This window comes from Triticum urartu, chromosome 5A (genome assembly GCF_056163025.1).
Source record: "Triticum urartu cultivar PI428250 chromosome 5A, HENAU_Tu73, whole genome shotgun sequence".
NCBI classification, from domain to species: Eukaryota; Viridiplantae; Streptophyta; class Magnoliopsida; order Poales; family Poaceae; genus Triticum; species Triticum urartu.
Window position 1 is genome coordinate 45,880,169 of NC_141877.1, and position 72,089 is coordinate 45,952,257.

At 41.3% G+C, this 72,089-nt stretch overlaps 2 protein-coding genes across 2 annotated transcripts; both read right to left on the reverse strand.

Moving 5' to 3' along the window:
* Positions 1–763: 763 nt before the first annotated feature.
* On the reverse strand, positions 764–2,419 carry LOC125555575 (peroxidase 2). The gene is made up of 2 exons (XM_048718481.2): positions 2,167–2,419; positions 764–1,731 (listed from the first exon to the last, which is right to left on the reverse strand). The coding sequence occupies exons 1-2, from the start codon at positions 2,356–2,358 to the stop codon at positions 901–903; spliced, it is 1,023 nt and encodes a 340-aa protein (XP_048574438.1). The 5' UTR covers positions 2,359–2,419; the 3' UTR covers positions 764–900.
* Positions 2,420–7,053: 4,634 nt separating this feature from the next.
* Positions 7,054–10,955, reverse strand: LOC125507762 (bidirectional sugar transporter SWEET17). The gene is made up of 6 exons (XM_048672254.2): positions 10,802–10,955; positions 10,599–10,635; positions 10,229–10,442; positions 8,964–9,128; positions 7,511–7,630; positions 7,054–7,431 (listed from the first exon to the last, which is right to left on the reverse strand). Exons 1-6 carry the CDS (start codon positions 10,833–10,835, stop codon positions 7,249–7,251), a joined length of 753 nt encoding a protein of 250 aa, XP_048528211.2. The 5' UTR covers positions 10,836–10,955; the 3' UTR covers positions 7,054–7,248.
* Positions 10,956–72,089: the final 61,134 nt, after the last annotated feature.

Below are 72,089 nucleotides of genomic sequence, written 5' to 3' on the forward strand. Positions count from 1 at the left end.
CTTTTTTTTAGGTAAACATGCAAACTCTATTACTCAGGCATCACCATGATCGGGGCGAAGGCAAGGTTTCCAGGATGACCTAACCACACGTGACAGCCAACCCCTAAAGCTAGAGCATGTTTTGCAAGACTATGAGCCTCAACATTCAAGGTCCTAAACTCATGACGGAAATTACAGGAAATGGAAACTGGATTGATATTTCATGTATAACTGCACCATAAGAAGAACACTTTCTCACCATGGTGAAAGACATTAGTTCATAAACATAAAATGTGCAAAGTAACAAGATATTTGTGGAAGAGGATTTGGAGCACTCGGGTGCTCCGCCCCCTATATGAGTATTAAATTCAGAAAACAAACCAGAAAAATTCAAGAAACACTGAAATTTTGGGATATCAAATCTGGGTGCCCGAACTACTCCCGTGTGAAGTTTCATAAAAATAACTCAGGAAATGTATTCTCACAAAAAAGTCAAAAAAAAAAATCTATGTATGGAAAGGGAAAAACTGTTTGTATGGATTGTAGGTCGGACTATTTTCTTTGCCATGGATACATTTCATAGTACTTTTTCACAAAACTTCACACGGGAATAGATTGGACACCCATGTTTGAGATCCTCAAATTCCATGCTTAATTTAAAATTGATATTCATTAGAGGGTGGAGCACCCAAGAACTCCTGTGTATTTAACGATATCGGCCCCCTGCATCTTTCTCAGCAGGAGTAGAACAGCATCTAACTAGAAATCTAGGACGAGAAGAAAATGTATGTAAGCATGTGTATTATTTTATTGTCAATTTATTTTGCAGTGAGTATTGTGGTATTACAAATTAGGCATGGAACAGAGCCTTCAAAATACAAATCATTGCATCCATGGCACCTGTAGGTGATGCCGTTGCTTCTAGTAATAGTAGTTCTGGTTGGTGACTCTACAGTTCTTCCTTATCTCGTAACGGGTACTACTCTCGGCCGGGAGCTTGCTGAGCTTGACCATGGCGGCGGCGAAGTCGTTGTTCCACTTGGTGGCGTTATCCATGTACTCGGCCATAGCGTTCCCGGCGTCGGTGTCGGTGCGCATAACCCAGTCGGACTTGAAGAGCACCCTGTTCTGCAGGTTGGCGTGGTAGTAGCTGTTGTCCAGGGCGCCCTTGGCCGCGGTGTTCACCCCTGTGGGGTCGTACCCGGCGGTGGTCTGGAAGCTCGAGCTCATGTCGCGGATGTTGTTCTTCTCAATCGGATCTGGTGTATTTTGGCTCTTCTTCTGGGCCTCGACGTCTGCGACAAGAGCCTGTTTGTAGTTGTCGTCGATCGGGGTCGCGGTTGATTTGTTGAGGCGGTCTTGGAAGGACGAGAGGTGCGAGACGCCGATGGAGTGCGCGCCGGAGAGGATGACGAGCTCCCTCGGGGTGAACTTCTTCTTGTCGAAGTTGTCCACGAGCTGCTGGAACTCGAAGGTGGATTGCGGGAGGACGGCGTCTGCGGCGGCGGCCGACGAGTTGATGCCGTCCTTGCGCCCCGAGGGGACGGAGTAGGCGATCTTGCCATTACTCAGGTACCTGGCCGCATCTCGCGCGGCGAAGACGACGATGTCGGCGCAGGAGACGCCGTCGCCCAGCTTGTACTTGATGGTGTCGATGAGGTTGAAGCCGTCCAGGCCGATGTTGTTGATCGCCTTCTTCTCGGTGTTGGTACCGTATGGCGTCTTGTCCAAGAGCACCGATCCATCGCAACCCTGCACGTCATTAACACGTGCATGCATGCATGTCAAAATGAAGAATTGATATGTACCGTGCATGGATCCACTGTCCATTGCTTTGAGATTCTGATTTTGAGATTTTTTGTCTTCTTTTAATCAAATCTCATTCTAGTGATACGACATACAATAAAGGAGAAGGGAAAATTATAATCTCCACGAAAAATCTAACAAATATAGCATCCACTGAGATTTAGCAATCCGCCAATCCCATTCTTTTAAAGTGTTACATTAGTTTTCTTTACATGTTTCAATGTGTAACATGATGTTTAAAGTGGATGCATTACGCATGCATGGCACTCCCTTCCACCCATATTACCCGTCACTGATTTAGTATAAAATTTACTCTTTCATCAAATAAGGCAATAGTAACAGGCACACAAATTAGGCGATCAACTTTTGATGGCAACTTACATTGACCCAGCAGTCGTGGAACACCAGCCGGACAAGGGCGGCGCCGATGCCGGGGTTGCTCTTGATGGCCTTCTCTACTTCTGTCCTCACGGTGCCCTCCACGTCCACGTAGGCGGCCTTTGTGCCTCCCGCAGAACAGGCCAGCAGCAGGCACAGAGACAGCAGGGCGGCGCCGGCGTTAACCTTGGCCATCTTAATCCGATATTTGCTAAGATAAACTGCTGCTGTGGTGCGTGTGCTTATAGATAGCTTAAGGTGGGAGGGGTATAAATAGCAGCACAGCGCACCGAACGATCATGTATAATACTCTAGCTCCTATGCTTAGCTTGCATCCACTCATGAAGATCGATCGGCAAGATGGCATTATTTGTTCTTGCTGCTGGATGCAAGCAGGGCATTTGACCGGAAATACAGGCCGGTTACAGCACGCGTGGTGTCGTTACTCTACACTGGTCAATGGAGTGCCAAGTTGCAAGGAATTTTGCTTGCCTTTCGTGTTTTTCTAATTGATCGTGCTGGGGGTGCAGTTTCCATTATGAGAACTGCTGAGAGGAGATGCATGTGCAACGGTTACGTGAGTAGTCGCTGCCATGTTGGAGGCAACTAACTGAGTCCGATATATATCTGCAGCTACGTTGCCTATTACTCCCTCTGTAAACAAATATAAGAACGTTTAGATCACAGTCTTATATTTATTTAAGGAGGGAGTACTACTATATGATATTTATAGAACTGGAGGAGGGATTAGGCTAGTTAGGTATCAGAACATGTCTGACTTGGACATATCCAAACTTACACTAGTTAGTTTAGGTCATCATCCACGGTTCGACGAACCATCGGCGCGGGTTGATGTGCGATCGGGGGAGGGGGGCATCATCGCACACGCCACATAAAATGCGTGCCATTGGGGTGGGTTGCACACAATTAAAAAAAATGTGTATGACAATAACGCAAATAGTGCCACGAGGCAACCATAACACATGTTTTTTCAAAGTGGATATATCGCTTCTAGCCATGTGGAAAAAGTTCACGGATATAAAAAATGGTCATGTATATTTCTGAAAGGTGCATACATGTCTATTAAAAACTGTTTTTCTTTTATACAATTATTAATCGGATATTCAAAAATATGTGTTGTGTATTTAAAAAGTATTCATCATGTTTTTCTAAAATTTCATTGTGTATATAAAAATGTTGGTTGTGCACTAAACATTTATCAGGTGTATTTTTTATGGTATACTGAAAATATTTCTCCTGTAGTTCAAAATTTTCCCTTGTGTCACTTTAGAAAAAATCATCGCCTATTTAAAAAATTGTCACATGTTACGAAATTGTGCACCATATATTTCAAACATATTCATCATATATTTAAAAATCAGCATGTTACTAAAAATGTTTAACATGTAATAAGAATTGACGACTGGTATTTGGAAATATACAGGTAATTCATAATGTGTTTACACACTTCACAAAATGTTCATATAGAGTTGAAAAATAGTTCACTATATTAAATAATTTTTCTGTGCATTTGTAAAAAGTATTCATGATTTAAATAATCACACATTTTAGGAAAGGTTTATGTATTTTTCTTAAGTAAAAACTAAAATGGAATGCTCTTAAAACACACGATGACCATTTTCGGTAATACACGCAGAACATTTTCTGAAATATGTTATGCACATTTTTAAATGCATCGAAAACCTTTTTGGAACCATGATAAAAAAATTAGTACGCTCTCAACATTTTCTAATGTGATTGATATTTTTTAAATGCACAACGAAGCTTTCTCAGTACAAGGTGAACATTTTTTGTGCAGTAGACACTAAATGTTTTTTATATACATGAAGAACAGTTTTTTATTACGAGGTGAGCACTTTTTTAGTACACGGTGACTTTTTTAAAACACAATGTACTGATTTTCAATACAGATGAAATTTATTAACATGTGATGAATTTTTTAAATACACAATGAACCTTATTTTAAACAGGCTCAACTAATTTTAATGCGCGACAAACGTTTCCATAATATGTGACAAATAATTTTTCTAAACACAACACGCATATTATTGATAGGCGGTGAACATTTTTTCGTAAACCTTCAATAAAGGCTTTCATGCATTTTTAACAAATAGGTTGATATCTTTTTCGAAGAGACAATTACTATATAGATTAAAAATCATTTTTTGTAAATTAATTGTTCAAAACTTAATGGAAAAGTAAGAAACGAAAAACAAATGCACTCGACTATTATAGAGAAAAAGGGAGACAAAAGAAAATTAGAAAAAATGCCTACTGTAGACTGTAGTACTACCTCTTATCCATAATGAGTGTTGCAGTTTTGAACTAACCCTTGTTAAAAACTGGGAGACTTATTTCATTTTGTTTTTTTTTTGCAAGGGGAAATATTTCATTTTAGGGAGGCCTACCGTAGTAGCACGGAACTGTTTATCATTACCACGGGACAGAACTCTGTCTCGCCTTCAGCAATCCCGCAACGGCCAAACCCAGCAAGCATTTGTCCTGTGCGCAGGTGACGCCGTTCTGATTTTTGGCGTGTCGGTATCTTTCAGCTTGGTGTGCTATGCATAGGTTTCCCTTTTTCTCTTTTCTTAATTCTTTTTTCTGTTTGAACTTTCTGTTTTCTTTTTTTCATTTTCTATTTTCTATTTTTCTTCCGTTTCCCCTTGTTCTTAGCTGGGGTAGTTTACATATTTTTTCTACCTTTTCTTGTTTCTTTTTTGGTTATTTTCCCCTTTTTCAAATAATGTCTACTTTTATCAATGCATATTTGTTTTACATTCTGAACATTTTTATAATACAAGATGTATATTTTCCAATTATATATTTTAAATATTTTAAAAAGACATGTTAAACATTTTTCAAAAAACATCGTACATCTTTTTAAAGGCATGAAGCATTGTTTAGAACCAAGTCAAAAAAATTATATCATATAACCATTTTATGAATCAAGAAAATATATTTAAATCACGTGAACATATTTTAAATGATGCATACATTTTATTGAATGGTATGCACCATATTTTGAACAAGTGAACATTTTTTATATCGTAACATTTTTCAAAATGTCATCAGGATTTTTCCAAACACATGATCATTTTTAAATGTTACGCACATTTTTCTGAATGGTACAAAATGTTTTTCTAAAAGGTCACAAACATTGTTTCAAAACACGTCAACATTTTAAAACATAATGTATATATTTTTAATTCTATGGACGTTTTTTAAAATTATGCAAACAGTCATCATATAAAAAAATTGAACATGCAATCAACATTTTTTTTTGAAATTTGTAAAAATATTTTTCTAGTTTAGCAATATAAGTTTAAATAATAGAATAATAAAAGACCCTGCCCTGCAGAACCAGCGGTCCCGAACTGGGTGGGCCTGCTTAGGGGTGTCTGAGGCGAGCGCTACATTGAGCTCACAGCAGGCGAGTCATATCCCCTCCATTATAATGTGCCGGACTAGGTGAGAAGGACTTCAGGCCCGCGATGTGTATTGCTTGCAAAGAGCAAGATGCAACAATGTGGCTAAATACTCCTAAAAAAACAATGTGGCTAAATACTCCTCTTTGCTTGATCAGGGTGGCCACTTGTGGCTAATTTCTCTTGTATTCCCATGAACATCCACATTGATCAATAAAGTATTGGCAATTCTAAAAAAAACAATGTGGTTAAATTAACATTACTCCCTCCATTTTTGTATACAAGGCCACAAACTCAGATTACAAGTACCAATGTAAAATTTAATGTCTGCTTTACAAGTCAACTTTTTTTCTTGTTTACTGGGATCATTAATACTCCGCATGCATGCAAAGAAACTGAGTGGAGGAAGTAGTTGGCTGTCATTATGACTGCATGCATGCAAGTATTAAACATGTTGTTAGTACGAGAAAATATCATTAACTTTGCCTCGATTACTGTTCATGGCCTTGTATAGATGCAAAATGTATATTCCATAGTGGCCTTGTATATAAAAATGAAGGGAGTACTAAAGATGTTGCAATGTAACACCATCCAAGTGGAAACCAATTCCTTGCTGTTATTGTGAGCTGTTCAGGGTAAGAAACATGACCGAGCTGCACATGGTGCAACTTTCAGGGAGATTAAATGTTTTGCCAGTTTGAATTTTGCTCGTTTTAGTATTTTGCGTTGCCCACGGGCTTGTAATAAAGTAGCTGATTCTTTAGCACATTTGGTGCTAGCCTAGAGCTTGCGTCCTCAACTGTATGGGCGGATGGGGTCCCGGACTTCGCTTGTAGTCTGGTTACCAACGATTTAGCTGGTTGTTCTGGTTAATGGAATAGAGAAGTATTCCGGTTTTTTAAAAAAGATGTTGCAATGTACATCTTTATGTACATTATTTGTTGCATTAGTAAAGATGTTCAAAAAATTTATGCATGATCATATGAAAGAAAAAGAGTGATTCTGATTTTTACCCTCTAATTTGACATTTTTATGCTAATTTGGTATCATCCGAATTACCTCATTTAAGGAAAGTTTTACCAGTTATATCCTTTATAATGTTTTGAGAGCAACCATGTGTCCTGTTGCCATGTACGCGTGACATGTCATGCCATCGTTTTTTATACAACAATGTTCTTCACACGAACAAGCCGAATAGCTTAGTCAGACATTATTTTTTTTAATGGTCGTCAGCTGTACAAACGCACTGCATCGTTCAATTGGTTCCGCTAAATAGTTGCATGTGGGTGTTTGGAATGAGTACAACTTAGCTTATGGACGCGAATCGATCCATGCGCGGGGAAAATATACAAGGAGGAAAACCGCTATCTATCACGCCATATACCAAACCGCTAAGGCCCACATAGCAGATCACTCTTAAAATATAAACTTTAATGAGACAAAAACAGGGAAAACTTTTGGTAATTGGGATACAAACTTGCAAAACTTCTGTTAAATAGGGTATTCAGATGAAAACTTACCTAGCTAGCTTTACAAATATCAAGTAGAGGTAAAAATTGGAATTCACTCTATGAAAAATTACATAATTTTACACAATCACTATAGTAGTAATATTTCAGCACATCGTTCGAAATCACTAAACATGAGTGGATACATCGTTCTGGCCATGTGTGCCGGCATAGGAGGACAGAAGAGATGTCGAAGCATCGTATGATGCTTCGTGAGTGCCCTGAGACTGACAGCCGACCTTACTGTTCCTATACACCGCGTAGATAACCAGCTGGATACCTCCCAAGAAGCAACCTATCCCATTTGGGACCTGCATTTTCATTAACATCCCACTTAAAGATCACTAACACTCTTCCATTTTCATTAACCCCAATAAGTGTAAGACTTACCCCGAGGAAGACATCTTTGTCGAGTATGGCATACATGGCCCAGACGCCTCCGTTGAGGAAGAGGAAGAAGGAGAGGAAGAAGGGCATGTACTCCACGCTCCTCGAGGCGATCACCCTTCTCTGTTCCCACCACAAATTTACACACGTTGTTCAGGAACATAAAACCAATTAGCGGAGCAGCAACTAAAGGGCGTGGCAATCAGGCCCACGAAAACAGCAGCCGGCCAGCCTGCCTTCTCAATCGAGATCTTGGCCCACTCGCACACCTAATTTAACATGACATGATGACTACAGTAGTAGTAGGCCTGTATACTCCTCATGCATTCATTCATTCACACGTGACAGTGCAAGAACGTGTCTCTGACTTGTTTTGGAATGATTTAGATAGTGATCAGCACGTAGCTATGAGCTTAATTAAGCAAAAGGATGTAGGACTACAATATTATAACCCCATATTGATACTATAAGTACATCACGAAGATATCGATCGATCAGCCAGCTACTGTGTTAGTTGGCTGTTTCCTCTGAAAAATAGTGGTTCTGCGTCCAATCAAACAACCCACATGAGATCTCCCCGCCAAAAAAATAAATAGAAAATTCGACATGCCATCCATGCTTTGTATAATGTAATGTAACGAATATATTCTGCATATCGTGTTTCCACATATATGGGTTTTCAAGACGACTGGCATGTCCATCATATCCGTGTACATTTACTGCATCTATGTTTGTTAAATGCAGGTGTATATATCTTGAGTTGTTGACCTACACATATGTATAGCATATCTCTTGTCTGGAGGTACGTACGCAAGGTGTGCACATGCCGTACAAGAAAGTGTTAGCTAATGGAAACTGTATAGCTTTGACCGAAACCTTGCGTACGTATCCCAACTGAATGGCTGTCTCACGATGTGTATGTATGTATGTATGTATATGGTTAGAGATGATCTGGTAGTGCTTTCCCACCTCGGACTAAGATCTAACTGGATAAAAATAAGGATCAATCTTTTATGAATATTATTTGTTCTATATTATGTACTGTATTATAGTCTTGTGGAGCATAAGTATGAACACAGATTTTACTAACAAAATACAGGTCATATGCCACCAAAAGTATTTGAAAGATGATTCGAATAATGTAACTTTTGGAGTACTATACAACTTCAAAGAAGATGTTTTAGGGTGTTGGTTATATTTAGAGAAAAGTGCGTCCAACACTCGTTTAAATTGAACAGTTTTGCTCTTAGTATTGTTGCAAAGTGAGTTATTTGCTAGGATTTAACTATTAAAAATCATTATATATGTATGGGCCAAAAATTAATGTCAGCATAGCGCAATTACCCACACACACTATCTCTCTTGTGTCAATCATCAGATTAAGAAAAGAAATAAAAATAGCCACGAAAAATATGATGACTGATTTATTTGTTGGGTCTTGGTGTAATGGCCTTACCACGGCAGCGAGTGGGGACCCATACATGAACACACTAAGGCAAGCACATATCAATCCAATGACCACGATTTTCATGTCAAGCCCACGAATGGCGAATGTTGTGGTCGCGAACACGACCCCAAAAAATCCAATGTCCAAAGCTGCCACCAACTTCGTGGTTTTAACCTGCAAAAGTTGACATGATATTATTGATTGGACACTTTTAGATGGCTGATTGCGCTTGCCATGCGATCATCCATACATATAATATATAATAAATTATTATGACATTTTCACAGTCGAACTATATCATAAAATTGCCAAAAAAGAAATATGACAATGAAGCTACTCTTAGGTGGTGTTTGGTTCTCTAGCCTTAGGACTTTTTCTAGTCCCTAGGACTTTTTGAAAAAGACTCTCAAGGAGGTGCTTCTAAGGACTTTTAGCAAAAAGTCCCAAAAAAGTCCCATCCTGTTTAGTTTGCTAGGGACTTTTTCTAGTCCCAACAAAAAAAAGTCCCTGGAACCAAACACCCCCTTAGAGTAACTCAGGAAAATGTCGAAAATAACCACATTAATTAAGGCAGCTGAAATAGGAACACAAGATAAGTGGGTCCAAAGGGAAAGAATGCAACTCAATAGAAACAATTAATATGATAGATATGTTGCGTCTAAAGATAGCCACTAATTAAAGAGGGTGCTTGGATACGTTTTAGTCCCATGACTAAAAGTAGTGGGACTAAAACTTGCTAGCCTCACCCATGCTTGGATCCAAATACTAAAGAGACTAAAATCAAGTTATTGAGCATTTATTATCCTTCAAACCCTCCAATCCAAAACTCGCATGTGTTCAAGGAGAGGAATTAAATGAGGAGAGAGAGAGGGCTAATACATATTTTAGTAGGTTTCCTATGACTAAATTTTTTTAGCCTTAAGACTAGTCCTAGCCTCTCTTTAGTCAGGGGTGCTTGGGACTTTAGCCTCTAAAAGAGACTATTTTTAGTCAGACTAAAAATAGTCCCTTGGATCCAAGCATGCTCTAAATAGTTTAGGGTATGAAATTACTTGACCACCCTTCTTGTTCCCTTAATGGGGAAACATACAACTAACTCGGTCAAGACGAGCTACTCCCCTTAATGTGATCAGGCAAGCTACTCCTATAGTTCCATCAATAGGGGAACATACAAATTCAGGAGTAAATTGTTGTCTAAAGATAAAAATGGGTTATATTTGTAGACCGTGTGGCCTTTTTTTTTTGCGATTCGTAGACCCTGTGGCCTCACATACCCTTTTGGTATGATCGGCCGCGTAGACAAGGAAGAGGACGATGTAGATGGTCTCCATGACAGCGCCGAAGCCATTGACTGTGGCGATGAGCAGGCCGTCAGGCTTGGTGAGGCCGTAGTATAGCCATAGCAATGTGTTGAGCAACGTGAGGACGTACGGCGCCGCCTCGAAGTCCTCCGTCGACCTGCTCCTCACGATCCTCCAGAATGTGGGGCTGCACCATGTTTGTAAAGCAACAACAGCAATCAGCCATGCATGCAAACAACAACATAAACAAAATCCGGAGGTCGATCCTCCTTCGAAAAAAAAAAGAATAAGCAGAAACAAAATACATGCTTCTGTAAATGCGTGCATGATCGCATGCTCTTACATGGGAGAAACAAAGACCAGAACCGAGATGATGTTTCCTGCAAAATGCAAAGGAGGCTTTATGGTCAAACAACAATGAACAAAGAACAAAGTAAGTGTGGGTGCGTGAGAGAGAGAGAGAGAGAGAGAGAGAGAGAGAGAGAGAGAGAGAGAGAGAGAGAGAGAGAGAGAGAGAGAGAGAGACTCAAGCATGCATGTGCATACCTATGATGCCGATGATGAACAGAGTGGAGTTCATGGCGCGCAGCTGCCAGCCGAGAAAGCTGGTGGAAGGGAGGATGAAGAAGAGGTGCGTCAAACTTAATGAGGAGGTCGAAATTAAAGGACGATGATCTCCAAACTAGGAGGACATCCATCGTACTTAATGCGGAGAAAGCACTGCACGATCGAGCCTGCACTGCTGGATGAGAGGGACAGGCGGTTACGAATTAATTCGAAGCTGGGCCTGAGATAGCTGCCTCGTGCAACACAAGATCACTATAATATGTTGACGTTGTGTAGAACGCCACCGGCCTACCTTGCAGATCCGGTTGACCAAAAGGCAGAGATCGACATGCTTATTTCTCCCTTGTTTTCTTGCAGATATGTAATGAGATGTATATCTTTGCAGTTACCATCACGAATCCCCATTTGATTTCATTTTCTTTATCTATACTCTACTTGATGTACTTGCGGTCGTCCTTAATTTGGTTCCTTTTTATTCTTTCTTGAGAATATTTCCTGAATTTTTTTATTTAATCGGCAAATCATTTCAGCACATGCACGCAAGATCGTCTTACGATAATAAGCCTGTGTGCATTTAATCGGCAAATCATTTCAGCACATCCCTTCGAAGAACAAAAAGGTTTTATTATCATGAGATGGTGTGGAGGTTGATGCATGCGTGCTATTTTTTTTTATAAAAGGCGCAAGAGACATCTGGCTTTAAATTAATAAAGCCAAAGAAGGTCAGACCAAACAAGGTCGTACAAACGATTACAAGAAATGAAGCCATAACTGGGTTGAGCAGGAAACCAAAGTGTGAACAGCTGACTAAGCCCGTTATTACAAAAGATATTAAGAAGGAAAGGTATGCTTCAAGAGGAGATGCTCTTGTGAAGAGAGTGGAGACGTTTGATCTCAAACAGAACTCCGGCCGTCGCTTCACTGTCCTTCCTCTCCCCCAGAGGACACCATAATTGAGATGTATATCTTTGCAATTAGTTTCATGAATCACCATTTGATTTCTTATTCTTTATCTACTATACTTGATGTACTTGCAGTCAGTCCTTGGTTCCTTTTTATTCTTTCTTGAGAACATTTCCTGAATTGTTTATTTAATCAGCAAATATTCTTACCCCTTTGCGTTAGGATTCGTATGGGACGGCGAAGAGATATAACTCAGCGGTAGAGTGTCACCATGACGTGATCAGCACATGCATGCAGGATTGTCTTACGGTAAGGCTGTGTGCATCGATAGATGCAGAGGACGCATGTTATCCCTTTAGCCAGGAAAAGGTTGTCTTGCCGTGGGCCGGTGTGGAGATTAGTCCATTGGCGCACGTGTGCAATCCTCTGTTTTAAATAGCCCGCTATAGCACGCTATAGCGTTTTCAAAAGGTCTTGCGCTAAGAGACTTTGGTCCAAACAAATGAGCAAACATTTTAAATAGCGCGCTATAGCTCCACAACGTCCCTAGGGCGGCTCGGGGGAACCCTAGGAACGCCGCCGCCGCCCCCCTCTACATCACGCCCCCCCTCCCGCCGCCGCCGGATGAGTCCGCCGGGCGAAGCCCGCGTCGGAGGACGGTGGCGGCGGGGATCTCCGCTCGCTCGGCGGCCTAGGTCGCCGGCGTGAGCCCGTGGTTGTGGGAGTCTCGTCCTTGGTGTCTTCAGCCGGCGTGGCGGCTGCTCGGCGGGCGTCCTCGACCTATCGCAGGTGATGGGCTGCCGGCTGCTCGTGGCTGCCTCGATGCGACGGCGTCCCGAGGTTTCAGATCCGGCAGTGGCGGGCTCGGCCGATCTGGCCCGTTGGCTTCGGCCGGCGGTGAGGTTGGTGGTCGTGCGTGGTGATGGCGCCGCCGCCGCGCATGAGGTGCTTGGGCTAGTGGGTTCGCATGCTGGCGGCGCTGGGGTTCCCTCATCCTCGTCCGGCAGCGTGAGGGTGTGGAGGTAGGGTTGCTCCGGGCGAAAGCCGACAGCGTGGTGTCTGCGGATGTCACTCTCCTCCTGGGGGCCGTTGTGGAGTTCTCCGACCTCCTCCGCTCTCGGGTCACTTTCTTCGGGTGAAAGCCCAGGACCTGTGGTGCAGGACCAGACGATGGCATGACATCGCTTCCCCTCCTGAGGGCGTCGTCTTGAAGATCGTGATTCCCTGCGTGCTTTCCCAGAGCTGGACTTGCACGACATCGCGGCAGGTGGCCGGCGATGCGCTCAGAGGTGGAGCGGTGTTTCCTCCTCCGCATCGAAGACGGCGGATCTCGGCGGCGTGGCGCAGCGGAGACTCGGCGCCCGATGCGTGTAGATGGACTCGCGCAGGAGGAGGTGGCTGTCTGGCGTCATGGTGGCATCGATGGCAGAGTGGCCTAACAAGGTAGAAGCCTCAATATCTGCTCTGTAGACGGACCTGTGGAAGATGGCGGCGACGACACATGGGAGTGCGTCAGACCGGTTTGTGCCCCAGACCCGGTATGTGGCTCGGCTGGGGCTTCCGGCTTTTGATGGTAGGTTTAGGTGAGTGGTCTGGGTATTTGGCCCAGCTAGCATCCCTTCATCATATGGATAGGAGTAGTGGCATATGTTGCCAAGATGACGGATTCAGGCATATTGTTGTAATACTTTGTAAGGTCAATGAGAATAATCAATAAAGTGGCCGCATGCATCTCCCAGATGCAGAGGCCGGGGGTCATCCTCCTTTTCTATAAAAAATTGCACGCTATAGCATTTGGAAGAGGTCCGCCGCTAAGATGCTTAGCGCGCTATTTAAAACTATCGTGTAATCACATTTGATTTCTTTGTCTATCTATTGCACTACCAGGGGTAGGGCAAGATCAGCGTGAGCCTTTGGATCTATTAACATAGGGCCGTTTTTCGGCTGGAGTGCATCCTAGAGTCGTTGCCTTATCGCCGATAATCCGGTCAAGACTGGGCGGCCTCACAATCCAAGTTGCCCCTCGATATTTTTGAAGCCTATAGTAATCTGTGAGGGAGAATGAGGGCGACTCCGGGGGCGCCGCCCCTATCTCCCGGGGAATGACGGTGAGTCGGCGGCCGGTTCTGGGCCTTGGCCGACTCTGACGAGGACGATGCAGACGGGGACGGGGATGTCCCGGCGGCCTCGCCACCGTCGCCGACACCGTCGGATCTCATCTGCGAGTTCTTTAACTCTGGCTACGACGAAGATGAAGTGGCCACGACGGTCGACAAGATCTTGCCCCCCGACGATCCGGCTAGGGTTGGACTTCACGCGGGAGAGAAGAAGGAGATGGTTCGTCGCGTACTTCATCGGAGAATGGCGGCAACGGTGATCAGGCCATGGAAGGGCCCCTTGCCTAAGGTAAGTCTTCCAAACCTAACACTTTTTGATATGATTCGTCTGGAGTCGTGGATTACGGTTAAGAAGAGGAAGAATGTGCGTCGGATAGTGGCCGAACCGGCGCCGGCGGTGGCCGCGGCATTCACGCCGGCGATCCTGGTGATCGGGATCAGGGCGGCTCGGGAGGCTCGTTTGAATTGCATCTTGGGCCGCGCTGGGCCAATTCTGACTAACTCATTGCCGCAACTGGCTGGGCCGGAGATAGCTGGGTATGAGGCCCAGGCTATTCCAGTACCCACCAATATTGTGTGCGCCGACACATGCAGCGAATCGATCGATCATTTCTCTGCGTGTGCTTCTTCGCCGCTAGCTAGGGTTCATTGCCGTGGGAAGCCAGGGATTCCTTCCTGTGGTCCTGGACGTGCGAAACAGATCCCACCCCTCGTTGCGATGGCTGGCCGAGGGGCTGGGGCGCCACCAGGGAAGAAACCACCGGTCGTGGCTGCTGTTGGCCGCGCCGGGGTTGCGTCGCCGTCGGCTGCTGGCGCTGGGCGTGGCGCCGCGACTTTACCTGGCGGCCCTAGACCTCCGGTGGTCGTCGGGGCAGCGCAGGCCGCTGTGGGCCGCGGAGGTGGCCACCTCGGGGCTCGACCGCTGATGACCCACAAGTATAGGTAATCTATCGTAGTCCTTTCGATAAGTAAGAGTGTCGAACCCAACGAGGAGCAGAAGGAAATGATAAGCGGTTTCCAGCAAGTTATTCTCTGCAAGTACTGAAATAAGTGGTAACAGGTAGTTTTGTGATAAGATAATTTGTAACGAGCAACAAGTAACAAAAGTAAATAAGGTGCAGCAAGGTGGCCCACTCCTTTTTGTAGCAAAGGACAAGCCTGGACAAACTCTTATATGATGTAAAGCGCTCCCGAGGACACATGGGAATATCGTCAAGCTAGTTTTCATCACGTTCATATGATTCGCGTTCGGTACTTTGATAATTTGGTATGTGGGTGGACCGGTGCTTGGGTACTGCCCTTACTTGGACAAGCATCCCACTTATGATTAACCTCTATTGCAAGCATCCGCAACTACAACAAAAGTATTAAGGTAAACCTAACCATAGCATGAAACATATGGATCCAAATCAGCCCCTTACGAAGCAACGCATAAACTAGGGTTTAAGCTTCTGTCACTCTAGCAACCCATCATCTACTTATTACTTTCCAATGCCTTCCTCTAGGCCCAAATAATGGTGAAGTGTCATGTAGTCGACGTTCACATAACACCACTAGAGGAGAGACAACATACATCTCATCAAAATATCAAACGAATACCAAATTCACATGACTACTAATAGCAAGACTTCTCCCATGTCCTCAGGAACAAAAGTAACTACTCACAAAGCATAAACATGTTCATAATCAGAGGGGTATTAATATGCATATAGGATCTGAACATATGATCTTCCACCAATTGAACCACGTACAATCAACTACAAGGAGTAATTAACACTACTAACAACCTACTAGCACCAATCCCGGACTTGGAGACAAGAATTGGATACAAGAGATGAACTAGGGTTTTGAGATGAGATGGTGCTGATGAAGATGTTGATGGAGATTGCCCTCTCCCGATGAGAGGAGTGTTGGTGATGACGATGGCGACGGTTTCCCCCTCCAGGAGGGAAGTTTCCCCGGTAGAACAGCTCCGCCAGAGCCCTAGATTTGTTCCGCCAAGGTTCCGCCTCGTGGCGGCGGAGTTTCGTCCGAGAAGATGGCTTATGCTTTTTTCCCATCGAAAGACTTCATATAGCAGAAGATGGTCACCTGAGGGCCACCAGGGGGCCCACGAGGTAGGGGGGCACGCCCAGGGGGATAGGGCGCGCCCCCCCACCCTCGTGGGCAGGGTGTGGCCCCCCTAGTGAAGTTCTTGCTCTCAGTATTTTTTATATATTTGGAAAACATCTTCCGTGGAGTTTTAGGACTTTTGGAGCTGTGCAGAATAGGTCTCTAATATTTTCTCCTTTTCCAGCCCAGAATCCCAGCTGCCGGCATTCTCCCTCTTTATGTAAACCTTGTAAAATAAGAGAGAATAGGCATAAGTATTGTGACATAATGTGTAATAATAGCCCATAATGCAATAAATATTGATATAAAAGCATGATGCAAAATGGACGTATCAACTCCCCAAGCTTAGACCTCGCTTGTCCTCAAGCGAAAAGCCGAAATCGAAAAGTATGTCCGCATGTTTAGAGATAGAGGTGTCGATAAAAATAAAATACGGACATGAGGGCATCATGATCATTCTTAGAACATCAACTTATATAATTCTTGTCATATAATCTCTAATGCTAGAGTAATAATTCAATCACAATATCAAGTATGAATCTTAAACTTCATTGGAAACTAAAAAACTATAATCTCAGTCATTGAAGCAATTGCAATTTATCATAACATAGGAAAGAGTCGGTGTATAAGAGCTTTTTAGCAAGTCCACATACTCAACTATCATATAGTATTTCACAATTGCTGACACTCACGCAATACTTATGAGTATGGAGTTTTATTTGGACACAGAGAAAGATAGGGTCTTATAGTTTTGCCTCCCAACGTTTTACCTCAGGGGTAATGTCAACAGTAATAGTTCATGAAAACTCACATCCAATTAGCCATATATACCAGGATCTTTCCAACATACTGTGCTTGCCAAAGGATAAAATGTAAAAAGGAAGGGTGAAGATCACCATGACTCTTATGCAAGGTAGGGGATAAAAGTAGAAGATAGGCCCTTCACAGAGGGAAGCATAGGTTGTCATGCGCTTTTATGGTTGGATGCACAAAATCTTAATGCGAAAGAACGTCACTTTATATTGCCACTTGTGATATGGACCTTTATTATGCAGTTTGTCGCTTTTATTACTTCCATATCACACGATTGTATAAAGCTTATTTCCTCCACACCAATCAATCATACATATTTAGAGAGCAATTTTTATTGCTTGCACCGATGACAACTTACTTGATGGATCTTACTCAATCCATAGGTAGATATGGGGGACTCTTATGGCAAGACTGGTTTAAGGGTATTTGGAAGCACAAGTAGTATCTCTACTTGGTGCAATGAATTTGGCTAGCATGAGGGGGAAAGGCAAGCTCATCATGTTGGAAGATCCAAGACAATATAATTCATCTCAGATGTAAGAAAACATAACCCATTACATTGTCTTCCTTGTCCAATGTCAACTCTTTTAGCATGTCATATTTTAATGGGTGCTCACAATCATAAAAGATGTCCAAGATAGTATATTTATATGTGAAGACCTCTCTTTCTTTATTACTTCCTATTAATTGCAACAATGACCAAAACTATGTTTCTCAACCCTCAACAACTTTTATTCATCAAACTTTTCTATATGAGCTCATTACTCTCCATAAGACTCACATGATCTCTTTGTTTCTTTTTATTTGTTTATCTTTTCTTTTATTCACTTAGGATCATGGAAAAATAATCAAGCCCTTGACTCAACAGTAATCGTTATTATATAGCTCACGGACTCGATTACATAGAAGGATAATAAAGCAAAACTCACAACTAGATCACACTAAGAACTTTTATTCTACTAGATCAAGATATTACCAAAAGGATCGAACTAAGAAAAATGGTAAAGATAAAGTGATGGTGATACGATACCGGGGCACTCCCCCAAGCTTGGCAGTTGCCAAGTGGAGTGCCCATACGAGATACTCAATTCTTCTTTATTGGTGGAGATGGTGGTGATTTTGTTGATCGCGTAGGCTTGTCGTCCTTCTTCCAGGGCATAGGCTCACCATCATAGAAGGATGATCGAGTCTCCTGAAACCTTAAATCTGCAGCCAAACTCATCCTCTTGAATCTATATTCATACTCACAGTTTTGGTTTTGCAGGTCATAAATCTGGGCTTGGAGGTGCTCGATTTTCTCATGAAGCTTGAAGATGGCCTCCCCAATGTCCTTGACGTCCAGCTTGTGGTTGTTGGTGAACTCCGTGATCATAATGTGATTGGAATCAAGTCCACGCTCCACCATCTCCTGACACTTGAAAACTTCTTGCTCCAATGCCTCGAGCCTGGCCTCCGTGCTTCTGGTCTTCCTTGGTCCCTCAGAATCGCGGATGTGCAACAACCCCTCACGCATCTCTATGGTTTGAGGGTGTTGCAGCACTTCTGCGAGGTAGGGGTTGATGACCTTCTCGAAGAACTGGTCCTTGGAGGCACTTGAAGACGACCTGGATCTGCTAGGAAAACAGCTCGAAACAAAGACAGGAGATTTTTGCGTGATACGGGAGTCAAAATCCCCGGGAGATTATATAATGAATTTTTACAGACCAAAATACGTGTCTTGTACGAAAAGGGAGTCCGGAGAGCACACAAGGTGCCCATGAGGTAGGGGCGCGCGCCCAGTAGGGTAGGGCGCGCCCTCCACCCTCGTGGAGCCCTCGTGTCCTTCCCGGACTGCTGCTTATTTTTCTATTTTTCTAAATATTCCAAAACGGAGAAATATTGCCTTAAAAATTGTTTTGGAGTCGGTTTACTTACCGTACCACATACCTATTCCTTTTCGGAGTCTGAAACGTTCTGGAAAGTGTCCCTTATGTATTCCTTCAGGGTTACGGTTTCAATAACATTGGTTTCAACATTTATGGGATTACCTGAGATATAGTGTTTTATTCTTTGATCGTTCACCACCTTCGGATTTGTGCCTTCGAAGTTGTTGATTTTTATGGAACCGGAACGGTAGACCTCCTCGATAACGTAAGGACCTTCCCATTTAGAGAGAAGTTTTCCTGCAAAAAATCTTAAATGAGAGTTGTATAGCAATACATAATCACCTACATTAAACTCACGCTTTTGTATCCTTTTGTCATGCCATATTTTAACTTTTTCTTTAAACAACTTGGCATTTTCGTAGGCTTGGGTTCTCCATTCATCAAGTGAGCTAATATCAAATAACCTCTTCTCACCGGCAAGTTTAAAATCATAATTAAGTTCTTTAATAGCCAAATAAGCCTTGTGTTCTAGTTCGAGAGGTAAGTGACATGCTTTTCCATAGATCATTTTATACGGAGACATACCCATAGGATTTTTATATGCAGTTCTATAGGCCCATAATGCATCATCAAGTTTCTTGGACCAATTCTTTCTAGACCTATTAACAGTCTTTTGCAAAATTAATTTGAGTTCTCTATTACTCAATTCTACATGACCACTAGACTGAGGGTGATAAGGAGATGCAATTCTATGATTAACATCATATTTAGCAAGCATTTTACGAAAAGCACCATGAATAAAATGTGAACCACCATCAGTCATTAAATATCTAGGGACTCCAAATCTTGGAAAAATAACTTCTTTAAGCATTTTAATAGAAGTGTTATGATCAACACTACTAGTTGGAATAGCTTCTACCCACTTAGTAACGTAATCAACAGCAACTAAAATATGTGTATAACCATTAGAGGAAGGAAAAGGTCCCATATAGTCAAAGACCCAAATATCAAATGGTTCAATAACAAGTGAATAATTCATTGACATTTCTTGACGTCTACTAATATTACCAGTTCTTTGACATTCATAACAAGATAAGACAAACTTACGAGCATCCTTGAAGAGAGTAGGCCAATAAAAACCAGATTGTAGTACCTTATGTGCAGTTCTATCTCCAACATGGTGTCCTCCATAAGCTTCGGAGTGACACTTGTGTAGGATCTGTTCCTGTTCGTGCTCAGGTACACAATGTCTAATAACACCATCTACTCCTTCTTTTTAAAGATGTGGGTCATCCCAAAAGTAATGCCTCAAATCATAGAAGAACTTTTTCTTTTGCTGGTATGTGAAACTAGGTGGTATAAACTTAGCAACAATGTAATTAGCATAATCAGCATACCATGGAGCAGTATGAGAAGCATTTATGACATTTAATTGCTCATCAGGAAAGCTATCATCAGTAGGTAGTGGGTCATCAAGCACATTTTCTAACCTAGACAAGTTGTCTGCAACGGGGTTTTCAGCTCCTTTTCTATCAACAATGTGCAAATCAAATTCTTGTAGCAAGAGAACCCATCTAATAAGTCTAGGTTTAGCATCTTTCTTTTCCATAAGATATTTAATAGCAGCATGATCAGTGTGAATAGTTACTTTAGAATCAACAATATAAGGTCTAAACTTATCACAAGCAAATACAACTTCTAAGAATTCTTTTTCAGTAGTAGCATAATTTCTTTGAGCATTGTCTAGAGTTTTACTAGCATATTGAATAACATTTAGTTTCTTATCAACTCTTTGTCCTAGAACAGCACCTACAGCATAATCACTAGCATCAGACATAATTTCAAAGGGTATATTCCAATCAGGTGGCTGAACAATAGGTGTAGAGATCAATGCTTTCTTAAGTATTTCAAATGCTTCTACACAATCATCATCAAAGACAAATGCTATATCTTTTTGTAATAAATTAGTCAGAGGTCGAGAGATTTTTGAGAAGTCCTTAATGAACCTCCTATAAAAATCGGCATGACCAAGGAAACTTCTTATACCTTTGATGTCCTTGGGACATGGCATCTTTTCAATAGCATCAACCTTGGCTTTATCAACTTCAATACCTCTTTCAGAAACTTTATGCCCCAAGACAATACCTTCATTAACCATAAAGTGACACTTTTCTCAATTTAGGACAAGATTAGTTTCTTCACATTCTGCAAAACTCGATCAAGGTTGCTCAAGCAATCATCAAAAGAAGATCCATAGACGGAAAAGTCGTCCATGAAAACCTCACAAATCTTTTCACAAAAGTCAGAGAATGTAACCATCATGCATCTTTGAAAGGTAGCAGGTGCATTACATAAACCAAAAGGCATACGTCTATAAGCAAAAGTACCAAAAGGGCATGTAAAAGTAGTCTTTGATTGATCTTTGGCTGACACATGTATTTCAGAGAAACCAGAATAACCATCTAGAAAGCAAAAATGTGTATGTTTGGACAATATTTCTAGCATTTGATCAATAAAAGGTAAGGGGTAATGATCCTTTTTAGTAGCCTTATTTAATTTGCGGAAATCAATTACCATCCTATAACCTGTAATAATTCTTTGAGGAATCAATTCATCTTTATCATTAGGAACAACAGTAATACCTCCCTTCTTAGGGACACAATGGACAGGGCTTACCCATTGACTATCAGCAACGGGATAAATTATACTTGCCTCAAGGAGCTTTAGTATCTCCTTTCTTACCACTTCTTTCATTTTAGGATTCAGCCGGCATTGATGATCACGAACTGGTTTAGCATCTTCTTCCAAATTAATTTTATGTTGACATAGAGTGGGACTAATGCCCTTAAGATCATCAAGAGTATACCCAATAGCAGCGTGGTGCTTCTTCAGAGTTTTCAATAATCTCTCTTCCTCATGCTCTGAAAGGTTAGCACTAATAATAACAAGATATATCTTTTTCTCATCAAGATAAGCATATTTAAGAGTATCAGGTAACGGTTTAAGCTCAAACACGGGATCACCCTTGGGTGGAGGAGGATCCCCTAGGATTTCAACAGGTAAATTGTTTTTCAGAATAGGTTCCTATTTAAAGAATACTTCATCTAATTCCCTTCTTTCATTCATAAACATATCATTTTCATGGTCTAGCAAGTATTGTTCTAAAGGATCACTAGGAGGTACGACAATAGAAGCAAGACCAATAATTTCATCCTTACTAGGTAATTCTTCTTCACGGTGTTGTCTACTAAATTTAGAAAAATTAAATTCATGAGTCATATCATCTAAACCGATAGTAACATCTCTTTTGCAATCTATGGTAGCATTAACAGTATTTAAGAAGGGTCTACCAAGTATAATGGGACAAAAGCTATCTTGTGGGGAACCAAGAATAAGAAAATCAGCAGGATATTTAGTTTCCCACACAAGACTTCAACATCTCTCACAATTCCCATTGGTGAAATAGTATCTCTATTGGCAAGTTTAATTGTGACATCAATATCTTCCATCTCAGCAGGTGCAATATCATGCATAACTTCTTTGTGTAAGGAATAAGGTATTGCACTAGCACTAGCACCCATATCACATAAGCCATGATAACAATGATCTCCTATTTTAACAGAAATAACAGGCATGCCTACCACAGGTCTAGGTTTATCTTTATCACGGGGTTTAGCAATTCTAGCAGTTTCATCATAGAAATAAATAACATGCCCATCAATATTATCAGACAAGAGATCTTTAATGATAGCAATATTAGGTTTAACTTTAACTTGCTCAGGAGGTGTATATGTTTTAATATTGCTTTTACGAACCACAGTTGAAGCTTTAGCATGATCCTTTATCCTAACAGAGAAAGGTGGTTTCTCAACATAAGAAGTAGGAACAATAGGATCATTATAAGTGATAGTCTTTTCTTCAACTTTAATAGGTGCAGCTACTTTTACTTCTATGGGAGGATGATATTTAAACCACTTCTCCTTGGGGAGATCAACATAGGCAGCAAAAGATTCACAGAAAGAAGCTACCATCTCAGAGTCAAGTCCATATTTAGTGCTAAATTTATGAAAAATATCGGTATCCATAAAAGATTTAACACAATCAAAACTAGGTGTCATACCTGACTCCTTACCATTGTCGAGGTCCCAATCTTCAGAGTTGCGTTTAATTGTTTCCAATAAATCTCATTTGAATTCAGTAGTCTTCATCATAAAAGAGCCAGCACAAGAAGTATCAAGAATGGTGCGATTGTTACCAGAAAGCCGAGCATAAATTTTTTGAATAATCGTTTCTCTTGAGAGCTCATGATTGGGGCATGAATATAACATTGATTTAAGCCTCCCCCAAGCTTGAGCGATGCTTTCTCCTTCGCGAGGCCAAAAATTATATATATATAATTGCGATCATGATGAACAAGATGCATAGGATAAAACTTCTGATGAAATTCCAATTTCAATCGTTTGTAATTCCAAGACCCCATATCATCACATAGCCTATACCATGTCGATGCATCTCCCCTCAAAGATAAAGGGAATACCTTCTTCTTAACGACATCTCTGGGTACACCTGCAAGCTTAAATAATCCACAAACTTCATGCACATATATCAGATGTTCTTCAGGATGTTTTGTTACATCTTCTAAAAAAAGGATTAGCTAGTAGTTTTTCTATCATACCCGAAGGAACTTCAAAGCAAGCATTTTCATTTTCATTTTCAGTAGGTTCAGTAGGTTGAGGAGCAAATCTTTGCTCTACTGGTCGGGGCGAAGATACCCCGAACAAGCCCCTCAAAGGATTACTTTCCATGGTAACAAGTGACAGCAAATTTCAGCACACTATATAAATTTTTCCTTACCAAATTCCACCTACCAAAGGCGCTTCACTCCCCGGCAACAGCGCCAGAGAAGAGTCTTGATGACCCACAAGTATAGGGGACCTATCATAGTCCTTTCGATAAGAAAGAATGTCGAACCCAACGAGGAGCAGAAAGAAATGATAAGCGGCTTCCAGCAAGGTATTCTCTGCAAGTACTGAAATAAGTGGTAACAGATAGTTTTGTGATAAGATAATTTGTAAAAAGCAACAAGTAACAAAAGTAAATAAGGTGCAGCAAGGTGGCCCAATCCTTTTTGTAGCAAAGGACAAGCCTGGACAAACTCTTATATGATGTAAAGCGCTCCCAAGGACACATGGGAATATCGTCAAGCTAGTTTTCATCACGTTCATATGGTTCGCGTTCGGTACTTTGATAATTTGGTATGTGGGTGGACTGGTGCTTGGGTGCTGCCCTTACTTGGAGAAGCATCCCACTTATGATTGACCTCCATTGCAAGCATCCGCAACTACAACAAAAGTATTAAGGTAAACCTAACCATAGCATGAAACATATGGATCCAAATCAGCCCCTTACGAAGCAACGCATAAACTAGGGTTTAAGCTTCTGTCACTCTAGCAACCCATCATCTACTTATTACTTCCCAATGCCTTCCTCTAGGCCCAAATAATGGTGAAGTGTCATGTAGTCGACGTTCACATAACACCACTAGAGGACAGACAACATACATCTCATCAAAATATCGAACGAATACCAAATTCACATGACTACTAATAGCAAGACTTCTCCCATGTCCTCAGGAACAAAAGTAACTACTTACAAAGCATAAACATGTTCATAATCAAAGGGGTATTAATATGCATATAGGATCTGAACATATGATCTTCCACCAATTGAACCAATTAGAATCAACTACAAGGAGTAATTAACACTACTAGCAACCTACTAGCACCAATCCCGGACTTGGAGACAAGAATTGGATACAAGAGATGAACTAGGGTTTCGAGATAAGATGGTGCTGATGAAGATGTTGATGGAGATTGCCCTCTCCCGATGAGAGGAGCGTTGGTGATGATGATGGCGATGATTTCCCCCTCCGGGAGGGAAGTTTCTCGGCAGAACAGCTCCGCCAAAGCCCTAGATTGGTTCCGCCAAGATTCCGCCTCATGGCGGCGGAGTTTCGTCCGAGAAGATGGCTTATGATTTTTTCCCATCGAAAAACTTCATATAGCAGAAGATGGTCACCGGAGGGCCACCAGGGGGGCCACGAGGTAGGGGGTGCGCCCAGGGGGGTAGGGCGCGCCCCACCCTCGTGGGCAGGGTGTGCCCCCCTGGTGAAGTTCTTGCTCTCAGTATTTTTTATATATTTGGAAAAGTCTTCCGTGGAGTTTCAGGACTTTTGGAGCTGTGTAGAATAGGTCTCTAATATTTGCTCCTTTTCCAGCCCAGAATCCCAGTTTCGGCATTCTCCCTCTTTATGTAAACCTTGTAAAATAAGAGCCCATAATAGAATAGGCATAAGTATTGTGACATAGTGTGTAATAACAGCCCATAATAGAATAAATATTGATATAAAAGCATGATGCAAAATGGACGTATCAGCCGTCGGTGCCAGCTGTGGGTCGGGGCGGGCCGCCTCATGGTCCCCGGCCGACGGCACAGAGCCCGGCTATGATTGCTACTGCGGGGCGGGGCGGAGTACAAGGTCCGAGGCCGACTACGCCCACGAACCAGATCGTCACGACCGGTCATCAACCTCGGGCTGCGCCGCCGGCTCACTACGTCGCGAGGCCGGCGCCGGCGCAGACGCATGCATCGCCGCTTCAAAACGTGGCTGCTGGAGGTGCTAATGGACCATCCCGGGAACAGCGGGGGGGCGATGGTCACAATGCATATGGGGAAGGCCAACACCTTGGGTCGTCGTCGACGGGTGGTGGCCGCGGATATGCTTGGCAGAGTGATGGTACTGCTGAGAGACCTTTTCTCGGCCCTTCGGGTGGTTTTGTTGAGGGGGCGTCTGCCCTGACTGCCAGCAGCGAGGTGGATACCATGGTCCTCGTGGTGGTCGAGGTCGGTACCGTCACCGGCAGCCCCCTCCGCCTGTAGTCGTTGAGCAGATGGCCTCCGCAGAGGCAGCCGATCCCGGTCAGACGCCGGAATTGTCTGGTCATGCTATGGACGTGGTGACGGTGCTGGCCAATGCCGAGGTACCTGGGACTATGGATACAGCGCCGGCTTCGGTCGAGGCGGCATACAGGGCAGACTCGGATAGAGCATCCAAGTGGGCGCATAAGAAGGAGAAGATGATGTGTTATCGTTGTGGTGAGAAGGGCCACTTTATTGCTGAATGCGTGGCGGAGCTTTGTGATTCGTGCGGTAAGCTAGCACATGATACGGGGGATTGCCCGATTTTGCGTGATCAGATGCCGACTCTTACAATTTATGAAGTATATTGTGCTGAGTTGATGTTCTTTGAGTCTCCGGCCGCGAGAGAGATCCCTGAGGAGACCCAGAGTTTGACCACTGGGGTTGTGAAAGTTATCCAAGGAGATGTCTCTGAGACTCATATTGTGCAGAGGCTTAAGGAGTTAGCTCCAGGTGACTTCCAGTGGGAGCTTGTCAGTCTTGAGGCCAACATGTTCAAGGTTGACTTCCCTTCTATGGAGGATTTGCAGAGACTTCTAAGTTTTGGGTTGTGCAGAGTACCTAGCACAAAATACATCCTAGAGTTCCACGAGTGGAAGAAGGTTGAGCCACAGGGCAAGCCGCTTACTCAGGTATGGTTACGATTTTCCGGGGCTCCCTCGAAGCCGATGCAGGATGCTCGGGTCATGGCTATCTTGGGTATCATGGTTGGGAAAACTAAGAGAGTGGATATGGCCTTTACCCGAGCTCACGGGGTGGCCCGACTGCTGGTGAGTATTCTGGACATTGAGTTCGTCCCTGATGTGGTTAAGTGGACATATAGGGGACAGATTTTCAACCTTGAGATTGAGTTTGAGGATGCCGATCTCTTCGGTGAGGCTATCAATGAGACTGATGTAGATATGCACGAGGGTGATGATAGCCCGGGTGCCAAGGAGGCACCGGTTGATGATGCTGGACGAGAGTTGTCCAACGGATCGGGCCTCATTACTCAAACGCCCGGGGACGGGCCCGGGGACAGGACGGCACCATCCTCTTCGGTGCCTATGAGTTCTCTGAGGTTTGGGTCGTTTGAGCCAGCTTCTGCTCCTCCTAGACTCTGGAGTGACCGGGTGGAGTCCGATGACGTGTTTGAGCGCACGCTACCTACCTTGGAGGTTGATGCTGATTATAGCCCCGTGCTCGGAGGCTTGGAGGGGAGTATCTCGGTGACGACTTCTGTCGGGGGAGGGGAGGCGGAGTTTGGGAAAGTGACTCCTCCTTCTCCCGCTCTCCCCGCGGTCTCACTTCGGGAGACGTAGTCGACTTTGGAGGCCGTCCCTAGGGGAGGGACTCTGGGGCAGGTGGCCTCGGCTCTTTCTCCTCCCCTCGCGGCTCCGGAGCTGCAGATGGCGGCTGTGCTTAGGGGAGGCGGTCCGAGGCAGGTGGCCTCGACCCCCTCTTCCCCTCTGGCGGCTAGGGAGGCTGCATCCCCTGTGGCGCCGGTGACCCCCTCTAGCCAGAGGGCTGGGGTGGGAGGAGTGTATGGGCAGGCGGCTCTCGCGCTTCCCTCTCCCGACGCGCCAGCGTCCCCGGGCCTCTGTTCGAGGCAGACGTCAGTGGGCCGGGGAGATCCCCGCCGCTTCCCCCGGCAGCTCCTGCTGACTCTTCGAGGGGTGCAGCTTCACAGTGTGCTGGGGGTGAGGCCAGTGGCTTTACTCCGAGTGGGGTCACTCGGGAGGAGGTCATCGCCTTTGGAGGGATTCCAGATCCAGTCTCTGCGGGGCGACAGATGAGCTGCCGTCTCCAGGATCATCCGGAGGTTGATGACATGCAGCCGCGGTGCGCCATGAGGGCGGATCTTGCACCATCCATTCCTGAGTCAGAGGAAGAGGATGACACTTTTGAGGCTATAGTAGTTCGATCACTGAGCCCGGTTGTGAGGACCGGGTGGAGGATCAAAACAAACCTAAGCGCAAGTGGAAGCAGAAGATTTACCCTGCTTCAGCGGTGCGTAGGAGTGCTAGGATCCGTACTTCTAAAAAATTTCATGATGAAATATGAAAGGAATCTTTTGGAATAGCAGAGGTCTGAAAGACTTGGCTAAAGAAGGTTTCTTGCAGATGCATCTATCGAGCATAGGTTGGATTTTATTGCTCTCTCGGAAACTGGTAGAGATAATTTTTTGCCCCAGTTTCTCAGTACTTTATTGGGAGGTGTCGATTTCGATTGGCACTGCTTGCCTCCGAGAGGAAGATCGGGTGGGATCTTACTTGGAGTGAGATGCGATTCACTGGAAGTCCGAAGTGTAGTGATGGGAGATTCCGCAGTTAAGTTTCGGGTTAGGTCAAAAGCTGATGGGTTTAATTGGGCTCTGGTGGCGGTTTATGGTGCCGCGCAGCCCGAGCTCAAACCAGAGTTCTTGGCGGATCTTGTTCGAATTTGAGGTTCCGAGCAGCTCCCAATTCTGGTTGGGGGTGATTTCAATATCATTAGGAGGAGAGAGGAAAAGAACAATGATAACTTCGACGGCAGGTGGTCGTTTATGTTTAATACCATTATTGAAAGCTTGGATCTGAGAGAGATAGAGCTTTCGGGTAGAAAATTTACCTGGGCTAATGCTTTGCCAAATCTGACGTTTGAGAAGCTGGATCGAGTCCTAGCGAGTGTCGAATGGGAACAGAAATTTCCTTTGGTAACGGTCCAGGCATTTTCGCGTGGAATTTCTGATCACACGCCTTTATTTGTGGACTCGGGTGAGCCAACCCACACAGGGAACAAAAACTCCTTTTCAATCGAGCTGGCATGGTTTGAACGAGAAGGCTTCTTGGATCTGATAGCCAGGGAATGTGCTAAGGATGCAGGAGGTAGGACTTCGATTGAGCGCTGACAGAATAAGATAAGGCATTTGAGAAGTTTCTTGCGTGAGTGGGGTAAGCATCTTAGTGGGATTTATAAGGTCGAAAAGGAAAGGCTCCTTACAGTTATTCAGTCCCTAGATTTAAAAGCCAAGTCCACAATTTTGCAAGCCACAGAGCTTCATGCTAAACTGGAGGCGGAGCTGAGGTTGAAAGAGCTTCTCCGTGAAGAGGAATTAGAGTGGGCACTGCGGGCTAAGGTTCGCAAAGTTGTCCAGGGGGACGCGAACACTCAATTCTTTCACATGATCGCTAATGGCAAGCACAAAAAGAAGAGAATCTTTCAGCTTGAACAAGATGAAGGAACGATTTTAGGACAGGAAAACCTAAAATTATACATAACCGAATACTACAAGCAGTTGTTTGGGCCTCTAGAGGATAATTGTGTATCCCTGGATGAGTCCAGGATTGAGGATGTTCCTCAACTTACTGCTGATGAGAATGATATTTTGATTGCCCCGTTTTCGGAGAAATAGGTGTTTGAAGCCATTACATAGATGAAAAACAATAAGGCTCCAGGGCCGGATGGATGTCTGACGGAATTCTATAAAAAGTGTTGGCATATTATTAAGGGGGATTTGCTACCAATGTTTCATGATTTATTCTCTGGACAGCTTCAGTTATTTCACTTGAATTTTGGAACAATAACATTGCTTCCTAAGAAAACAGAGGCTGTGAGAATTGAGCAGTTCAGGCCGATCTGTCTTCTCAATGTTAGTTTCAAAATTTTCACCAAGGTTGGGACTAATAGGCTCACATAGATTGTGCATTCTGTGGTGCAGCATTCCCAAACTTCTTTCATGCCGGACAGAAACATCCTAGAAGGGGTTGTGGTCCTTCATGAAACGTTCCACGAAATTCACACAAAGAAACTAGATGGAGTTGTTTTTAAGGTGGATTTCGAGAAAGCGTATGATAAAGTCAAATGGCCTTTCCTTCAGCAGTCCTTGCATATGAAAGGTTTTGATGAAGCCTGGCGACGCCAAGTAGAATTGTTCACGCAAAAAGGGAGTGTTGGAATTAAAGTGAATGACGACATAGGTCATTATTTCCAGACACATAAGGGGCTTGAGACAAGGGGATCCGATGTCTCCTATTTTGTTCAACATTATAGTTGATATGTTGGCAATTCTAATAGGAAGGGCTAAGGAGGCTGGTCAGGTGGGTGGCTTGGTGCCTCATCTAGTTGATGGAGGTGTGTCTATCCTACAGTACGCCGATGATACAATCATCTTTATAGAGCATGACTTGGCAAAAGCGAGAAATATGAAGCTGGTGTTATGCTTATTTGAACCACTGACCGGGTTAAAGATTAACTTTCACAAAAGCAAATTGTTCTGTTTTGGAAGAGCCAATAAGGAACAAGAGGCTTATAGGCAATTGTTCGGGTGCAAATTGGGGACCTTACCTTTTACGTATTTAGGTATACCAATTCACCATCGTAAGCTCACAAACAGAGAATGGAAGTGTATCGAGGATCGCTTTGAAAAGAAACTGAGTTGCTAGAAGGGCAAGCTCATGTCATATGGAGGCCGATTAATTCTGATTAATTCGGTTCTCATGAGTATGCATATGTTTCTCTTGTCTTTCCTCGAAGTCCCAGTTGGAGTTAGGAAAAGGCTGGACTGTTATCGATCCCGATTCTTCTGGCAGATCGATGAACTAAAAAGAAAATACAGACTCAGCAAATGGAATATTATCTGTCGACCGAAAGACCAAGGGGGTCTTGGCATTGAGAATCTTGAGGTCAAGAACAGATGTCTTCTCAGCAAGTGGTTGTCAAAGTTATCTATCGAGACTGATGCCACTTGGGCGCAGATCCTCCGTAGTAAGTATCTTCACTCCAAAACTTTGTCCCAGGTGACAGCGAGGCCGACTGACTCACCTTTTTGGAAAGGGCTTATGAGAGTCAAATTAGTCTTTTTTTAATAGGACAAAGTTTATTATCGGCAATGGTGCTAGCACATGATTCTGGGAGGATACTTGGCTCGGAGAGACCCCCTTGCACTTCAATACCCGTCTCTGTATCGTATTGTTCAAAGACGTGATGCTTTCATTGCTACGGTACTCCAATCCATTCCCCTTAATATTCAGTTCAGGAGGACGCTAGCCGGTAATCGTTGGGAAGAGTGGCTCCATCTAGTGAGTAGACTGATGGAGGTTCAGCTATCTCAATAGCTCGATCAATTACGCTGGAAGTTTACTAGGTCTGAAGAGTTTACGGTTAAATCAATGTATCTCGATGTTATCAATTCAAGCTCTATTCCTAGTTCCAAATATGTTTGGACAGTCAAAGTTTCATTGAAAATTAAAGTGTTTATGTGGTTTGTACATAAACAAGTCATCTTAACAAAGGACAATTTGGCAAAGCGTAACTGGACATGACCTACTAGGTGTAGTTTCTGTGATCGGGATGAAACTATCAAACACATTTTTCTTGATTGCCCGTTGGCCAAAGTTCTATGGCGAACGGTCCACATCGCCTTTAACATTACTCCTCCGAGTTCTGTCAGCATGTTATTTGGAACGTGACTTAACGGGATAGAGTCCGAAACATCAAGACATATTCGCGTAGGAGTATGTGCTTTATTGTGAGAAGTCTGGAACTGCAGAAATGATTTGGTTTTTAGCAGAACAACAAATATTCATTTTTTGCAGGTTATCTTTCGAGTCACCGCGTTGATTCGTATGTGATCGCTACTCACTCCGACGGAGGCCAGGGAGCGTTTGGTTAGTGGATCTATCCGGTGAGAGATGGTAGCACGGGATATCTTCAACCGGTTTGGATGGCGGTCATATAATAGGATAAACAATTAGTTTACCTATATTTCTTATGCCAGCCGGTTGTGGCTTTTTTGGCTAGTTTGTTATTGGCCCTTTGGCTCTTTGTGAGCTTTCCTTTACTTTTGTTTAAGACTTTAAGACCTTGTTGAAACTATTTGCTTATTTATAAAATTGGTCGTATACATCGTTCTGATGCAGAGGCCGAGGAGCCCCTCTTTTTCGAAAAAAAACCCTGTTTGCTGCTTGCGCCTACTCTCAAGAGCAAAAGTCATTCTTGATAGGCTGAAGTTGAATATTGCTTTGCTGCATTCAGGCAATGAGAACCATGTCCAATGGTGTCAGCGCACCTCAGCAAACATGAAGGAGTCTGCTAAAGCATGGCGGTTGATCATTGCTCTGGTCTGCCGGAATCTGTGGAAAGAGAGGAACGACATGATTTTTCGGATCACCGCCGCTTCGACTCGGATATGTTTCCAAATGCTTCAGCTCGAAGCTATAGAATGGATTGATGCAGGGAGACGTAGGGTGACTACCCTTATTGAAACACCTCTAGAGCCAAACTAAGACTGCCAATTTTCTTTTTACTCTCTTTTTTTCCCTTTGATCTCTTCCCATCCTCTTCTGTTTATTTGTAACTTTTACTCCTGATCCTAACCACAATGAAAGCAGTAATGCTGCATTTTCGCCAAAAAAAAAGTAACATGGAACAAGATGGAAAACTGGCACACCGGTGGATCAAAAATACAAAGGTGAACATGGCTCCTCACACGCCCACGTAAATAGTAAACTTAGAAAAATACTAGGAAAACTTTTTAAAAATCTGAACTTTTGGGGTATCAAAAACTTGATCGACCATTTTACTCACGTGTGAAGTTTCTTGAAATATTGACACCCATGGCATTCTTAGTGAACAAAATCACTTTACCTACTTGTATGTTGCCTGAATTTTGAGTTTAGTTCAGTCAATTTCTTGGCAGTTGATTTTTTGCTCTAAGATTCGTATTATGTTTTTTTTTCTGGACTGTGTTGTTTGTTGTGTTGGGCCAGTCGATTTGCTACTCGGCCAAAGCCTATTAAATGTGCGATCCAGCCCTTCTCTCTTTCTCTATCTCCATTTGTTTATTTTCTGTCTATTTTTGTTTTTATGTGCGTTTGCCTTTGGTTTTAGTTTTTGTTTGTTAGTTGGTTTTTATTTTTCTTTCATCGGTATTTTTGGAATGTTGGGTGAGTGAAAATTATTCACATAAACACTATGCACTATGTGTGAAAATTACACTATTTTATGATTATTGTTTGCATACTACAAAAAAGTTCAAGTTTAGAACGAAGTTGTGTGCAAGGTTTTTGAAACATTTTTGTTCCATTTATTCTTTAAAGGGCAATACTTTTCCTACCTATTTAATTTTTTTTGAAGTCATTGTTCCCTATTTTGAATTTTATATTTATTATTTCATTGTTTTCTTCTTCAAGGGTAAAATCAATGCCAATAATTCATTCCTTCGTAAGAATTACTTTTGCAGAATTCCAGTATTATATGTATATTGTTGCATATTTTTTGAAAATGCATTTTTGTGAATATTGTGTGCCAATTTTGTCATTTTTTCTTTCACCTTAAAGGGTAATACCAATGGCACTAATTTATTCTTTCTTAGAAAACTTCATTATTTTGATTTTTTAACTTTTTATTGCATTTATTCCTTTTTAAAGGGATAACAATGCCACTAATTCTTTCCTTCTTAGGAATCCTTTTTATGAAATTTCACTATTATCTGACTATCCTTTCATATAATTAAAAAGTGCGATTTATGTGCAAACCGTGCGCAAATTTTGTCATTATTTGTTTCCTTTTTGCTTTTCTTTCATCTTAAAGACCCCTTAGTAATACCAATGCCACCAATTCATTCTCTTAGAAACTTCATTATTTTGATTTTGTTTTAGTTTAATGATCATTTTTTTCTTGAAGGGTAGTACCAATGGCACTAATATATTGCTTCCTTTTTGAGATAATTCCATAATTATGCATTTATTCTTTTATTATAAAAAAGTGCAATTTCAGCATCATTTGTGCGTGAATTCTTTCATTCTTTTTCTTTATTCTTAAAGGGTAATTCCGTTGCTAGTAATTCATTAATTTTTACTCCCTCCGATCAGAAATAAGTGTTGTAGTTTGAACTATGGATGGTTCAACCTTAGTTCAAAACTGTGACACTTATTTCTGATTGGAGGGAGTAGAAAACATCAATATTTTGATTTGGGAAAGTAGATACGTCATGGATCAAATATCAATGCCACTAATTCATTCTTTCTTTAGAAAACTTTTTTTGTTGCAAAAGAAACACTACTATATGTTTATTCTTGCATATTATAACAAAGTGCAATTCCTCTTTAAATTGTGTGCAAATTTTGGCGTTATTTTGTCTTAGTTTTTATTTCGTAGTATTTCTTCTTTAAGAGTAATACCAATGCCACTAATTCAGACTTCCTTTAAAACTAGAATATTTTTCTTTTTATAGTTTTCACATTTTTTTTCTTATGAAAGGGTGGTACGAATGACACTAATTTATTCTTCCTTAGAAATTTTTATTATCATGATTTTGTTTTATTTTTTATTTTCTTTCTTCGGAAAGGGTAATGCCAGTACCACTTGTTAGTTCTTCCTTAGAAAACTTCATTGTTTTGATCGTGTTTTAGTTTTAGTTTCAGTTTCTTTCTTTTGAAAGGGTATACCAATGCCACTATATCATTCGTACTAAAAAAAATCATAATTTTGATTTATTTTCATTTTCTTTCTTCTGAAAGGGTAATATCAATTCCACTAGTTCATTCTTCCTTAGAAAAAAAAAATCATATTTTGATTTTGTTTATTTTTTTATTTCCTTTCTTCTTTAAGGGTAATATCAATGCCTCTAATTCATTCCTTCTTAAGAAACTTCTTTTTTGCGAAAATTCCACCATTATATGCTTATTCTTGCATATTATAAAAATGTGTATTTTTTTAAATCATGTGCAAAAATTGACATTATTTGATTTATTATTTTTGCTTTTATTTATTTTAAGAAAACCTTGTTATTTTGATTTGGTTTTATTTTATTCTTGTTCTTTAATGGTAATACCATTGCCACTAATTCATTCCTTCATAGGATTTTTTCCGTGTGAAAATACCACTATTATATGCTTATTTTGCGTGTTAATTATAAAAAGCACAATTTGTGTGCAATTTTTTTCATTATTTTTCTTTTTCTTTCTTCTTTAAAGGGTAATACTAATGACACAAATTTTGTATTTGCTTTTCTTTACATACATACATACATACATATGACGATGGAGAGTATTTATATGGAGCTGCCTTTCGTGTATGCATGCACCGGTAGACGGCAGTTAAGTTAATGTACGAGTTACCCGCAAAAAGAATATGTACGAGTTGCTTAGGCATTGAAGCGGCAACATGCAGGAGAATCGCTGTTGCGTGCATCAACTCGTCCAATGGTCATGGGCTCACGGCCCAAAGAATAGTAAACTTGCAAAAAGTGACTGACCGAAATATTATATTCAGTTGATTGACATATAGTCACTCTCGGACAAAATATAATTGGCACCTTACTATTCATAAAACAGTGGTTTCCGACATAGCTTTGATTTTATCATTTTTTCCCAGAATATCATGGTCCATGGATGTCATTTCTTTCTGAAATTCTATATGCGAGTATACGGGTCGACAATGTATGTTTAAAAAGAAATCAGATTTTTTTATTTTTCTAGTATTTTTTGAATTTACTATTTATAAAGGGTATGTGTGGAATCATGTTCACCAAATCCGCGCCCGCTGGTGGATGTTGTAATCTGTATCGCCCTTTTAGAAAGAAAAAAAAGGTTGTCTTACCATGCGATGCGTCCCATGGTCACTACTGGGTTATTGGGGTAGGGCTGACACTAGTAGAAAAATGTCAATTTGTCTCGATTCATAAGGTCCATTTGTCCTGGTTCGGGAACCGGGACTAAAGTGTCGGGACTAAAGCCCAATACCTTTAGTCCTGATTCTTAGGGCTTGTTTGGTTCAAATAAGTCACCTGACTTATAAGTCAGGTGACTTAAAGACAGTGACTTATAAGTCACGCCTGTTTGGTTGTCACCTGACTTATAAGTCACATGACCACACCTTCCCACCTTGTTTTTTATGTAAAGATGGTGGGACCCATGCAAAAGGGGGTGACTTATAAGTTTTAAGTTGGGGTGGAGCAACTTATGACTTATAAGTTGGGGTGACTTATAAGTTGGGTCTGTTTGGTAAAATAAGTCACTTTTTTCATTTTTCAACTTATAAGTTGGTGACTTATTTGAAACCAAATAGGGCCTTATACGAACCGGGACAGATGGGGCTCCACGTGGCCGCTGCGGCTTGCCCAGGCAGGGGGGCCTTTTGTCCCGGCTGGTAGCACCAACCGGGACCAAAAGGCATCCATGCGTCAACAATTCAGGGGCTGGAGTTTTTATTTATTTATTTATTGAAAGAGCGGGGAGGGGGGGGGGTTGTAGGGTTAATGTAGGGATTTCATATATATTAATTGTGTTAGCTAGCTAACAGAGAGAAGTGTCCTCTCTTATCTCCGTGCTTGATCGACGCTACGTACTATACATATAGAGATGACTCGACACGCTAGCTAGTAAGCAAATGAAGGAAACCATTAAGTACAGAAGATCGTCATGAACATATACAGAGAGAAGTGATCGACCTCTCCTTCTCCGAGAGATTGGTCGAACAACAAGTTTTCATATATCTATCTGACGCTACTGGCTACATATATACAATATTAAGATCTCTTACAACCCCCTAACTTCTGAACTCAAGTTCCACATGGTATTCTCCGGCTTTACTGATGACGTGGTCAAGAAAGAATTCCGCCAATTCCTCTTGAATTGCTCATATGCGATCTTGTGGTAGGAGTTCATTTTGCATCTCCCACGTCTAATTTGAAGAAGGGGGTCAATACATATATATATATATATATATATATATATATATATATATATATATATATGAATGGAAATCAACACAAATGATGGTATAATAAAATGAAATTGTGAATATTATTGCTTACGCACTTCAAATTGTCTTTTAGAGTAGCCCCGCTTATTTTTGCAAGTCGCATTGTAGATGAACTCGCAAACGTAGTATCCACAATAATTATTCCCGAGTTCCTGCCACAAGTACTTTACGAGAAATAGAGGTCAATCAAACTGATAATGAAGCATTATAAATGTTATTGATGAAAGTAGCTAGAATCAACAGGAGATGCCCAGAACTAGCTAGCTAGTAGTACTTACTTTTGGGCGTGTAAATCGCAGCTCCCCCGGCAGTCCCGGAGCTTGTGCGGTGAATACTTTCCAAACCATGCGGGACAAAGAAAACAATTACTTGATATCAGGAAATGAACAAAGTTGTGGATATGGTGCGATAATGATCGATTGAACTTACTTCTCGAGCATTTTAGTCATGTCCACATAGTCCTCGGGATTTTTTCTTCTCGAGTCTAAGACGGTTACTAGTCACTGCTCAAGCTTAATCTTTAGGAGAATAAAGTGGAAGCTGCACACGCATGCATAACTCATCAATTACATTACTATAACCTCAAGTAATACTGGAAACCGAATATGCATAAGACAGTAACACTCACTTGAAGTTGCAAGGAAAGAGTATTTTATCTTTGTTTTGATTTTGACGCAACAATTTTAGCAAGTTGGTCTCGGCTTCTTTGGCATCATGTTTAACTGTCCATTCATCTACGATATTTGTGTTAATGAACTCAATATCATAGATTTCTGCCTTTCTGCATTCGACGATCTTCAATCTGCATAATATAGTGAGGATAATTATATATACATGCAATGAAAGAGCTGAGCTATATATAGAGACTTAATTACATAAGTAGTACTTACAGACAGTAGCAAATGACGATTATTTTATCGAGGGCCTTTTGATTGAAAAACTGGAAGAACTCCTCAAATGGAACAGACAACAAATCAATTCCAACGAGGTCGTGCTCCTCTTTAACTCTCAGCGTCAAAGTATCCTGCCCAGACTCGCTGCAGGTTTTCAAGTCATGGAATCTTCGCATCATCGTTGTTAGAGGAGGAAATCGTCCACCTCCGTTGTACCAAAAATGTCCATCGTCGGGCAGGTAATCTCCAGGATTGGTACCGGGCAGCATCCTCGGATGATTAGCGACGATATCGCTAAACACCTTGAGCGGGGGGCACGATTGGTTAGCTTGTTCGCCAAGCTGGGGAATTGTTTTCCCACTTCTTCGTTCTGCTAACCTTTGATCACTTCAAGTACTTCCCGACCGCTCTGCTTCGATATATGACCTTTCAATAATGCGCTCATAGTTGGTTTTCGGCGAAGACGGTGGTGGTCGCTTCAGGGCATCCAAAGTGAGCTGAACTTTCACCTTATCTATCTTCTCCTTCGGAGGTGGATGTTTTTAGCTCTTTGCGTTTCAAAGAAGTCCTTCACTTGGGCTTCACAGATCTTTGTGTTTTCCTCCTCGGTCATCTCGTATGGTAACCTCTCTAGAGGCTTGAGAGATGGACTGAATCTGTATTGCCTCCCGCCTCTGGTTGTACTGTTAGATGCCGGAGTAGCCGGAGCGGCTGCGGCTGTCTTCTTTACTTGCTTACGAGACGGAGAAGAAGGAGGCGGAGTGCTACGACGCGCCAGAGCGGCCGGAGCGGCGGTGGATGTCTTCCGCTTTTGCTGACGAGGCGAAGGAGGAGGCGGGCTGCTCGGACGCGCCGGCGCAGGCGGAGAAGGAGGAAGAGTGCCGCCATGCGCCGGAGAAAGAGGTGGAGTACCCTGATCACTCGCCGGAGGAGGACGCGGAGGAGGAACCAGAGTGCCCTAACTCGCCGGAGGAGGAGGCGGAGGCGTCCAGTTCGGAAGGTTGATGAGCCCCTTCCGCCATAGACATGGAGTCTTGAGAGCAAGACCCAGCCGAGTCTCCCCTTCACCGGTAGGGTCGTCAAGCTCGAGCTCCTCAAATCCCTCCGTTATTTCATCCACCATCACAGCAACATATCCTTCTGGAATCAGCCAGCAGTGAAAAGTTGTGCCGGGTTCAGGAGGTGCAACAGAGCCGACAACCGCCTTGACTTTGAAGTCCTGCCATTGCGTCATAAGGTGGCAAGGCTGAGCCTCCGTGATAGCATCCACGGGGTAGCTAGCAGCAGCCGTGAAGTCAGGCTGCTGAAGGAGCTCGGTGTAAGCCACGCTGCTTCTCCACTGAGATGGCGGGGTAGCTTCGACATGTCGATGGCTGTCCTTTTCCTCTAGCACTTGTACCCTGATACGTCCATTTTGCATCATGCTTTTATATCGATATTTATTGCATTATGGGCTGTTATTACACATTATGTCACAATACTTATGCCTATTCTCTCTTATTTTACAAGGTTTACATAAAGAGGGAGAATGCCGACAGCTGGGATTCTGGGCTGGAAAAGGAGAAAATATTAGAGATCTATTCTGCGCATCTCCAAAAGTCCTGAAACTCCACAGGAGCACTTTTCAGAATATATAAAAAATACTGAGCGCAAGAAATACCAGAGGGGGGCCACACCCTAGCCACGAGGGTGGGGGGCGCGCCCTGCCTCGTGGGCCCCCTGGTGGCCCTCCAATGCCCATCTTCTGCTATATGGAGTCTTTCGTTGAGGAATAAATCATAAGCAAGCTTTCGGGACGAGACTCCGCCTCCACGAGGCGGAACCTTGGCGGAACCAATCTAGGGCTCTGGCGGAGCTGTTCTGCCGGGGAAACTTCCCTTCGGGAGGGGGAAATCATCACCATCGTCATCACCAACGATCCTCTCATCGAGAGGGGGTCAATCTCCATCAACATCTTCACCAGCACCATCTCCTCTCAAACCCTAGTTCATCTCTTGTATCCAATCTTTGTATCCAAACCTCAGATTGGTACCTGTGGGTTGCTAGTAGTGTTGATTACTCATTGTAGTTGATGCTAATTGGTTTACTTGGTGGAAGATCATATGTTCAGATCCATTATGCATATTAATACCCCTCTGATTATGAACATGAATATGCTTTGTGAGTAGTTACGTTTGTTCCTGAGGACATGGGAGAAGTCTTGCTATTAGTAGTCATGTGAATTTGGTATTCATTCGACATTTTGATGAGATGTATGTTGTCATCCCTCTAGTGGTGTCATGTGAACGTCGACTACATGACACTTCACCATTTTTTGGGCCTAGAGGGAGGCATTGGGAGTAATAAGTAGATGATGGGTTGCTAGAGTGACAGAAGCTTAAACCCTAGTTTATGCGTTGCTTCGTAAGGGGCTGATTTGGATCCATATGTTTCATGCTATGGTTAGGTTTACCTTAATACTTCTGTTGTAGTTGCGGATGCTTGCAATAGGGGTTAATCATAAGTGGGATGCTTGTCCAAGTAAGGGCAGTACCCAAGCACCGGTCCACCCACATATCAGATTATCAAAGTACCGAACGCGAATCATATGATCGTGATGAAAACTAGCTTGACGATAATTCCCTGTGTCCTCGGGAGCGCTTTACATCATATAAGAGTTTGTCCAGGCTTGTCCTTTGCTAAAAAAAGGATTGGGCCATCTTGCTGCACCTTATTTACCTTTATTACTTGCTACTCGTTACAAATTACCTTATCACAAAACTATCTGTTACCGATAATTTAAGTGCTTGCAGAGAATACCTTACTGAAAAATGCTTATCATTTCCTTCTGCTCCTCATTGGGTTCGACACTCTTACTTATCGAAAAGCTACGATAGATCCCCTACACTTGTGGGTCATCAAGACTCTTTTCTAGCGCCATTGCCGGGGAGTGAAGCGCCTTTGGTAGGTGGAATTTGGTAAGGAAAAATTTATATAGTGTGCTGAAATTTACTATCACTTGTTACTATGGAACATAATTCTTTGAGGGGCTTGTTTGGGGTATCTTCACCCCGACCGGTGGAGCAAATAGTTGCTCCTCAACCTACTCAAAATGAAAATGTTTACTTTGAAATTCCTTCGAGTATGATCGAGAAAATGCTAGCTAATCCTTTTGTAGGAGATGGAACATTGCATCCCGACTTACACTTAATCTATGTGGATGAAGTTTGTGGATTATTTAAGCTTGCAGGTATGCCCGATGATGTTATCAAGAAGAAGGTCTTCGCTTTATCTTTGAAGGGATATGCATTCACATGGTATAGGCTATGTGATGATATGGGATCATGGGACTACAAACGGTTGAAATTGGAATTCCATCAGAAGTTTTATCCTATGCATCTTGTTCATCATGATCGTAATTATATATATAATTTTTGGCCTCGCAAAGGAGAAAGCATCGCTCAAGCTTGGGGAAGGCTTAAGTCAATGTTATATTCATGCCCCAATCATGAGCTCTCAAGGGAAATGATTATTCAAAATTTTTATGCTCGGCTTTCTGACAACAATCGCTCCATGCTCGATACTTCTTGTACTGGTTCCTTTATGATGAAGACTATTGAATACAAATGGAATTTATTGGAGAGAATTAAACGCAACTCTGAAGATTGGGATCTCGACGAAGGTAAGGAGTCAGGTATAACACCTAACTTTGATTGTGTTAAATCTTTTATGGGTACCGATGTTTTCCGTAAATTTAGCACTAAATATGGACTTGACTCTGAGATAGTAACTTCTTTCTGTGAATCCTTTGCTACTCATGTTGATCTCCTTAAGGAGAAGTGGTTTAAATATAATCCTCCCATTGAAGTAAAAGTAGTTGCACCTATTAAAGTTGAAGAAAAGACTATCACTTTTAATGATCCTATTGTTCCTACTGCTTATGTTGAGAAACCACCTTTCCCTGTTAGAATGAAGAATCATGCTAAAGCTTCAACAGTGGTCAACAAAAGTAATATTAAGACACCTAAACCCCCTGAGCAAGTTAAAGTTGAACCTAATGTTGCTATGGTTAAAGATCTCTTGGCCGATAATATTGATGGGAAGGTTATTTACTTCTGTGATGAGACTGCTAGAATTGCTAAACCTGGTGCTAAAGATAAACATAGACCTGTCGTAGGCATGCCTGTTATTTCTGTTAAAATAGGAGATCATTGTTATCATGGCTTGTGTGATATGGGTGCTAGTGCTAGTGCTAGTGCAATACCTATTTCCTTATACAATGAAATTATGCATGATATTGCACCAGCTGAAATAGAAGGTATTGATGTTACCATTAAGCTTGCTAATAGAGATACTATTTCACCAATTGGGATTGTTAGAGACGTTGAAGTCTTGTGTGGGAAGGCTAAATATCCTGATGATTTTCTTGTTCTTGGTTCCCCTCAAGATATTTTTTGTCCCATTATATTTGGTAGACCCTTCTTGAATACTGTCAATGCTAAGATAGACTGCAATAAGGATATTGTTTCTGTTGGTTTAGGGGATATGTCTCATGAGTTTAATTTTGCTAAATTTCGTAGACAACCCCATGATAAAGAATTGCCTAGTAAAGATGAAATTATTGGTCTTGCTTCTATTGTCGTGCCTCCTACTGATCCATTAGAACAATATTTGCTAGACCATGAAAATGATATGTTCATGATTGAAAGAAGGGAAATAGATGAAGTATTCTTTAAACAGGGACCTATTCTGAAACACAATTTGCCTGTTGAAATCCTAGGGGATCCTCCTCCACCCAAGGGTGATCCCGTGTTTGAGCTTAAACCATTACCTGATACTCTAAAATATGCTTATCTTGATGAAAAGAAAATATATCATGTTATTATTAGTGCTAAGCTTTCAGACAAAGTGGAATAGAAATTATTGAAAACTCTGAAGAAGCACCGTGCTGCTATTGGATATACTCTTGATGATCTTAAGGGCATTAGCCCACTCTATGTCAACACAAAATAAATTTGGAGGAAGACGCCAAACCAGTTATTGATCATCAACGACGGCTGAATCCTAAGATGAAAGAAGTGGTAAGAAAGGAAATATTAAAGCTCCTTGAGGCAGGTATAATTTATACCGTTGCTGATAGTCAGTTGGTAAGTCTTGTCCATTGTGTCCCTAAGAAGGGAGGTATTACTGTTGTTCCTAATGATAAAGATGAATTGATCCCGCAAAGAATTGTTACAGGTTATAGGATGGTAATTGATTTCTGCAAATTAAATAAGGCTACTAAAAAAGACCATTACCCTTTGCCTTTTATTGATCAAATGCTAGAAAGATTATCCAAACACACACATTTTTGTTTTCTAGATGGTTACTCTGGCTTCTCTCAAATACCGGTGTCAGCTGATGATCAATTAAAGACCACTTTTACTTGCCCTTTTGGTACTTTCGCTTATAGACGTATGCCTTTTGGTTTATGTAATGCACCTGCTACCTTTCAAAGATGCATGATGGCTATATTCTCTGAATTTTGTAAAAAGATATGTGAGGTTTTCATGGATGATTTCTCCGTTGATGGATCCTCTTTTGATGATTGTTTAAGCAACCTTGATCGAGTTTTGTAGAGATGTGAGGAAACTAATCTTGTCTTGAATTGGGAGAAATGCCACTTTATGGTTAATGAAGGTATTGTCTTGGGACATAGAATTTCTGAAAGAGGTATTGAAGTTGACAAAGCTAAAGTTGATGCTATTGAAAAGATGCCATGTCCCAAGGACATCAAAGGTATAAGAAGCTTCCTCGGTCACGCCGGTTTTTATAGGAGGTGCATTAAGGACTTCTCAAAAATTTCTCGGCCTCTGACTAATCTATTACAAAAAGATATTCCTTTTGTCTTTGATGATGATTGCATAGAAGCATTTGAAATACTTAAGAAAGCATTGATTTCTGCACCTATTGTTCAGCCACCTAATTGTAATTTACCCTTTGAAATTATGTGTGATGCTAGAGATTATGCTGTAGGTGCTGTTCTAGGGCAAAGAGTTGATAAGAAATTAAATTTTATTCAATATGCTAGTAAAACTCTAGACAATGCCCAGAGAAATTATGCTACCACTGAAAAAAATAATTTTTAGCAGTTGTATTTGCTTGTGATAAGTTCAGACCTTATATTGTTGATTCTAAAGTAACTATTCACGCCGATCATGCTGCTATTAAATACCTCATGGAAAAGAAAGATGCTAAAACTAGACTTATTAGATGGGTTCTTTTGCTACAAGAATTTGATTTACATATTATTGATAGAAAGGGAGCTGAGAACCCTGTTGCAGACAACTTGTCTAGGTTAGAAAATGTTCTTGATGACCCACTACCTATTGATGATAGCTTTCTTGATGAACAGTTAAGTGTCATAAATGCTTCTCGAACTGCTCCATGGTATGCTCATTATGCTAATTATATTGTTGCTAAATTTATACCACCTAGTTTCACATACCAGCAAAAGAAAAAGTTCTTCTATGATTTAAAACATTACTTTTGGGATGACCCACATCTTTATAAAGAAGGAGTAGATGGTGTTATTAGATGTTGTGTACTTGAGCATGAACAGGAACATTTCCTACGCAAGTGTCACTCTGAGGCTTATGGAGGACACCATGCTGGATATAGAACTGCACACAAGGTATTCCAATCCATTTTTAATTGGCCTACTCTCTTCAAGGATGCCCGTAAGTTTGTCATGTCTTGTGATGAATGCCAAAGAATTGGTAATATTAGTAGACGTCAAGAAATGTCTATGAATTATTCACTTGTTATTGAACCATTTGATGTTTGGGGCTTTGATTATATGGGACCTTTTCCTTCCTCTAATGGGTATACACATATTTTAGTTGTTGTTGATTACATTACTAAGTGGGTAGAAGCTATTCCAACTAGTAGTGGTGATCTTAACACCTCTATTAAGATGCTTAAAGAAGTTAATTTTTCCGAGGTTTGGAGTCCCTAGATATTTAATGACTGATGGTGGTTCACACTTTATTCATGGTGTTTTTCGTAAAATGCTTGCTAAGTATGATGTTAATCATAGAATTGCATCTCCTTATCACCCACAGTCTAGTGGTCAAGTAGAATTGAGTAATAGAGAACTCAAATTAATTTTGTAAAAGACTGTTAATAGATCTGGAAAGAATTGGTCCAAGAAACTTGATGATGCATTATGGGCCTATAGAACTGCATATAATAATCATATGGGTATGTCTCCGTATAAAATGGTTTATGGTAAAGCATGTCACTTACCTCTTGAATTAGAACATAAGGCATATTGGGCTATTAAAGAGCTCAACTATGGCTTCAAACTTGCTGGTGAGAAGAGGCTTTTTGACATTAGCTCACTTGATGAATGGAGAACCCAGGCTTATGAAAATGCCAAGCTGTTTAAATAAGAAGTTAAAAGATGGCATGACAAAAGGATACAAAAGCGTGAGTTCAATGTAGGTGATTATGTATTGCTATACAACTCTCGTTTAAGATTTTTTGCAGGCAAACTTCTCTCCAAATGGGAAGGTCCTTACGTTATTGAGGAGGTCTATCGTTCCGGTGCCATAGAAATCAACAACTTCGAAGGCACAAATCCAAGGGTGGTGAACGGTCAAAGAATCAAACATTATATCTCAGGTAATCCTATAAATTTTGAAACTAATATTATTGAAACTATAACCCTGGAGGAATACATAAGGGACACTTTCTGGAACATTTCAGACACCGAAAAGGGATAGGTATGTGCTACGGTAAGTAAACCGACTCCAAAACAGTTCTAATGGCAATATTTCTTCGTTTTGGAATATTTAGAAAAATAGAAAAATAAGAAGCAGACCGGAAAGGACACGAGGGTGGGAGGCACGCCCTACCCCCCTGGGCGCGCCCCCTGCCTTGTGGGCACCTCATGTGCTTTCCGGACTCTGTTTTCTTGTGCGATACTTCTTTTGGTCGGTAAAAATTCATTATATAATCTCCCGAAGGTTTTGACCACCGTATCACGCAAATATCTCTTGTCTTTGTTTCGAGCTATTTTTTGTCAGGGTTGTCAAGGCCAGGCATCATGTCGCCCCCTCCTCCAACAACGGTGACAATGATGCTTGGCTAATGAAGATAGAACTAAAGAGGGAAGAACCTATGGAGATCAACAAGGATGAAGGGATCAAGAAGGCCACAGAGGACCAAGTTCCAGCAGCAGAAGACATCCTTCAACTTGATCACAATCTTCTTACCCCAACTGAGATCGAATATTTCAAGATGATTGAGTTAGCTCGTATACAAAACAAGTATCTCACACGTGAAAATATTTTGTTCAAGGAGCATATCATCGCACTCAAGGGCATTATCCGCAAGTTGGAGGACCTCTGTGCGACTATCCATCATCAACAACCCCACCTTCTTCACCAGCAAAAGAGATATAATCACATGGGTATGGGCACTCCCCTTGGAAACTGCCAAAATTGGGGGAGTGCCCCGGTATCGTATCACCATCACTTTTATCTTTACCATTTTTCTTAGTTCGATCCTTTTGATAATATCTTGATCTAGTAGAATAAAGTTTTAGTATGATTTAGTTGTGAGTTTTGTTTTATGATCCTTCTATGTAATCGAGTCCGTGAGCTATATATATAATAAAGATTAGTGTTGAGTCAAGGGCTTGATTATTTTGCTACGATCTTGAGGGAATAAAATAAAAAGAGAAAGAATAAAAAGAAATAAAGAGATCATATGGATCTTATGGAGAGTAATGAGCTCACATATAAAGAGTATGATGAATAAAAGTTGTTGAGAGTTGACAAACATAGTTTTGGTCATCGTTGCAATGAATAGGAAGTAATAAAGAAAGAGAGGTTACATATAAATATATTATCTTGGACATCTTTTATGATTATGAACACTCATTAAAGTATGACATGCTAAGAGTTGACGTTGGACAAGGAAGACAACGTAATGGGTTATGTTTTCTTATATCTGAGATAAATTATATTGTCATGGATCATCCAACATGTTGAGCTTGCCTTTCCCTCTCTTGCTAGCCAATTCCTTTGCACCAAGTAGACATACTACTTGTGCTTCCAAATATCCCTAAACCCAGTTTTAACATGATAGTCCACCATATCTACCTATGGATTGAGTAAGATCCTTCAAGTAAGTTGTCATCGGTGCAAGCAATAAAAATTGCTCTCTAAATATGTATGACTTATTAGTGCGGAGAAAATAAGCTTTATACGATCTTCTGATATGGAAGAAATAAAAGCAACGGACTGCATAATGAAGGTCCATATCACAAGTGGCAATATAAAGTGATGTTCTTTTGCATTAAGATTTTGTGCATCCAACCATAAAAGTGCATGACAAACTCTGCTTCCCTCTGCGAAGGGCCTATCTTTCACTTTTACCTTCTACCTTACATTAGAGTCATGGTGATCTTCACCTTTCCTTTTTACATTTTATCCTTTGGCAAGCACAATGTGTTGGAAAGATCCTGATATATATAGCTAATTGGATATGAGTCTTCATAAACTATTATTGTTGACATTACCCTTGAGGTAAAACGTTGGGAGGCAAAACTCTAAGCCCCTATCTTTCTCTGTGTCCGATTAAAACTTCATACCCATAAATATTGCGTGAGTGTTAGCAATTGTGAAAGACTAAAAGATGGTTGAGTATGTGGACTTGCTGAAAAGCTCTTATATTGACTCTTTCCTATTTTATGATAAATTGCAATTGCCTCAATGACTGAGATTACAGTTTGTTGGTTCTCAATGAAGTTTATGATTCATACTTGAAAGTGTGGTTGAATTGTTACTTTAGCATAAGAGAGCATATGACAATATAAATATATGTTGCTGTTCTAAGAATGATCATGATGCCCTCATGTACGTATTTTATTTTTATCGACACCTCTATCTCTAAACATGTGGACATATTTTTTCGATTTTGGCTTTCGCTTGAGGACAAGCAAGGTCTAAGCTTGGGGGAGTTGATACGTCCATTTTGCATCATGCTTTTATATCGATATTTATTGCATTATGGGTTGTTATTACACATTATGTCACAATACTTAAGCCTATTCTCTCTTATTTTACAAGGTTTATATAAAGAGGGAGAATGCTGGCAGCTGGGATTCTGGGTTGGAAAAGGAGCAAGTATTAGGGACCTATTCTGCACATCTCCAACAGTCCTAAAAATCCACGGGAGCACTTTTCAGAATATATAAAAAATACTGAGCACAAGAAATACCAAAGGGGGGCCACACCCTGGCCACGAGGGTGGGGGGCGCGCCCCCTGCCTCGTGGGACCCCTGGTGGCCTTCCGATGCCCATCTTCTACTATATGGAGTCTTTCGTTGAGGAAAAAAAATCATAAGAAAGCTTTCGGGACGAGACTCCGCCGCCACGAGGCGGAACCTTGGCGGAACCAATCTACAGCTCTGGCGGAGCTGTTCTGTCGAGGAAACTTCCCTCCGGGAGGGGGAAATCATCATCATCGTCATCACCAATGATCCTCTCATCGGGAGGGGGTCAATCTGCATCAAAATCTTCACCAGCACCATCTCCTCTCAAACCCTTGTTCATCTCTTGTATCCAATCTTTGTATCCAAACCTCAGAGTGGTACTTGTGGGTTGCTAGTAGTGTTGATTACTCCTTGTAGTTGATGCTAGTTGGTTTACTTTGTGGAAGATCATATGTTCAGATCCATTATGCATATTAATAACCCTCTGATTATGAACATGAATATGGTTTGTGAGTAGTTACGTTTGTTCCTGAGGACATGGGGGAAGTCTTGCTATTAGTAGTCATGTGAATTTGGTATTCGTTCGATATTTTGATGAGATGTATGTTGTCATCCATCTAGTGGTGTCATGTGAATGTCGACTACATGACACTTCACCATTGTTTGGGCCTAGAGGGAGGCATTGGGAAGTAATAAGTAGATGATGGGTTGCTAGAGTGATAGAAGCTTAAACCCTAGTTTATGCGTTGCTTCGTAAGGGGCTGATTTGGATCCATATGTTTCATGCTATGGTTAGGTTTACCTTAATACTTATGTTGTAGTTCCGGATGCTTGCAATAGGGGTTAATCATAAGTGGGATGCTTGTCCAAGTAAGGGCAGTACCCAAGCACCAGTCCACCCTGATGACCCACAAGTATAGGTGATCTATCGTAGTCCTTTCGATAAGTAAGAGTGTCGAACCCAACGAGGAGCAGAAGGAAATGATAAGCGATTTTCAGCAAGGTATTCTTTGCAAGTACTGAAATAAGTGGTAACAAATAGTTTTGTGATAAGATAATTTGTAACGAGCAACAAGTAACAAAAGTAAATAAGGTGCAGCAAGGTGGCCCAATCCTTTTTGTAGCAAAGGACAAGCCTAGACAAACTCTTATATGATGTAAAGCGCTCCCGAGGACACATGGGAATATCGTCAAGCTAGTTTTCATCACGTTCATATGATTCGCATTTGGTACTTTGATAATTTGGTATGTGGGTGGACCGGTGCTTGGGTGCCGCCCTTACTTGGACAAGCATCCCACTTATGATTAACCTCTATTGCAAGCATCTACAACTACAACAAAAGTATTAAGGTAAACCTAACCATAGCATGCAACATATGGATCCAAATCAGCCCCTTACGAAGCAACGCATAAACTAGGGTTTAAGCTTCTGTCACTCTAGCAACCAATCATCTATTTATTACTTCCCAATGCCTTCCTCTAGGCCCAAATAATGGTGAAGTGTCATGTAGTCGACGTTCACATAACACCACTAGAGGAGAGATAACATACATCTCATCAAAATATCGAATGAATACCAAATTCACATGACTACTAATAGCAAGACTTCTCCCATGTCCTCAGGAACAAAAGTAACTACTCACAAAGCATAAATATGCTCATAATCAGAGGGGTATTAATATGCATATAGGATCTGAACATATGATCTTCCACCAATTGAACCAACTAGCATCAACTACAAGGAGTAATTAACACTACTAGCAACCTACTAGCACCAATCCCGGACTTGGAGACAAGAATTGGATACAAGAGATGAACTAGGGTTTTGAGATGAGATGGTGCTGATGAAGATGTTGATGGAGATTGCCCTTTCCCGATGAGAGGAGCGTTGGTGATGACGATGGCGATGATTTCCCCCTCCGAGAGGGAAGTTTCCCCCAGCAGAACAGCTCCGCCAGAGCCCTAGATTGGTTCCGCCAAGGTTCTGCCTCGTGGCGGCGGAGTTTCGTCCGAGAAGATGGCTTATGATTTTTTCCCATCGAAAGACTTCATATAGCAGAGGATGGTCACCAGATGGCCACCAAGGGGCCCACGAGGTAGGGGGCGCGCCCAGGGGGGTAGGGCGCACCCCCCACCCTCGTGGGCAGGGTGTGCCCCCCTGGTGAAGTTCTTGCTCTCAGTATTTTTTATATATTTGGAAAACGTCTTCCGTGGAGTTTCAGGACTTTTGGAGCTGTGCAGAATAGGTCTCTAATATTTGCTCCTTTTCCAACCCAGAATCCCAGCTGCCGGCATTCTCTCTCTTTATGCAAACCTTGTAAAATAAGAGAGAATAGGCATATGTATTGTGGCATAATTTGTAATAACTGCCCATAATGCAATAAATATCGATATAAAAGCATGATGCAAAAATGGACGTATCAACTCCCCCAAGCTTAGACCTCCCTTGTCCTCAAGCGAAAAGCCGAAATCGAAAAATATGTCCACATGTTTAGAGATAGAGATGTCGATAAAAATAAAATACGGACATGAGGGCATCATGATCATTCTTATAACAACAACTTATATAATTCTTGTCATATAATCTCTAATGATAGAGTAATAATTCAATCACAATATCAAGTATGAATCTTAAACTTCATTGAAAACTAACAAACTATAATCTTAGTCATTGAAGCAATTGCAATTTATCATAACATAGGAAAGAGTCAATGTATAAGAGCTTTTTAGCAAGTCCACATACTCAACTATCATATAGTCTTTCACAATTGCTGACACTCACGCAATACTTATGAGTATGGAGTTTTACTTGGACACAGAGAAAGATAGGGGCTTATAGTTTTGCCTCCGAACGTTTTACCTCAAGGGTAATGTCAACAGTAATAGTTCATGAAAACTCACATCCAATTAGCCATATATACCAGGATCTTTCCAACATACTGTGCTTGCCAAAGGATAAAATGTAAAAAAGAAGGGTGAAGATCACCATGACTCTTATGCAAGGTAGGGGATAAAAGTAAAAGATAGGCCCTTCGCAGAGGGAAGCAGAGGTTGTCATGCGCTTTTATGGTTGGATGCACAAAATCTTAATGCGAAAGAACGTCACTTTATATTGCCACTTGTGATATGGACCTTTATTATGCAGTCTGTCGCTTTTATTACTTCCATATCACACGATTATATAAAGCTTATTTCCTCCATACCAATCAATCATACATATTTAGAGAGCAATTTTTATTGCTTGCACCAATGGCAACTTACTTGATGGATCTTACTCAATCCATAGGTAGATATGGGAACTCTTATGGCAAGACTGGTTTAAGGGTATTTGGAAGCACAAGTAGTATCTCTACTTGGTGCAATGAATTTGGCTAGCATGAGGGGGAAAGGCAAGCTCATCATGTTGGAAGATCCAAGACAATATAATTCATCTCAGATGTAAGAAAACATAATACATTACGTTGTCTTCCTTGTCCAATGTCAACTCTTTAGCATGTCATATTTTAATGAGTGCTCACAATCATAAAAGATGTCCAAGATAGTATATTTATATATGAAGACCTCTCTTTCTTTATTACTTCCTATTAATTGCAACGATGACCAAAACTGTGTTTGTCAACCCTCAACAACTTTTATTCATCATACTCTTTCTATGTGAGCTCATTACTCTCCATAAGACTCACATGATCTCTTTGTTTCTTTTTATTTCTTTCTCTTTTCTTTTGTTCACTTAGGATCATGGCAAAATAATCAAGCCCTTGACTTAACACTAATCTTTATTATATAGCTCATGGACTCGATTACATAGAAGGATAATAAAACAAAACTCACAACTAGATCACACTAAGAACTTTTATTCTACTAGATCAAGATATTACCAAAAGGACCGAACTAAGAAAAACGGTAAAGATAAAGTGATGGTGATACGATACCGGGGCATTCCCCCAAGCTTGGCAGTTGCCATGTGGAGTGCCCATACCCATGTGATTATGTCTCTCTTTTCGGGGATGGTGATGTGATGTTCTTGGCGATGATGCCCCTCAAGATACGATTCTCCTCCTCAAGCTTGTTGACTTGCTACTTGAGGTCCATTATTTCCTTTCGGAGTTTTCCTGTAACAGCCAAAGCTCCCTGCACCCAAGGGTGCTGCATAGCTACGGGGGAACTAGTGACACTCTTTTTCACATTCTCATAAGAAAGAAATCTAACATTGGAAGGGATAACCGAGTTTGGAATAGCTGAGCTCTGCAGTTCTCCCATTGTGAATCCAGCTTGGAGGCGGGAAGTGACTTCTTGATCCTCTTCCATGGCATCTATCCTCTTCAAATCAGCCTCCATCTCTTCCTCCGTTGCTGGCCCAAAGGGGTCAACATGATTGTTTGTCATTGATCTCGGTGCCGGATGAGACACTAGGCTCTCCCCGACTGACTCTTGCGAAGACATCCTGCTCTAATCTGCAGCAGCAATAGCTCGAAACACAAACATGAGATAATTGCGTGATACGGGAGTCAAAACCTCTGGGAGATTATATAATGAATTTTTACCGACCAAGATACGTGTCATGTACGAAAACGGAGTCCGAAGAGCACACGAGGTGCCCACGAGGTAGGGGGGTGCGCCCAGTAGGGTAGGGCGTGCCCTCCACCCTCGTGGAGCCCTCGTGTCCTTCCAGGACTGCTGCTTATTTTTCTATTTTTCTAAATATCCCAAAACGGAGAAATATTGCCTTAAAAACTGTTTTGGAGTCGGTTTACTTACCGTACCACATACCTATTCCTTTTCGGAGTCTGAAACGTTCCGGAAAGTGTCACTTATGTATTCCTCCGGGGTTACGGTTTCAATAACATTGGTTTCAACATTTATGGGATTACCTGAGATATAGTGTTTGATTCTTTGACCGTTCACCACCTTCGGATTTGTGCCTTCGAAGTTGTTGATTTTTATGGCACCGGAACGGTAGACCTCCTCGATAACGTAAGGACCTTCCCATTTAGAGAGAAGTTTTCCTGCAAAAAATCTTAAACGAGAGTTGTATAGCAATACATAATCACCTACATTAAACTCACGCTTTTGTATCCTTTTTTCATGCCATCTTTTAACTTTTTCTTTAAATAACTTGGCATTTTCGTAGGCTTGGGTTCTCCATTCATCAAGTGAGCTAATATCAAATAACCTCTTCTCACTGGCAAGTTTAAAATCATAATTAAGTTCTTTAATAGCCCAATAAGCCTTGTGTTCTAGTTCGAGAGGTAAGTGACATGCTTTTCCATAGACCATTTTATACGGAGACACACCCATAGGATATATGCAGTTCTATAGGCCCATAATGCATCATCAAGTTTCTTGGACCAATTCTTTCTAGACCTATTAACAGTCTTTTGCAAAATTAATTTGAGTTCTCTATTACTCAATTCTACATGACCACTAGACTGAGGGTGATAAGGAGATGCAATTCTATGATTAACATCATATTTAGCAAGCATTTTACGGAAAGCTACATGAATAAAATGTGAACCACCATTTGTCATTAAATATCTAGGGACTCCAAATCTTGGAAAAATAACTTCTTTAAGCATTTTAATAGAAGTGTTATGATCAACACTACTAGTTGGAATAGCTTCTACCCACTTAGTAACGTAATCAACAACAACTAAAATATGTGTATAACCATTAGAGGAAGGAAAAGGTCCCATATAGTCAAAGCCCCAAACATCAAATGGTTCAATAACAAGTGAATAATTCATAGGCATTTCTTGACGTCTACTAATATTACCAATTCTTTGACATTCATCTCAAGATAAGACAAACTTACGGGCATCCTTGAAGAGAGTAGGATAATAAAAACCAGATTGCAGTACCTTATGTGCAGTTCTATCTCCAACATGGTGTCCTCCATAAGCTTCGGAGTGACACTTGCATAGGATCTATTCATGTTCATGCTCAGGTACACAATGTCTAATAACACCATCTACTCCTTCTTTATAAAGATGTGGGTCATCCCAAAAGTAATGCCTCAAATCATAGAAGAACTTTTTCTTTTGCTGGTATGTCAAACTAGGTGGTATAAACTTAGCAACAATGTAATTAGCATAATCAGCATACCATGGAGCAGTATGAGAAACATTTATGATATTTCATTGCTCATCAGGAAAGCTATCATCAATAGGTAGTGGGTCATCAAGCACATTTTCTAACCTAGACAAGTTGTCTGCAACGGGGTTCTCTGCTCCTTTTCTATCAACAATGTGCAAATCAAATTCTTGTAGCAAGAGAACCCATCTAATAAGTCTAGGTTTAGCATCTTTCTTTTCCATAAGATATTTAATAGCAACACGATCAGTGTGAATAGTTATTTTAGAATCAACAATATAAGGTCTAAACTTATCACAAGCAAATACAACTGCTAAGAATTCTTTTTCAGTAGTAGCATAATTTCTTTGAGCATTGTCTAGAGTTTTACTAGCATATTGAATAACATTTAGTTTCTTATCAACTCTTTGTCCTAGAACACAACCTACAGCATAATCACTAGCATCACACATAATTTCAAAGGGTAAATTCCAATCAGGTGGCTGAACAATAGGTGCAGATATCAATGCTTTCTTAAGTATTTCAAATGCTTCTACACAATCATCATCAAAGACAAATGGTATGTCTTTTTGTAATAAAATAGTTAGAGGCTGAGAGATTTTTGAGAAATCCTTAATGAACCTCCTATAAAAACCGGCATTACCAAGGAAACTTCTTATACCTTTGATGTCCTTGGGACATGGCATCTTTTCAATAGCATCAACCTTGTCTTTATCAACTTCAATACCTCTTTCAGAAACTTTATGCCCCAAGACAATACCTTCATTAACCATAAAGTGACACTTTTCCCAATTCAGGACAAGATTAGTTTCTTCACATCTCTGCAAAACTCGATCAAGGTTGCTCAAGCAATCATCAAAAGAAGATCCATAGACGGAAAAGTCATCCATGAAAACCTCACAAATCTTTTCACAAAAGTCAGAGAATATAGCCATCATGCATCTTTGAAAGGTAGCAGGTGCATTACATAAACCAAAAGGCATACGTCTATAAGCAAAAGTACCAAAAGGGCATGTAAAAGTGGTCTTTGATTGATCTTTGGCTGACACAGGTATTTGAGAGCAACCAGAATAACCATCTAGAAAGCAAAAATGTGTATGTTTGGACAATCTTTCTAGCATTTGATCAATAAAAGGTAAGGGGTAATGATCCTTTTTAATAGCCTTGTTTAATTTGCGGAAATCAATTACCGTCGTATAACCTGTAATAATTTTTTGAGGAATCAATTCATCTTTATCATTAGGAACAACAGTAATACCTCCCTTCTTAGGGACACAATGGACAGGGCTTACCCATTGACTATCAGCAACGGGATAAATTATACCCGCCTCAAGGAGCTTTAGTATCTCCTTTCTTACCACTTCTTTCATTTTAGGATTCAGCCGGCGTTGATGATCACGAACTGGTTTAGCATCTTCTTCCAAATTAATTTTATGTTGACATAGAGTGGTGATGTCTACTACACAACCTTCTTCTTGTAGACGTTGTTGGGCCTCCAAGTGCAGAGGTTTGTAGGACAGTAGCAAATTTCCCTCAAGTGGATGACCTAAGGTTTATCAATCCGTAGGAGGCGTAGGATGAAGATGGTCTCTCTCAAGCAACCTTGCAACCAAATAACAAAGAGTCTCTTGTGTCCCCAACACACCCAATACAATGGTAAATTGTATAGGTGCACTGGTTCGGCAAAGAGATGGTGACACAAGTGGTATATGGATGGTAGATAAAGGTTTTTGTAATCTGAAAATATAAAAACAGCAAGGTAACTAATGATAAAAGTGAGCGTAAACGGTATTGCAATGTGTGGAAATAAGGCCTAGGGTTCATACTTTCACTAGTTTAAGTTCCCTCAACAACACTAACATAATTGGATCACATAACTATCCCTCAACATGCAACAAAGAGTCACTCCAAAGTCACTAATAGCGGAGAACGAACGAAGAGATTATGGTAGGGTACGAAACCACCTCAAAGTTATTCTTTCCAATCTATCCATTGGGCTATTCCTATAAGTGTCACAAATAGCCCTATAGTTCGTACTAGAATAACACCTCAAGACACAAATCAACCAAAACCCTAATGTCACCTAGATACTCCAATGTCACCTCAAGTATCCATGGGTATGATTATACGATATGCATCACACAATCTCAGATTCATCAATTCAACCAACACAAAGGACCTCAAAGAGTGCCCCAAAGTTCCTGCCGGAGAATCACGACGAAAACGTGTGCCAACCCCTATGCATAGGTTCATGGGCAGAACCCGCAAGTTGATCACCAAAACATATATCAAGTGAATCATGTGAAATCCCATTGTCACCACAGATATCCACGACAAGACATACATCAAGTGTTCTCAAATCTTTAAAGACTCAATCCGATAAGATAACTTCAAAGGGGAAACTCAATGAGAGTAGAGGGGGGAAGAAACATCATAGGATCCAAATATAATAGCAAAGCTCGCGATACATCAAGATCGTGTCACCTCAAGAACACGAGAGAGATCGATCAAACACATAGCTACTGGTACATATCCTCAGCCCCGAGGGAGAACTACTCCCTCCTCATCATGGAGAGCACTGGGATGATGAAGATGGCCACCGGAGAGGGATTGCCCCCTCCGGCAGGGTGCCGGAACGGGTCTAGATTGGCTTTCGGTGGCTACGGAGGCTTCTTGCGGCGGAACTCCCGATCTATTGTGCTCCTCGATGTTTTTAGGGTATATGGAGATATATAGGCGGAAGAAGTACGTCAGTGGGGCCACGAGGGGCTCACGAGGGTGGAGGGTGCGCCCAGGGGGGTGGGCGCGCCCCCCTGCCTCGTGACCTCCTCGTAGATCCCCCGACGTGCAGTCCATGTCTTCTGGGCTTCTTTCCTTCCAAAAAAGAGTTCCATGAAGTTTCAGGTCAATTGGACTTCGTTTGATTTTCCTTTTGTTCGAAACCCTAAAACAGGGTAAAAACAGAAACTGGCACTGGGCTCTGGGTTAATAGGTTAGTCCCAAAAATGATATATAAGTGTATAATAAAGCCCATAAACATTCAAAATAGTAGATAATATAGCATGGAGCAATCAAAAATTATAGATACATTGGAGACGTATCAGCATCCCCAAGCTTAATTCCTGCTCGTCCTCGAGTAGGTAAATGATAAAAACAGAATTTTTGATGCGGAGTGCTACTTGGCATAATTTCAATGTAATTCTTCTTAATTGTGGTATGAATATTCAGATCCATAAGATTCAGGACAAAAGTTCATATTGACATAAAAATGATAATACTTCAAGCATACTAACAAAGCAATCATGTCTTCTCAAAATAACATGGCCAAAGAAAGCTATCCCTACAAAATCATATAGTCTGGCTATGCTCCATCTTCACCACACAAAATATTTAAATCATGCACAACCCCGATGACAAGCCAATCAATTGTTTCATACTTTTGATGTTCTCAAACTTTTTCAATCTTCACGCAATACATGAGCGTGAGCCATGGACATAACACTATAGGTGGAATAGAATGGTGGTTGTGGAGAAGACAAAAAGGGAGAAGATAGTCTCACATCGACTAGGCATATCAACGGGCTATGGATATGCCCATCAATAGATATCAATGTGAGTGAGTAGGGATTGCCATGCAACGGATGCACTAGAGCTATAAGTATATGAAAGCTCAATAAAAGAAACTAGTGGGTGTGCATCCAACTCGCTTGCTCACGAAGACCTAGGGCATTTTGAGGAAGCCCATCATTGGAATATACAAGCCAAGTTCTATAATGAAAGATTCCCACTAGTATATGAAAGTGACAACATAGGAGACTCTCTATCATGAAGATCATGGTGCTACTTTGAAGCACAAGTGTGGTAAAAGGATAGTAGCATTGTCCCTTCTCTCTTTTTCTCTCATTTTTATTATTTTTATATTAGGGCCTTCTTTTTTTATGGCCTCTTTTTTTGGGCTTCTTTGGCCTCTTTTTTTCGTCCGGAGTCTCATCCCAACTTGTGGGGGAATCATAGTCTCCATCATCCTTTCCTCACTAGGACAATGCTCTAATAATGATAATCATCACACTTTTATTTTCTTACAACTCAACATTTACAACTCGATACTTAAGACAAGATATGACTCTATATGAATGCCTCCGGCGGTGTACCGGGATGTGCAATGATGCATGAGTGACATGTATGAATAATTAGGAATGGTGGCTTTGCCACAAATACGATGTCAACTACATGATCATGCAAAGCAATATGACAATGATGAAGCGTGTCATAATAAACGGAATGGTGGAAAGTTGCATGGCAATATATCTCGGAATGGCTATGGAAATGCCATAATAGGTAGGTATGGTGGCTGTTTTGAGGAAGGTAAATGGTGGGTTTATGGTACCGGCGAAAGGTGCGCGGTACTAGAGAGGCTAGCAAGGGTGGAAGGGTGAGAGTGTGTATAATCCATGGACTCAACATTAGTCATAAAGAACTCATATACTTATTGCAAAAATCTACAAATTATCAAAGCAAAGTATTACATGCATGCTCCTAGGGGGATAGATTGGTAGGAAAAGACCATCGCTCGTCCCCGACCGCCACTCATAAGGAAGACAATCAATAAATAAATCATGCTCCGACTTCATCACATAACGGTTCACCATATGTGCATGCTACGGGAATCACAAAATTCAACACAAGTATTTCTCAAATTCACAACTACTCAACTAGCATGACTCTAATATCACCATCTCCATATCTCAAAACAATTATCAAGTATCAAACTTCTCATAGTATTCAACACACTCATAAGAGAATTTTATTATTCTTGAATACCTAGCATATTAGGATTTTAAGCAAATTACCATGATATTTAAGACTCTCAAAATAATCTAAGTGAAGCATGAGAGTTCATCTATTTCTTCAAAATAAAACTACCACCATTCTCTAAAAGATATAAGTGAAGCACTAGAGCAAATGACAAACTACTCCGAAAGATATAAGTGAAGATCAATGAGTAGTCGAATAATTATGCAACTATGTGAAGACTCTCTAACATTTAATAATTTCAGATCTTGGTATTTTATTCAAACAGCAAGCAAAGCAAAAATTAAATAAAATGACGCTCCAAGCAAAACACATATCATGTGGCGAATAAAAATATAGCTCCAAGTAAAGTTACCGATGAATGAAGACAAAAGAGGGGATGCCTTCCGGGGCATCCCCAAGCTTAGGCTCTTGGCTATCCTTGAATATTAACTTGGGGTGCCTTGGTCATCCCCAATCTTAGGCTCTTTCCACTCCTTATTCCATAGTCCATCGAATCTTTACCCAAAACTTGAAAACTTCACAACACAAACCTTAAAGTAGAAAACTCGTAAGCTCCGTTAGTATAAGAAAATAAAACACCACTTCAAGGTACTGTAATGAACTCATTATTTATTTATATTGGTGTTAAACCTACTGTATTCCAACTTCTCTATGGTTTATAAACTATTTTACTAGCCATAGATTCATCAAAATAAGCAAACAACACACGAAAAGCAGAATCTGTCAAAAACAGAACAGTCTGTAGTAATCTGGATCAAACGTATACTTCTGGAACTCATAAAATTCTCAAATAAATTGATGCACCTGAGGAATTTATCTATTAATCATCTTCAAAAAGAATTAACTAAATATCACTCTCCAAATAAAAATGGCAGCAATTCTCGTGAGCGCTAAAGTTTCTGTTTTTGACAGCATGATCAACAAGACTTTCCCCAAGTCTTCCCAAAGGTTCTACTTGGCACAAACACTAATTAAACACATAAAACCACATCTAAACAGAGGCTAGATGAATTATTTATTACTAAACAGTAACAAAAATCAAGGAACAAAAATAAAATTGGGTTGCCTCCCAACAAGCGCTATCGTTTAACGCCCCTAGCTAGGCATGATGATGTCAATGATGCTCACATAAAAGATAAGGATTGAAACATAAAGAGAGCATCATGATGAATATGACTAGAACATTTAAGTCTAACCCACTTCCTATGCATAGGGATTTTGTGAGCGAATATCTTATGGGAACAATAATCAACTTGCATAGGAAAGCAAAACAAGCATAACTTCAAAACTTTAAGCACATAGAGAGGAAACTTGGTATTATTGCAATTCCTACAAGCATATATTCCTCCCTCATAATAATTTTCAGTAGCATCATGAATGAATTCAACAATATAACCAGCACCAAAATAATTCTTTTCATGATCTACTTGCATAGAAAATTTACTACTCTCCACATAAGCAAAATTCTTCTCATTCGGAATAGTGGGAGTATCATAAGAGACTTGAATACTATAAATTGTTTCCACGTTAAAGGAGTAATGTTCAGAGAAAGGGTGCTCATAATCATGACAAGTTTTATAAATATAATCATCACTACTCTTTATAGCATAAGTTTTATCACAATAATCATCATAAGTGGCAACTTTGTTCTCATCATAATCGATTGAAACCTCTTCCAAGATAGTGGATACATCACTAAATAAAGTCATGACCTCTCCAAATCCACTTTCATAAATATAATCATCGTAAGGAGAAGGCATTCTATCATCATAACAACTTTGCATATCAAAACTTGAGAGGCTAAAAATATCATCATTATCAAACATAGCATTCCCAAGCTTGGGACAAACATTAATTGCAGCAAATATATTCTCAAATATGTCATCCTCATCAAACATAGCTTCCCCAAGCTTGGGCCATTTCATATCATAAGCATAATCACTCTCATCATTAATAGTATAGATAGCACCAATAGTATAGCAATTATAATATTCTTCCAAGCAAGTGCCAAAAAGATTTTCAAGATCATAAGAAGTGTCATTATATTCCCAATCATAATCATCACAACAAGCAATAGGCATAACGAGATCATCATCAAGTGTATCATTTTCATGAGGCACAACAATAATAGGAGCAACTTTATTTGGGAGAGATACCTTTTTACCTCTCTTCCTTTTTCTTTTCTTCTTCTTCACCACATCATGTGTGGGTTCAATCATCTTTTTGGAGCTCCTTATTAATGAGATTGGTTGAATAGAGGGCTCCTCTTCGTTACCTAATTCATCATAAGAAATAATAGGAGAATATTGGGAAGTCTCTTCCCTTTTGTTAGCATTCTCTTCATCTTCTATTTGTTTTCTTTTATTTATGTAATTGGCAATATAAGGATTTTCAATGCAATTCACCGTGCAATACATATAAATTTCCTCTAGATCAAAATGAAGAACTTTATCAAGGGCAAATTTTGGAATATCCTTAGTTCTATGTTTAATTTATTCATAACCCAAGAGCAAACTAAGTTCATTATGATGTGCAAGGGAAATCAAGTCATCACGATTTTTGGACATGATACGCTCATGAAACAATTTTCATTGGGTACTAAAATGATCACGTTCATTGCAAAGTTCACAAGTAGGGCTAAGAAAAGATAAATTTTCAGCACATTCATCTAGCTCTTCTTGCAACAATTTGGTTTCTAAGTACTTATGCCTCTTGCAATATCTATCTTCCCTATTTGGTGTGTACTTGCAAACCCAGTCTACTCCACAAAAATTGACATGTTTATAGGAGGCATTTTCATCATAACTAGTGCAATCATCATTAGCATCATGGATATTCAAAGAATTCGTACTAACAACATTGCAATCATCCTCATCATTCAAATATTTAGTGCCAAACATTTTATAGATTTCTTCTTTGTAGCGACCAGACCTCAAATAGTCTGATCTCTGTGCTCCGGTGTCATCCCTGGATCAGTAATGCTGACACCACACAGTACTCGGAGGATTTATAGCAGAGTAGCAATCACACACTTATTACATCGAGTGTCTCAGAAGAGAGCTTATTACAATAAATGTGGCTTAAGGCCATCTAATAACGATAACAGCGGAAGGCTTGGAAGATAGGTGAGTCCATCAACTCCAACGGCATCACTGAGTATAGGACCACGACCTAAAAACTCCTTAATCGTCGTCTGAAAAGTCTGCAACATTAACGTTGCAGCCCGAAAACGGGTCAGCACATGGAATATGCTGGCAAGGTAACACATAGAGAGTAATGGAATGCAACAACTATACTATATGCATATTTGGCTGGTGGAAAGCTCTATGGTTACAGTTTTTGCGTAAAGCCAATTTTTCCCTACTTCAAAGGAATAAATTTGATTACTATCATGGTGGTTGTTAAACATTGAGAATGGTTGACAGCATTCTCAATCCCAATTAAAGTAACATCATTAAACCCAACAAAATTAACTTTAGAGTAACATGTTGAGATTCACATGATAATCCAAGTACTAGATACTCAAGATGTCCATAACCGGGGACACGGCTAACCATGATTAGTTTGTTACACTCTGCAGAGGTTTGCGCACTTTTCCCCACAAGACTCGATCGCCTCCGTTTGTTTTCTTGCACTACAGGGTGTTTGAGAAGACGGATGACCGAGACATAGTCTTTCAGAAGCGCTAGCACCTTACGATCGGGTAGACCGTACCACCTACACCCCTACATCTGCTAGTCTACCACTGTAAGAGTTCGCACAACTAAATCAACTATGCCAGAGCCCATAATGGCTTGTGGCTGCACACGGAAGTTTCTAGTATGAATAATCTCATGATCCCTTTAAGCCTGGGTGGCGGTCCAAAAGAAAAACAGGCAAGTCCTGGAAACCAGGTGCCTCAATCCACCCAGATGTGTGTTTATGTTGCCACCTTAGATAAACCATTAATTATCAATCTCACATCTGTCATGGATTTCACTCACCCAATCCACGTCTACTAGCATAGCATGGCGTAAATAGCAAACGTAGAAGTAACTCCCAAAGGTTTGATAATAAACAGGTAATAGGTACTACCTCATCTACTTCCCATCCCACAATTTAATTAGATCCTAATCATGCAATGTGTGAGGATTGATCTAATGCAATAAAACTGGGTTGTAGAAAAAGGTATGATCAAAGTGTTACTTGCCTTGCTGATGATCCACGAAACCTAGAGATTCGAAGTAACAGGCGGCGCACTCCGGGTATTCTATGGCAGTCAAACAAACAAGCATATAATAAGTACTCATCTAATGCACAGGTAAAACTCAAATAGAAGATCTAACCAGAAAGTTCAACTTAAGAACCCTGGTTTGCAAAAAGAATCAAATCGAACGAAGCTAAGAAAATCAAACGGCGAAAGAAAACAACTTCGTTCTAGTAATCTGGATCTAGGGCAAATTTTACAGTAGCAAAAACTTGTTTAAGTTGATTATTCGGAAAGAGGGTTTCGAGACGAAACTCCAGGCGCTTGAATCGCCTGATTCCGATAAACGAGCGAAAAGTTATACTAAAACGAAAATCGGATCAGAGATCGCGATCAGAAAATAACCGCAGAAAATCCGACGAAAAAGAAAGACGGCGAACAGAATTTTTTTAAACGGCACGGAAATCGAGGTGGCGAACCTCGGGCAGCGCGCTGCTCCGGCGGATCGGCGGCGGGGCGGCGGCGGCGGCTGGCGGCGGCTAGGGTTTGGGGGCTGGGCGGCTGGGCTCTCGGGCCCCGGGGCGGCGCCTTATAAAGGCCCGGCCGGCGGTGTCCTGGCCGAGTACGGCCCATAGTCGGTTCCGCGTTTTTTTAATAATTCCGCTCGGAAGAAAAATAAAAAGAAATACTAAACGGACTCCAAAAATCACGAAATAAATTTTCCCTGGTTTCTAAAATCAAGCCCGATAAAGTGAACATTTATCTGGGCCCTAAACGCAATTTTGAAAAACACGCATTTTTCCTAAATTCAAATAAAATACCGAAAAACTCCGAAATAAAACTTATTTGATTTTTTTATTAAATCCTCAATATTTCTATATTTTTGGAAAGTCATTTTATTCCCTCTCTCATATTTTTGTAATAGAAATAATTGATGATAAAATAAATAAAATCAAATGATCCTGTTTACAAAATTTGAGAAAACTCAAATATGTAAATAACGAAATCCCCAACTCTCTCCGTGGGTCCTTGAGTTGCTTAGGATTTTCTAGGATCAAAACCAAAAGCAAAATAAAATATGATATGCATGATGACCTAATGTACAAAATTCCAAATTGAAAATTTGGGATGTTACATTCTTCTAGCACTTGCGCACATTTATCCTTTCCATCATACTCACGAAAGATATTAAAAAGGTGAAGCGTATGAGACAAACTTAATTCCATTTTTTTGTAATTTTCTTTTATAAACTAAACTAGTGATAAAACAAGAAACTAAAAGACTCGATTGCAAGATCTAAAGATATACCTTTAAGCACTCACCTCCTCGGCAACGGCGCCAGAAAAGATCTTGATGTCTACTACACAACCTTCTTCTTGTAGACGTTGTTGGGCCTCCAAGTGCAGAGATTTGTAGGACAATAGCAAATTTCCCTCAAGTGGATGACCTAAGGTTTATCAATCCGTAGGAGGCGTAGGATGAAGATGGTCTCTCTCAAGCAACCCTGCAACCAAATAACAAAGAGTCTCTTGCGTCCCCAACACACCCAATACGATGGTAAATTGTATAGGTGCACTAGTTCGGCGAAGAGATGGTGATACAAGTGGTATATGGATGGTAGATAAAGGTTTTTGTAATCTGAAAATATAAAAACAACAAGGTAACGAATGATAAAAGTGAGCGTAAACGGTATTGCAATGTGTGGAAATAAGGCCTAGGGTTCATACTTTCACTAGTTTAAGTTCCCTCAACAACACTAACATAATTGGATCACATAACTATCCCTCAACATGCAACAAAGAGTCACTCCAAAGTCACTAATAGCGGAGAACGAACGAAGATATTATGGTAGGGTACGAAACCAACTCAAAGTTATTCTTTCTAATCAATCCGTTGGGCTATTCCTATAAGTTTCACAAACAACCCTAGAGTTTGTACTAGAATACCACCTTAAGACACAAATCAACCAAAACCCTAATGTCACCTAGATACTCCAATGTCACCTCAAGTATCTGTGGGTATGATTATACGATATGCATCACACAATCTCAGATTCATCTATTCAACCAACACAAAGGACCTGAAAGAGTGCCCCAAAGTTCCTACCGGAGAATCACGACGAAAACGTGTGCCAACCCCTATGCATAGGTTCATGGGCGGAACCCGCAAGTTGATCACCAAAACATACATCAAGTGAATCACGTGATATCCCATTGTCACCACAGATATCCACGACAAGACATACATCAAGTGTTCTCAAATCTTTAAAGACTCAATCCGATAAGATAACTTCAAAGGGGAAACTCAATTCATTACAAGAGAGTAGAGGGGGGAAGAAACATCATAGGATCCAAATATAATAGCAAAGCTCGCGATACATCAAGATCGTGTCACCTCAAGAACACGAGAGAGAGAGAGATGAAACACATAGCTACTGGTACATACCCTCATCTCCAAGGGAGAACTACTCCCTCCTCGTCATGGAGAGCACCGGGATGATGAAGATGGCCTCCAGAGAGGGATTGCCCCCTCCGGCAGGGTGCCGAAACGGGTCTAGATTGGCTTTCAGTGGCTACGGAGGCTTCTTGCGGCGGAACTCCCGATCTATTGTGCTCCCTGATGTTTTTAGGGTATATGGAGATATATAGGCGGAAGAAGTACGTCAGGGGGGCCACGAGGGGCTCACGAGGGTGGAGGGCGCGCCCAGGGGGGTGGGCGCGCCCCCTGCCTCGTGACCTCCTCGCAGATCCCCCGACGTGCACTCCAAGTCTTCTGGGCTTCTTTCCTTCCAAAAATGAGTTCCGTGAAGTTTTAGGTCAATTGGACTCCGTTTGATTTTCCTTTTGTTCGAAACCCTAAAACAGGGTAAAAACATAAACTGGCATTGGGCTCTGGGTTAATAGGTTAGTCCCAAAATGATATAAAAGTGTATAATAAAGCCCATAAACATTCAAAACAGTAGATAATATAGCATGAAGCAATCAAAAATTATAGATACGTTGGAGACGTATCAAGTGGGACTAATGCCCTTAAGATCATCAAGAGTATACCCAATAGCAGCGCGGTGCTTCTTCAGAGTTTTCAATAATCTCTCTTCCTCATGCTCTGAAAGGTTAGCACTAATAATAACATGATATATCTTTTTCTCATCAAGATAAGCATATTTAAGAGTATCAGGTAATGGTTTAAGCTCAAACACGGGATCACCCTTGGGTGGAGGAGGATCCCCTAGGATTTCAACAGGAAAATTATTTTTCAGAATAGGTTCCTATTTAAAGAATACTTCATCTAATTCCCTTATTTCATTCATAAACATATCATTTTCATGGTCTAGCAAGTATTGTTCTAAAGGATCACTAGGAGGTACGTCAACAGAAGCAAGACCAATAATTTCATCCTTACTAGGTAATTCTTCTTCATGGTGTTGTCTACTAAATTTAGAAAAATTAAATTCATGAGTCATATCATCTAAACCGATAGTAACAACATCTCTTTTGCAATCTGTGGTAGCATTAACAGTATTTAAGAATTGTCTACCAAATATAATGGGACAAAAGCTATCTTGTGGGGAACCAAGAACAAGAAAATCAGCAGGATATTTAGTTTTCCCACACAAGACTTCAACATCTCTAACAATTCCCATTGGTGAAATAGTATCTCTATTGGCAAGTTTAATTGTGACATCAATATCTTCCATTTCAGCAGGTGCAATATCATGCATAACTTCTTTGTATAAGGAATAAGGTATTGCACTAGCACTGGCACCCATATCACATAAGCCATGATAACAATGATCTCCTATTTTAACAGAAATAACAGGCATGCCTATCACAGGTCTAGGTTTATCTTTATCACGGGGTTTAGCAATTCTAGCAGTTTCATCATAGAAATAAATAACATGCCCATCAATATTATCTGACAAGAGATCTTTAAGGATAGCAATATTAGGTTCAACTTTAACTTGCTCAGGAGGTGTATATGTTTTAATATTGCTTTTATGAACCATAGTTGAAGCTTTAGCATGTTCCTTTATCCTAACAGGGAAAGGTGGTTTCTCAACATAAGAAGTAGGAACAATAGGATCATTATAAGTGATAGTCTTTTCTTCAACTTTAATAGGTGCAGCTACTTTTACTTCTATGGGAGGATGATATTTAAACCACTTCTCCTTGGGGAGATCAACATAAGCAGCAAAAGATTCACAGAAAGAAGCTACTATCTCAGAGTCAAGTCCATATTTAGTGCTAAATTTACGAAAAATATCGGTATCCATAAAAGATTTAACACAATCAAAACTAGGTGTCATACCTGACTCCTTACCATTGTCGAGGTCCCAATCTTCAGAGTTTCGTTTAATTCTTTCCAATAAATCCCATTTGAATTCAATAGTCTTCATCATAAAAGAGCCAGCACCAGAAGTATCAAGCATGGTGCGATTGTTACCAGAAAGCCGAGCATAATTTTTTTGAATAATCATTTCTCTTGAGAGCTCATGATTGGGGCATGAATATAACATTGATTTAAGCCTCCCCCAAGCTTGAGCGATGCTTTCTCCTTCGCGAGGCCAAAAATTATATATATAATTGTGATCACGATGAACAAGAAGCATAGGATAAAACTTCTGATGAAATTCCAATTTCAATCGTTTGTAATTCCAAGACCCCATATCATCACATAGCCTATACCATGTCGATGCATCTCCCCTCAAAGATAAAGGGAAGACCTTCTTCTTAACGACATCTCCGGGTACACCTGCAAGCTTAAATATTCCACAAACTTCATCCACATATATCAGATGTTCATCAGGATGTTTTGTTCCATCTCCTAAAAAAGGATTAGCTAGCAGTTTTTCTATCATACCCGAAGGAACTTCAAAGCAAGCATTTTCATTTTCATTTTCAGTAGGTTCAGTAGGTTCAGGAGCAACTCTTTGCTCTACTGGTCGGGGTGAATATACCTCGAACAAGCCCCTCGGAGGATTACTTTCCATGGTAACAAGTGACAGTAAATTTCAGCACACTATATAAATTTTTCCTTACCAAATTCCACCTACCAAAGGTGCTTCACTCCCCGGCAACGGCGCCAGAAAAGAGTCTTGATGATCCACAAGTATAGGGGATCTATCGTAGTCCTTTCGATAAGTAAGAGTGTCGAACCCAACGAGGAGCAGAAGGAAATGATAAGCGGTTTCCAGCAAGGTATTCTCTGCAAATACTGAAATAAGTGGTAACAAATAGTTTTGTGATAAGATAATTTGTAACGAGCAACAAGTAACAGAAGTAAATAAGGTGCAGCAAGGTGGCCCAATCCTTTTTGTAGCAAAGGACAAGCCTGGACAAACTCTTATATGATGTAAAGCGCTCCCCAGGACACATGAGAATATCGTCAAGCTAGTTTTCATCATGTTCATATGATTCGCATTCGGTACTTTGATAATTTGGTATGTGGGTGGAAGGTGCTTGGGTGCTGCCCTTACTTGGACAAGCATCCCACTTATGATTAACCTCTATTGCAAGCATCCGCAACTACAACAAAAGTATTAAGGTAAACCTAACCATAGCATGAAACATATGGATCCAAATCAGCCCCTTACGAAGCAACACATAAACTAGGGTTTAAGCTTCTGGCACTCTAGCAACCCATAATCTACTTATTACTTGCCAATGCCTTCCTCTAGGCCCAAATAATGGTGAAGTGTCATGTAGTCGACGTTCACATAACACCACTACAGGAGAGACAACATACATCTCATCAAAATATCGAATGAGTACGAAATTCACATGACTACTAATAGCAAGACTTCTCCCATGTCCTCAGGAACAAAAGTAACTACTCATAAAGCATAAACATGTTCATAATCAGAGGGGTATTAATATGCATATAGGATCTGAACATATGATCTCCACCAATTGAACCAACTAGCATCAACTACAAGGAGTGATTAACACTACTAGCAACCTACTAGCACCAATCCCGGACTTGGAGACAAGAATTGGATACAAGAGATGAACTAGGGTTTTGAGATGAGATGGTGCTGATGAAGATGTTGATGGAGATTGCCCTCTCCCGATGAGAGGAGCGTTGGTGATGACAATGGCGATGATTTCCCCTTCCGGGAGGGAAGTTTCCCCGGCAGAATAGCTCCGCCAGAGCCCTAGATTGGTCCCGCGAAGGTTCCGTCCGAGAAGATGGCTTATGATTTTTTCTCATCGAAAGACTTCATATAGCAGAAGATGGTCGCCGGAGGGCCACCAGGGGGCTCAAGAGGTAGGGGGCGCACCCAGGGGGGTAGGGCGCTCCCCCCACCCTCGTGGGAAGGGTGTGGCCCCCTGGTGAAGTTCTTGCTCTCAGCATTTTTATATATTTGGAAAACGTCTTCCATGGAGTTTCAGGACTTTTGGAGCTGTGCAGAATAGGTCTCTAATATTTGCTCCTTTTCCAGCTCAGAATCCCAGCTGCCGGCATTCTCCCTCTTGATGTAAACCTTGTAAAATAAGAGAGAATAGGCATAAGTATTGTGACATAATGTGTAAGAACAGCCCATAATGCAATAAATATCGATATAAAAGCATGATGCAAAATGGACGTATCACACCCACATATCATATTATCAAAGTACCGAATACGAATCATATGATCGTGATGAAAACTAGCTTGACGATAATTCCCATGTGTCCTCGGGAGCGCTTTACATCATATAAGAGTTTGTCCAGGCTTGTCCTTTGCTACAAAAAGGATTGGGCCATCTTGATGCACCTTATTTACCTTTATTACTTGCTACTCATTACAAATTACCTTATCACAAAACTATCTGTTACCGATAATTTCAATGCTTGTAGAGAATACCTTACTGAAAATTGCTTATCATTTCCTTCTGCTCCTAGTTGGGTTCGACACTCTTACTTATCGAAAAGCTATGATAGATCCCCTACACTTGTGGGTCATCATACCCTTGCATGCAGCTTCTGCAGTTTGGTCTGCTCCACTTTCCTCCTCCTCTCTCGGGTTTTGTAACCGTCTGCCTCGGGAAACCCAGCCTTCCATGAAACGGAGCCTGGCGTGCCTCATGTCCATCCAGGGTGCTCAGGATTCCCAAGGGCCAGTGTGAGCTCATCGTTCTCTCTGTCGGGAACGAACGTCCCTTGCTGCGCTGCGGCGATATACTCCTGAAGCTTGATGACGGGTATATTCAGTTGCTGGTTCGTCCAATGGCACTTCCCTGTTTCATGGTCCATGGCCCCCCCAACCCCAAAGAACCAAGTCCTTGAACGGTTTGTCCTGTGCAATGTCTCTGGTTCGACCCCTTTATCAACCAGGTCATTCTCAGCCTTGTCCCACAACGGTCGGGCTTTGAGGTAGCCACCTGATCCCTTGCGATGGTGAAGCTCCTTCTTTGCAGCATTTTTCTTGTTTGTCGCTGACATCTTCTGTGACGCCCCCGATTTAATCGTACACTAATCATACACGCAAATGTGTACGATCAAGATCAAGGACTCACGGGAAGATATCACAACACAACTCTACAAATAAAAATAAGTCATACAAGCATCATATTACAAGCCAGGGGCCTCGAGGGCTCGAATACAAGAGCTCGATCATAGATGAGATAGCGGAAGCAACAAAATCTGAGTACAGACACAAGTTAAACAAGTTTGCCTTAAGAAGGCTAGCACAAACTGGGATACAGATCGAAAGAGGCACAGGCCTCCTGCCTGGGATCCTCCTAAACTACTCATGGTCATTGGCAGCGGGCTGCACGTAGTAGTAGGCACCTCCCGAGTAGTAGTAGTAGTAGTAGTCGACGGTGGCGTCTGGCTCCTGGGCTCCAACGTCTAGTCGCAGCAATCGAGTATAGGAAGGGGGAAAGAGGGAGCAAAGCAACCGTGAGTACTCATCCAAAGTACTCGCAAGCAAGGAGCTACACTACATATGTATGCATTGGTATCAAATGGAATAAGGGTATCATATCTGGACTGAACTGCAGAAACCCAGAATAAGAGGGGGATAACTAGTCCTGTCGAAGACTACGCTTCTGATAACCTCCATCTTGCAGCAGGAGAAGAGAGTAGATGGTAAGTTCACCAAGTAGCATCGTGTAGCATAATCCTAACCGATGATCCTCCCCTCGTCGCCCTGTGAGAGAGCGATCACCGGTTGTATCTGGCACTTGGAAGGGTGTGTTTTATTAAGTATCCGGTTCTAGTTGTCATAAGGTCAAGGTACAACTCCAAGTCGTCCTGTTACCGAAGATCACGGCTATTTGAATAGATTATCTTCCCTGCAGGGGTGCACCACATTTCCCAACACGCTCGATCCCCTTTGTCTGGACACACTTTTCTGGGTCATGCTCGGCCTCGGAAGATCAACACGTCGCAGCCCTACCTAGGCACAACAGAGAGGTCAGCACGCCGGTCTGAATCCTATGGCGCAGGGGTCTGGGCCCATCGCCCATTGCACACCTGCACGTTGCGTACGCGGCCGGTGAGCAGACCTAACCTCCCTTATACAAGAGCAGGCATTCTAGTCCAACCCGGCGTGCGTCACTCAGTCCCTGACGTCACGAAGGCTTCGGCTGATACCACGACGTCGAGTGCCCATAACTGTCCCCGCGTAGATGGTTAGTGCGTATAGGCCAGTAGCCAGACTCAGATCAAATATCCAGATCTCGTTAAGCGTGTTATTTTGAAGTAACCGCGAATGCCGACCAGGGCCAGGCCCACCTCTCTCCTAGGTGGTCTCAACCTGCCCTATCGCTCCGCCTCAAAGTAACAGTCGGGGGCCGTCGGGAACTCAGGCCCACCACTACCTGGATGGAGCCACCTGCCCCTTCAGCCCCCATCTCCAAACAGTATCACCGGTAATGTAACGGTGGAAAGTATATAGTGTATGCCCGTGATCACCTCCCGAAGTGATCACGACCCAGTAGTATAGCATGGCAGACGGACAAGAGTGTAGGGCCACTGATGATAAACTAGCATCCTATACTAAGCATTAGGATTGTAGGTAAAGGTAACAGCAGTAGTAGCAAGGACAGGCTATGCATCAGGATAGGATTAACGAAAAGCAGTAACATGCTACACTACTCTAATGCAAGCAGTATAGAGAAGTGTAGGCGATATCTGGTGATTAAGGGGGGCTTGCCTGGTTGTTCTAGCAAGAGAGAGGGGTCGTCAACAGCGTAGTCGGTCAGGGTACCAGCAGCGGCGTCAGTCTCGTAGTCTATCGGAGAGAAGAGGGGGAAGAAACAATGAATATAATGCAAACAGAAGCATAGCGATGCATGACATGACAAGTATCGGTGCTAGGGGTGCCCTAAAGCGGTATGAGGTGGTACCGGTGAAGGGGAAAACATCCGGGAAAATATCCCTGGCGTTTCGCGTTTTCGGACAGATGAACCGGAGGGGGAAAGTTGCGAGTTCGATAGGTTAGGGATGCGTGGCGGACGAACGGGCTGCGTATCCGGGTTCGTCTCGCCGTTCTGAGCAACTTTCATGTTGAAAATAATCCGAGTTACAGATTAAAAGATA

Coding starts and splice junctions, on each gene's coding strand:
- LOC125555575 (XM_048718481.2), bottom strand. CDS start 2,358: ATGGCCAAGGTTAACGCCGGCGCCGCCCTGCTGTCTCTGTGCCTGCTG. Junction 1,732..2,166: donor TCCACGACTGCTGGGTCAAT/GTAAGTTGCCAT, acceptor AATGACGTGCAG/GGTTGCGATGGATCGGTGCT.
- LOC125507762 (XM_048672254.2), bottom strand. CDS start 10,835: ATGAACTCCACTCTGTTCATCATCGGCATCATAG. Junction 9,129..10,228: donor CGGCCGATCATACCAAAAGG/GTATGTGAGGCC, acceptor CAACTTTTGCAG/GTTAAAACCACGAAGTTGGT. Junction 7,432..7,510: donor ACAAAGATGTCTTCCTCGGG/GTAAGTCTTACA, acceptor ATGAAAATGCAG/GTCCCAAATGGGATAGGTTG.